This window comes from Arachis ipaensis, chromosome B5 (genome assembly GCF_059453495.1).
Source record: "Arachis ipaensis isolate K30076 ecotype BB chromosome B5, ASM5945349v1, whole genome shotgun sequence".
Taxonomy (NCBI): domain Eukaryota; kingdom Viridiplantae; phylum Streptophyta; class Magnoliopsida; order Fabales; family Fabaceae; genus Arachis; species Arachis ipaensis.
In genome coordinates this window covers 153441882-153511896 of record NC_142440.1, presented here as the reverse complement: position 1 = coordinate 153511896, position 70015 = coordinate 153441882, and the positions used below count along the sequence as shown (strand labels likewise).

The 70015-nt window shown below is 33.8% G+C and overlaps 10 protein-coding genes across 10 annotated transcripts; 4 read left to right on the top strand and 6 right to left on the bottom strand.

Annotated features, from left to right (window-relative positions):
- Positions 1-844: 844 nt before the first annotated feature.
- LOC107644572 (katanin p80 WD40 repeat-containing subunit B1 homolog KTN80.4) lies at positions 845-9367 on the top strand. Its single transcript, XM_016348460.3, has 19 exons — positions 845-1186; positions 1361-1540; positions 1704-1834; positions 1966-2083; positions 2236-2462; positions 3508-3610; positions 3825-3895; positions 4012-4086; positions 4167-4310; positions 4414-4633; positions 4803-5225; positions 5726-5785; positions 5857-5972; positions 6385-6510; positions 7456-7530; positions 7656-7768; positions 8265-8381; positions 8488-8556; positions 8692-9367. Exons 2-19 carry the CDS (start codon positions 1513-1515, stop codon positions 8753-8755), a joined length of 2280 nt encoding a protein of 759 aa, XP_016203946.1. The 5' UTR covers positions 845-1186; positions 1361-1512; the 3' UTR covers positions 8756-9367.
- Positions 9368-10117: 750 nt separating this feature from the next.
- Positions 10118-13907, top strand: LOC110262637 (uncharacterized). The gene is made up of 5 exons (XM_088487485.1): positions 10118-10898; positions 11029-12059; positions 12146-13039; positions 13110-13364; positions 13434-13907. Exons 1-5 carry the CDS (start codon positions 10118-10120, stop codon positions 13905-13907), a joined length of 3435 nt encoding a protein of 1144 aa, XP_088343611.1.
- Positions 13908-15343: 1436 nt separating this feature from the next.
- On the bottom strand, positions 15344-17631 carry LOC107644573 (structural maintenance of chromosomes-like protein, putative (DUF3531)). The gene is made up of 7 exons (XM_016348461.3): positions 17211-17631; positions 17029-17114; positions 16832-16910; positions 16664-16723; positions 16221-16342; positions 15958-16029; positions 15344-15746 (listed from the first exon to the last, which is right to left on the bottom strand). The coding sequence occupies exons 1-7, from the start codon at positions 17553-17555 to the stop codon at positions 15644-15646; spliced, it is 867 nt and encodes a 288-aa protein (XP_016203947.2). The 5' UTR covers positions 17556-17631; the 3' UTR covers positions 15344-15643.
- Positions 17632-18051: 420 nt separating this feature from the next.
- LOC107644571 (pyruvate kinase, cytosolic isozyme) lies at positions 18052-21672 on the bottom strand. Its single transcript, XM_016348459.2, has 4 exons — positions 21202-21672; positions 20842-21109; positions 19411-19872; positions 18052-19135 (listed from the first exon to the last, which is right to left on the bottom strand). The coding sequence occupies exons 2-4, from the start codon at positions 21097-21099 to the stop codon at positions 18323-18325; spliced, it is 1533 nt and encodes a 510-aa protein (XP_016203945.1). The 5' UTR covers positions 21100-21109; positions 21202-21672; the 3' UTR covers positions 18052-18322.
- A 9645-nt stretch (positions 21673-31317) lies between these two features.
- LOC107644569 (uncharacterized) lies at positions 31318-33714 on the top strand. The gene is made up of 4 exons (XM_016348457.3): positions 31318-31599; positions 31791-31860; positions 31997-32092; positions 33421-33714. Exons 1-4 carry the CDS (start codon positions 31333-31335, stop codon positions 33495-33497), a joined length of 510 nt encoding a protein of 169 aa, XP_016203943.2. The 5' UTR covers positions 31318-31332; the 3' UTR covers positions 33498-33714.
- Positions 33715-36120: 2406 nt separating this feature from the next.
- Positions 36121-39092, top strand: LOC107644568 (actin-1). Its single transcript, XM_016348456.3, has 5 exons — positions 36121-36426; positions 37134-37209; positions 37407-37800; positions 38040-38653; positions 38751-39092. The coding sequence occupies exons 2-5, from the start codon at positions 37150-37152 to the stop codon at positions 38814-38816; spliced, it is 1134 nt and encodes a 377-aa protein (XP_016203942.1). The 5' UTR covers positions 36121-36426; positions 37134-37149; the 3' UTR covers positions 38817-39092.
- A 6865-nt stretch (positions 39093-45957) lies between these two features.
- On the bottom strand, positions 45958-47505 carry LOC107642169 (heavy metal-associated isoprenylated plant protein 21). The gene is made up of 3 exons (XM_016345474.3): positions 47385-47505; positions 47122-47197; positions 45958-46309 (listed from the first exon to the last, which is right to left on the bottom strand). Exons 1-3 carry the CDS (start codon positions 47454-47456, stop codon positions 46014-46016), a joined length of 444 nt encoding a protein of 147 aa, XP_016200960.1. The 5' UTR covers positions 47457-47505; the 3' UTR covers positions 45958-46013.
- Positions 47506-50061: 2556 nt separating this feature from the next.
- Positions 50062-52575, bottom strand: LOC107644567 (eukaryotic translation initiation factor 5). Its single transcript, XM_016348455.3, has 2 exons — positions 52455-52575; positions 50062-51906 (listed from the first exon to the last, which is right to left on the bottom strand). The coding sequence occupies exon 2, from the start codon at positions 51577-51579 to the stop codon at positions 50260-50262; it is 1320 nt and encodes a 439-aa protein (XP_016203941.1). The 5' UTR covers positions 51580-51906; positions 52455-52575; the 3' UTR covers positions 50062-50259.
- A 1750-nt stretch (positions 52576-54325) lies between these two features.
- On the bottom strand, positions 54326-57824 carry PDE194 (formyltransferase). Its single transcript, XM_088486183.1, has 10 exons — positions 57575-57824; positions 57363-57497; positions 57166-57268; positions 56476-56546; positions 56267-56371; positions 55793-55826; positions 55575-55675; positions 55367-55426; positions 55111-55311; positions 54326-54646 (listed from the first exon to the last, which is right to left on the bottom strand). The coding sequence occupies exons 1-10, from the start codon at positions 57731-57733 to the stop codon at positions 54557-54559; spliced, it is 1059 nt and encodes a 352-aa protein (XP_088342309.1). The 5' UTR covers positions 57734-57824; the 3' UTR covers positions 54326-54556.
- A 2592-nt stretch (positions 57825-60416) lies between these two features.
- On the bottom strand, positions 60417-63193 carry LOC107644566 (eukaryotic translation initiation factor 5). Its single transcript, XM_016348454.3, has 2 exons — positions 63055-63193; positions 60417-62333 (listed from the first exon to the last, which is right to left on the bottom strand). The coding sequence occupies exon 2, from the start codon at positions 61982-61984 to the stop codon at positions 60656-60658; it is 1329 nt and encodes a 442-aa protein (XP_016203940.1). The 5' UTR covers positions 61985-62333; positions 63055-63193; the 3' UTR covers positions 60417-60655.
- Between the last annotated feature and the right edge of the window lie 6822 nt (positions 63194-70015).

The following is a 70015-nucleotide window of genomic DNA, read 5'->3' as shown; positions in this document are numbered from 1 at the left end:
TTTTAATATAACGTTGCAAAAAGATACAAAATATAATAATTTATATATACGCATCCCCTATCAATTTATATGCAAATTTTCCACAATGTGAGTATAAATTATATCAATTTATGTATTTAAAAATTAATAAAATAAAAAAATTAATATGTCACCCAACGATCGACTAAAATTTATTCCCTCCAAATTTTTTGTTATTAGCATTTGTGGTACAAAGATATTAAATTAAGAAAAACTCTTGAGACCAGCAATTTTTAGTATATTTTATTATTATTTGATTAGTATAAATATTAATTTTTTTAATAGATAAATTTTACTAATTTATTTGTGTAAATTCTGTAAAATATGAGTGCAAACTATATTGATTCATGTATACAAATTTTAGTAATAAATATAAGTACAAACTATATATTTTTTGTGTGCTAAACTACTGTAAATACAAGTGCAAATTATTATTGACTAAGTATTAGCTAAAAATAATAATATTTGTTGGCCATATAGCAATTTTCTAAAATTAAATGTTAAAAAATAAGAGATTTATTCGATAAATATGAACCAACACAAAATTCTAATTGTTAGTTTGATAATAATATACTAAATATTTTTTATACTCGTATAAAATTACGATTAATATTGTTAATTAATTATATATTTAAATTATATTTTAATTAATAAAAAATACACATCATTTATAAAGAAAATATAGAGTGAAGGCATACCAAAATGTATAGTTTACTCTAAAATTGCTTCAAAAAACATTTGTATAAGAAAATGTGAAAAAAAAAATGAAATAAGAAAAACGTGGAAGGTAGCTTTCATGTATTTACTGAATACATCCTGAAAATTCAGAAAATTACAGAAATTGACCCTTCATGAGTCCTCTCCTTTCCGTTCTTCCCACTCTCAGGTTAATTTGAAACACAAAGCATTAACTCCATTTCCATCATCATTCATTCATTCATTACACTCTCACGCACAATTCGTGAAACACAAACGCGCTTCTTCTTCCTCTCTCTCTAACAGATCCCTCTGCCTCACCACTCAAATGCACCTCCATTGTTAACCACCCCTCACCGCCGCTAAACGACGCCGTTTCACTTAACCTTACATGCTTTGCTTCTTCCGCCACCTAAGAACTTAACCTTCTTTTTCATGCTTATGCGCCACTCTCTGCTTCTCCAAGTTAAATGTAACTTATTCTTTCTGCTTTCAATTCTCAAGCAACAACTTCCGTCAGCTTCTTCTTTCTTTAGTTTTACTGTTCCTTCTGATCTATTTTCAATATTTTAATTATTATTTATTTTTTGAATATTAATTATTAAGTAGTGCATTTTTTCATTTTTGTGTGTTTTTTTGTCGGCAGCTGATTGTAAACGAAGATCTGGAATCTTCTAGAAGCAGACTGCTGAGTTTGGATCTGTGTTTTTTCTCTCTCTCGAATGGTTCGAGTAGAGAGAATTTGTTAGGGTTTTCGATTTTTCCGTTAATATCTGTTTGCTGCTTTGTGTGCCACTGATGACTACCAAACGCGCCTACAAGCTGCGTATCCTTCAATGTGTTTATTTGATCTGTGAAATTTCAATTTCAGCTACTTACGTTTTACTAGAATATTGAATAGATCTCTGTGTGCTTGTGTCTCGAGCTGCATTGTTATGTTTATAGTTTTGTTTTTGTGAGTTGTGAGGTCCTTGATTAGTTGTGTGCAGAGGAATTTGTGGCGCATGCTTCCACTGTGAACTGTCTTAAAATTGGGAGGAAATCGTCTAGGGTTCTTGTCACTGGTGGTGAAGATCACAAGGTCAATCTTTGGGCCATTGGCAAACCTAATGCTATACTGGTTTGTTCTACTCTTCTCTACTCTTTTTTCAACTTTTTCGTTTTTGGATGTATTCTATTGTTTTTAATAAAAAATGTGGGATGTTTGTTTTTATCTACTGTGAGAGCTGTACTTTTTTGGCATTTTTGCAGAGTTTGTCAGGGCATACTAGTGGGATAGATTCTGTAAGCTTTGATTCCTCTGAAGTGTTGGTAGCTGCCGGAGCTGCGAGTGGCACTATAAAGCTTTGGGACTTGGAGGAGGCAAAGAGTATGTTGTTGCTTGCTCATTTCCTTTAGCAATATGAAAACACAGATAAAAAGAGATATAAGTAGTCTCATAAAACATTATATTTATTTTTAAAATTTGTACTCATACTGATACACTGTTGTTTGGATTGTGATGTTTCTTTTCTTTGGTAGTTGTTCGTACTCTTACTGGTCATAGGTCCAATTGTACATCAGTGGACTTCCATCCTTTTGGAGAGTTCTTTGCATCTGGTTCTCTAGACACTAATCTTAAGATATGGGACATCAGAAAGAAGGGTTGCATCCATACTTACAAGGGCCATACGCGTGGGGTAAATGCAATTAGGTTTACTCCAGATGGACGATGGGTTGTTTCAGGTGGAGAGGACCACACTGTGAAGGTTAGAGTTGCTTTCCCTTTTCTGCTATCATCAAATTCATACCAAGGTTGTTATGATCAATTAATTAAGACTAAAATATCTATTTAATCCCTTAAAAATATATGTAATGTTAGTTTGGTCTTGAAAAAATATATATTTTTTTCAATTTAGTTCCAGGGCCAATTTTGTGTTTATTTTTTTGGGATTAAACTGATATATAAAATGCTTTTTAGAGACTAAACCAATAGCTCTTGTATGTTATAGGGACTAAATGTAAAAAATTCTTTTAAGTTCCCCTATTGATGTCACATGTATTTTTGAGGGACAAAATAGTTAGTTTACTCTAAATTAAATAATTAAGTATGGAGGTATGAAGTTCTAAATTACGTTGGACCGAATATATAATAAAATGCATTTTGGTCACATATCACAATGATTTGATGAATCACAAAATGCTGTATTTGTTGCATATGAGTGAACACATCAAAGCAAGGCAGAAAATAACATGTATGATACAAATGTTCGGTGCTCAAGAAATCTTTTTATAGATCAATATTGCATTGGATGAGTGGACACATTATATATGAACTATGATTAGGAATGAAAGCATAGAGAGAAAGTTGGGTTTGCACTTATTGTGGAAAATATGGTACAAATACACCTTTGGTGGTTTGTTCATGTTAGAGAATACATATAATATAATGCCTGTACATAAAGAAGAGATTAGACAGATAGGAGCTCAAAATAGAAGGGGAGGCTAAGACAAAATTAAGGACCTACATACAAATGAGTTGTTTATAGATATAGTTCACAATTAGATATAATAGTTTTTGTTTGATCCATATAACCAGTTACAAGTTAGAAGAAGGCTTTATTGTTATTTTATCTGTTGTGCATTTATGCACATTAGTTAAAAATTTCAGCGATGGGATGATGTGTTGAACACTGGGTAATGAGTAATGACGCTATGGCCTTTCACATCTCGGGGAATAGGCTTATATTTCTCTACTGCACTTTGTTGTTTAGAAGACTCTGTTGATTTTTTTTCCCCAATATACTTCTGCAGTTATGGGATCTGACTGCTGGAAAACTCTTGCACGATTTTAAGTGCCATGAGGGCCAGGTCCAGTGTATAGATTTTCATCCCAGTGAGTTTCTCCTGGCAACAGGTTAGTCTTACCTTTATGACATTATGTTTCACTAGCTGGTGGTGGGAAGCATCATGATCCTACTTAGATAAGAAACAGCATGGATTGGTTCTTATTTGAGCATGACTTGTTAAATTAGGTGTACTGTCATAAATGCAGTTTAGCATAAGCTAATAGCATTTGGGTAGGCAATTCAAGTGTAATTGTTATTTTGTTCCTTTCTTTCTGTGCCCAGGTTCTGCAGATAGGACAGTTAAATTTTGGGACCTTGAAACCTTTGAGCTTATCGGTTCAGCTGGTCCTGAGGTACTCTCTGTTTTTTAGGGCAATTGTTATTTACTCTGGTAATGGGGGGTTTATCATGCAAGTTATATTTAAGAATTTTTGGGTAAGCTTAAGTATTTATATTATCTGTACTGTAGACAACTGGAGTTCGTTCACTTACTTTCAGTCCTGATGGGAGGACCCTACTTTGTGGTTTACATGAGAGTTTGAAGGTACACTCCATTGTTAGTTCATTCATTCATTTGATGTAATCATTTATCAAGTTAACAATGTACCACCTTCTTCTGTGTAGGTTTTCTCTTGGGAGCCTATAAGATGTCATGATATGGTGGAAGTGGGTTGGTCTAAATTGTCAGATCTTAATGTTCATGAAGGGAAACTTCTTGGTTGCTCATACAATCAAAGTTGTGTGGGAGTCTGGGTTGTGGACATTTCGGTAAATAAATTTACTTTAACACACAAGTTGCTGCATCTAATAATGGTTGTATTTGATAAAATTTCATGCTAATGGACCATTTTACATTTGACTTATTATCCAGCGCATTGAACCATATGCACTTAGTAAAGGAAACAAACTAAATGGGCATTCAGAAACTAAATCTTCAAGTGGAAATATGGCTGTACTGAATGAGATCACAGCTAAGCCTAGGCTATCTGTTTCTCAAAATCCAGATCCATTACTAAAGGAAACAAAATCTCTTGGAAGGTTGTCAGTTACTCAAGATCCAGATCCCTTGAAGGAGGGAAAATCTTTGACATGTATATATCCTTTCTCTTCTTTTTCTTCACTGATGTTTTCTTTTGGTGACTTTCTGGCATTTGCTTGATTGATTGTTTGTTTAATACCTCCATGATTCCAATCCATTTGGATACTATGGCCCATTATATCTAAACTTCCTCATTACTTTCATTTATGGTTTGCATGAAGCCACAGGAAGTGCACCAAGTACTCCTCAAAGGATCAATTTGAACTCTGGTCCCAAGACAGCAGCATCTGGTGGTTCAACAGCAGTGATTAATGCAGCTCAGAAGAGGAGCTCTTTGAAGTCTCATATAACATCCAATGTACCACTTATCAATAAACCAGATATTATACCTGTAATTGTCCCCAGAACTAGCGTGAGGCCAGAGCTTATAGTAGATTCCAGAAAAGAAGCCGGTATTGTTGAAAGAACAATGCCATTCTCTTTGCAGTCAAAGGCAGCAGATATACGCAAGTCTCCAAACAACAGAGATGATGTGGATAAGTCACGCCTCAGTCCTGTAACTGAATCTGCAGCTTCTAAGGGTAGTGAATTAAGTGGTTTTGAAGATAAAAATAATTTCCCAGTTGTAGTAAACTCAACGCAAGGTATTCTTATTTCTCAGAATACGGCTTTAACTATCATACCATGTTGCAATTGACACATTTAATACTTGATAAAGCTGAGTGTTGTTAATCAGCTTTGTATCTTGTACAAAATCCTCCATGTACAAGGTTGCTTGTTATTCAAGGATCAATATTTATGGAGTATACCTGATAAACATAGTTGGAAAATGAATTTGTGCTCAACATGTCTGTCCCAACAAAACGACCTTGTCTTTACGTGAGTTCTTTGCTACAAAGAAGAGTTCCAAATTCCAAAGATAGATATTAACTTTTACTAATCTATAATCCTTTCTTAATATACTTCGAACCACCATTAGCCCAAGACCAAAGATAACATGCAGTTATTAATTTTGCCATAGAGCATGGATGATTGCCGCTGTACCATGTTGTGCTTAGTATAATGATTGATGATCATTTGTTAAACTTTTATTCTTGTAATCTGTTTGATGGAATTTACTGATGTGATTTCTATCTTGCTCTAGATGAATCTCGGGGGCAGAAATTGAGTAGAGACATATCTTCTGTCGAAGTACAAAGAGGAGGTATGCTTGTAGAAGGTGTTCATATCATATATATGTATGGATTCTCAATTGACACTCTTTAAAATATGTAGGGAGAATGCGCTCACTTCTCAGTTTGGAAAAGAGAGAACGATCTCTGAATTATGAAGGACCTAGGCCAGGAATTTCACACAGGAGAATATCATCTGTACAGCTTCCTTTCAGTGGGGTATCATACTGTTTCCTATCAACTCTTCTTACCTTAGAGATGATTATCAGTGGATGATAGCATTGTTAAGAAATACAAAACTTAAAAAGAACACAAGATATATAGTTTTTGAAGGAGTATGGATATACTCAAACTTACATGTCAGCATTTGCAAAAGTTTTCATTATTTTGGGCGAGCATGCAAAATGTATGCAATATCTTATTGAATAAAGAATCAAGACAATCTTGGTACACTTGCAGCATTCATGGTTTTAAAAGAAATTTAATATCTGATGTCATTGTGTTGGGGATAGATTTCTTAGCCCTGGCATTTGTTATAGTGTGTGTGGGCCCCCGTTTTTTTTTTTGCTTTCTTTTCTCTCATTTTGATTTCCTTGAGGATATAAGTCCCTAATTTCTCAAAGCTAAACAGAGAGAACCTTCTATATCCACTGAGAAGGCCACAGTTTCTGCTAGTGATGAAGATTCTATTGCTGATGTGATGGAACAGCACGATCAATTTCTCAGTTCAATGCAGGCTCGCTCAGCCAAGTTACAAGTAGGTATCTGAACTTGTAATCATGATGAGTTTTTATTAAGTCACTTGAATGTGCTTTGACTTATATATTAACTATCTTGTGCCCCTTGTGATCAAGAATCTTTGCATGTCATTAAATAAATTGTCAATCAATCTGGGTTGGATGAAGCTAAACAACAAAGAGCAAAAAGTGATTCACCTTTTTATTTCTTCATCTCTTTGGATAAGAAAAGTAAATAAATTCAAGTAACAGAAACTACAAACATAAACTTGCATGTGCATAAAAAGGTGTCTCAAAAGAAAAAACCATTCTTAATTAGCTGTTACCTAAGCAGTGTTTAAGATTATAGGAGCCTAAGTCAATTTTATCCAGGATGTAGTCTGTAGTGGTTAACATTTTTCTGTGAAATTCTACTATACTTTATAAATAAGTGATTTCTTACCCTTCTCTTTATATGGGTATTGGTACACTTAATCTAATCAATGGTTTAAGATTTGTTTTCAAATTTTTTAATTTTTAAAAACAAATAATTTTAGTTGATGGGACACACGGCAATTTTTCAACCACGCCAACATAACAGTATTGGCACCCTGCAATTTTTTAAAGTACTATAATAATCCCTTTTTAATAATAGACGGTTAGACAACAAATCACTGCAACCAACTGAACAATTTTGAATTTTTCCTCTTATTCTTTTTGTGGTGGTTTTTTTTGTTTTGGGGGGGGGGGGGGGTTGAGTTAAATGTTTTTTAGGTTCTATACTTCCCTATAGAGTTCCTGAATAAGAACAATCCGTTGTTTTCCTACAAAACCTATTCCCTTAACAAAAAAAATGTTTTCTGTAACAGAAATAACGTTTTCTTTTTGGGTTTTGCTGTTTGGGGAGAAGAAAAATGGGGGTTTGGGACTGAACCAAACTTATTACTGGTTATAAATTTACTTACTTTATAAGGAACATGTTGCAGGTGGTCTATAGATGGTGGCAAAGAAATGATGTTAAGGAGGCCATTGAAGCAGTGTCGAAGATGAATGATCATGCTGTGAGCATTTTCAGTCGCTTTCCAATGTTACTATATGTGTTCTCACTTGTGGTATTGATGATCATATTATATTTGACCAAATTCTTGATACTCAAGATATTAATGTATTATGGTATTTATTCCAGGTGATTGCTGATGTTGTTAGTGTGATAACGGAAAAAATGGATATCGTTACGCTTGATGTGTGCACTGGTCTGCTGCCACCACTGACTGACCTTCTACAAAGTCAAATGGACAGGTAAGCATCTCCTCTTCTGCCATCTGATTCAAGGCAGCACTTTTTATGCCGTGTTGGACAAGTATGGTGCAGTGGGATTAGATCCTTTTACTTCTTTGAATCACTTTAATGAGAAAAGGGAAAATATAAAGATACAGATATATGGTTTATGAAATCAATGCTTTTTGTGTTATGTCAATTTTATCTTCCTTGTTTCCATCATAGCTAAAAGATGTCTAACTTATATCTCGAGTGTTTGATCATTATTATAAAATTCTGCAACCAACCACTGGCAAAATAATTTGGAGTTATATGTTAGATCAGCTGTGGACGCATCACGCGAATCATTTTACCCTTTTAGTTTTTATTGTGGTTACAATATTGTTATCAGTTTTGTGGTTTTAAACTAAAATAACACCAGGGATTTTCACATTTGCTCTATTTGCATGCATTTATAACATAAAACTATAAGATTTTGTTACATGTTATTGACAATCTGATATTTGTATGTCTGTAGACATCTAGAAATATCGTTAGAAATGCTATTGAAGCTGGTCAGAACTTTCGGTTCTATGATTTATTCAGCCGTATCAGCTGCACCATCCGTTGGTGTTGATATTGAAGCAGAGAAAAGGTGTTAATTTTACCATCTTGGTTTTCTTATTTCATGTCTTGTATATATTGTATATCGACTCAATCTTTTTTCTTTTTTTTTTTTTTTGCTTCTTAATGAGGACCAGGCTAGAACGTTGCAACGCATGCTTTGTAGAGCTTGAAAAGGTCAAACATTTTTTACCTTCTCTTACAAGGTATGCATTCTACTTTGTTCATTTTCTTTTCTTCATTTTCCTTTCATTAATACTAATTGCTAATACATAAAAACAATTAGCATGAAAATCCTATATCAAGCATTGGATAATCTTATCGTTTTTTATTGTCTGTAGAAGAGGAGGATCAATTGCAAAGTCAGCGCACGAATTAAATCTGGCTCTTCAGGATGTTTCATGATTCCGTGTATTCACTTATTTCCTCATGTGCTGCTCAAAAGTTTCAGGGGTGCTAATAGGGGTTTGTGCATTTTAAAGATTTCAACCTCTACATAAGTCACCGGATAGGTTTTGACTGCACTTGGATGAAGCAGCCCTGTATTGGTTAGGCCTTCAGATTCATGGCAAGTGAAAACACCAATAATTGGTGCTCACATTCATGATAAGAGTGGAGGCACAGTTAACTACTGATTCTACGACACAAGCCAAGGCTTTGAGACATGTCTTGTCACTCACCTCTGCTGATGGCTGCATAGTTCTGACAACTATAACCTTATTTGTCATCTGCTTGATGTAAAGATCTCACCCCAGTTTGACGACTGACCTCTATTGTGTAATGCAAAAGATACTCCTATGAATGATCTAATGTTATTTGAGAATTTGTCATGATTTTTGTAGCGGTTCTTGTTAAGTGCTGTTCATACATAATTTGAGTGGTGGCGATGTTCATATGTCTTATTTGTTATGCAGATATTCTTGTATGATTTCAATGCATGAAATCACAGCTTTTGGTTCTATCTTTTTCAGGCGAACTCGAATTTAATTTCTAATGTATGAAATGAATTTATATATATGTACTTTGTTTATCGTTGCCCCCGAGTCCCCGACGAGTTGCTTTGATAGTATACGGGTTAATTCAATTGCTCGAACATGGGTTTTTCATTAAGTAATCTTCAAAGTAACGGCAAAGGTTTTAATAAAATGACAGTTAAAATTAGAGTAAATTACCAATTATGCCCCCAAAATTGTAAAACGCTGACAATAATAACCCTAATATTTGTAAACGACAATTATACCCCTGAAAATTTTAAAAACGCTACAAATATGCCCAACCGTGAAGTGAGGCCTTCTCCGTTAAACGGAACATGGTGATGTGTCAAACGGGAATCCAACGTGGCATCCTCACTAGGCCATCCGTCCCGTTTCAGGTTTTCCCCTAATTCGTGAAACCCTAATTGTGCAATTCCTAGTAAATGACCAGGCTAACCTTGAGTGAAACAATCCATTTAACTATGATAATTTTGGACGCGGGAAACTGAAGAGTTTCTTAGTGTTGGTCTCTGTATCTCTTCGTCTCGTGTGTCTCTGCATTCGCGTGTTGAAGTTGTTAACATCACTTGCAATCTGACGTTTGGCATTGATACTAGGTGAAGAAATCTCCATTGAACAACGAAGGTTTCGGTAAGCATTCATTGTTTTCGTTCTTCTTGTTATCAGGTCGTTGGGGTTTGCATGTTGTTGGTGATGAAGTGAAACTTTTTTCTGATGGTTGTGTTCATGTGTTGATTTATCTGATTGTTACTTCTTTCATGTTTTTTGTTAGATGGCAAGTCATATCACGTTTGTATATCACCATCGGGGTTGGTTAGAGAAGGATGCTGATGGTGTGGTGAGGTATAACGAAGGTTTAGTGAGTGTCATCGACAGGGTGCATGTTGATACATGTAATCTGTTCCTTGTTGAGGGTTTATTTCTGGATTTAGGTTATACTAGGTACAATGAAGTGTATTGGTTGGAGCCGGGGATGGATTTAGCTAATGGGCTACGAGTTCTGAGAAGGGATGCCGATGTGGTTAAGTTGTGTGATGCTGCACTGAAGAATAAAAACAGGGTGCACTTATATTTTGAGCATCCTATTGACGCCGATCCAGAGTTAGTTGATGTAGTCGAGGGACCTCCTTCAGAAGACCAGCAAAATCATGACCAGGATCTCCCACAGAATGATGAACATGGAGGAGCAGATGATACAGAAGTTGATGGAGCTATTTCAGAAATTCAGGAAACTCATCAAGATGATCCCACACAGTACGAGGAGCAACAGCAACAGGAGGGTGAATCAGTGTTGAATAATGGGGGGAATGATCAATTGGAGAAAGGTGACGTAGGTACTGATAACGTACCCATTGAAACTGAGGCTGCAACTGTTGAGAATGAGGCACCCAATCAAGGAAGTAACCATGAGACACAAGTTGAACCAGAAGAGGGCCAATCTCAGCGTCAGGAAGCTGAAGGTCGGGGAAGAAAGCGCAGGAGGAAACATGGAAGGCCCCAACCGTCTGGTAGAGCGCAACCTGATGCACAGGACAATGGAGACGAACTGCCAGGTTAGAAAATGTGTTGTATATGTTTGTAGCTTAAAACATGCAAATATTCATGATTGTATTGTTAATTAATTGTAGAGAATAGGGTGAAAATTGCTTATATACTTACCTAATCATATGAATGCATCACAAGGTCGTAGGCATCATCCAAGACCTCCTCCATCAGGTCAGAAGATCCTACCACCCAGGGAGGAGAATCAGGCTCCAAGGGTGGTTGTTCCTAACCAAAATGACCCTGATGGTGGGCCAACTGAATATCAGTACCAGTCTGAGGAGTTGCAGACCCCGCCTGGTTCTGATTCTGAGGATGAAAATCCAGTATTCCCTCAGCACAATCCTGATACAAAGTTTGGCAAAATTAGACTGGAGTTAGGTATGGAATTTGGGACGATGCAGCAGTTTAAGGATGCAGTCCGGAAGTATAGTATTCAAATGGGCAGAGAGGCATTTTTTCTGAAGGTTGAACCACATAGGTGCAGGGTTATCTGTTACAATGAAACGTGTCCATGGGAGGTTTACTGTGCAAGGAGAAACCAGCCACCTAGTTACCAAATAAAAACACTTGTTGATGAGCATACATGCCCTAGGAGTAATAGAAGTAGGTCAGTCACTTGTAAATGGGTTTCGGAAGAGTTGATAGGTAAGATTAGGATCTGTCCCAATTTGTCCCAGAAAGAGGCTAGAGATATGTTCAAGGTGGAGTTCGATATATGTGTTGGAGAGAGGATGATGTTTAGGGCAATGGAAAAGGCTAAGGATGTCATTGAGGGCACAGAGAGGGAACAGTATTTGATGTTGAGGACTTATTTGAATGAGCTCCGTAAGGCCAACCCAGGATCCAGTTGCCATATGGGTACATCTCCACAACCGGAAGGTTTGCCTAAGTTTAGAAGTCTTTACATATGTCTAGATGCTTGCAAAAGGGGATTCAAGCAAGGTTGTAGGCCTTTCATATGTCTTGATGGAGCATTCTTGAAGGGTTACTTTGGAGGACAGCTGCTGACTGCCGTTGCCCAAGATGCGAACAATCATCTATTTCCAGTTGCATATGGAGTAGTTGATGCAGAGACAAAAAAAAATTGGAAAGAATTCCTTGAATATTTGTTGGCAGATATAGGGGACCATCAGCAATTTGATTGGCACTTCATGTCAGATAAGCAGAAGGTTAGTTTTCAATTTGTGTTTTCAACTACTTTATTCAACTTATTACTCAAGCTATGGTATATAGTGTCTAACTTACTTAATGACAGGGCCTAATTCCTGCTCTGCAAGAAGTTATGCCAGGGGTTAATCACAGGTTTTGTACAATGCATATGTGGAGGAATTTCCAAAAGCGTTGGAAAGATCTGGAACTTAAACAATTGTTGTTTCAATGTGCAAGGGCGTTGACTGATCAGGAATTTGCTGAAGGTATGGCTGCAATAAAAAGGATTAATACAGCAGCCTGGGAATACTTGTCTGCATATGAGCAAGGAACATGGTCAAGATCAAGATTCTCTACCTGGCCAAAGGTAGATAACATAACAAATAATAATGCAGAATCACTTAATGCAACAATGGTGGGTTTAAGAGGCAAGAGCATAATTACCATGCTGGAGGATATCAGATATTACCTGATGAAAACTATGGCATTCCACAAAGATGCATTAATGGCCTACACGGGCAAGCTGGCTCCTATCCAAACGAGCAGGTTGGAGAAAGAAAAGAAGGAAGGAAATTACTGGGAAGCTCAGTGGGTGGGAGATGATGATCACAATGTGTTTGAGGTAAGAAGGCATGGTCACACACTTCAGGTCAACACTCAAGAGAGGACTTGCACCTGTAGAAAGTGGCAACTGACAGGCCTGCCGTGCTGTCATGGAGTTGTTGCAATTCAAAGAAAAAATCAAAGGCCAGAAGATTATGTCCACCATTGGCTGACTATGGAGGCATATAACAGAACTTACCAATTTCATATCAACACAGTCCCTAGTCAGGAGTATTGGGCTGATACAGAGGGGCTGCCATGTCTCCCTCCACCTTATAAGAGGCCAATAGGAAGACCTACAAAAAAAAGAGCTCGACATGAATCAGAGAGGCAGAGTGGTAGCCAGTACAAACTTAAAAGGAGTTATGGCAAAACAAGTTGTAAACTTTGCAAAAAGGTAAAAAATAATCTAACTTGCTGTTGAGTATTGTCATATATTGATGGTTGGAATGATGTTGTATTCGTAGGTTGGGCACAACTCAAGAACCTGTCCTGATAAGAAGTCGCATGTGGCATCTGAGGAAGATGCAACCGCACAGCAATCACCTCAAGCAGGTCAGGCAGATGGAGGACATGTTCAGCCACCAACTCAACAAAATTTGCCACATATGGATTTAGAGGACATGTCAGACTCCGAACAAGAGAGGTTTTGGGAGGAGACCATGGATGCAGTTGAACAAGAGCTCACACAAGGCCATCCACATTCTGAAGCTGATGAAGAGGTATTACATATATCAATCAATATTGAGGCAGTCACTTGAGAAGTTATACTTAGACTTATTTTTTTGTAGGCCAATCTCAACCTATCTGGTTCAACAAGTCAGTCTGCTGGAAGGAGATCTCCTAGGACCAACCCTGGGAGGAGAGCAACCAGATCTAGCAAAGGTCCTGCATCAACTCCTAAAACTCCCTCCAATACTACTGCTGCCGCTGCTGCTTCTTCTAGCAGGGAAGGAATCAGGGTAAAGATGCCTATTATGAGGCCCCCATCAGCTCCATGTCCAGCAGCCACTCCAAGGCCCACAGCTCCAAGTCCAGCAGCCACAACAAGGCCCACAGCTCTAAGTCCAACAACCACTCCAAGGCCCAACCCACCATTTAGGCCCACACAAGTACGGCCCGTTGGACCTACTTCAACTGCTGTCCCTGGTTTAGGAGTTGCAGAAACCACAAGGACTCCTGTGGTGTCAAATGAAACCATGAATGGAGCTAGTAAAGCAACAACTTCTAGGTTCTCTAAGTTCATGCCAAATCAGTCTGGTTGAAAGGGACTTGCATATGTGATTAGTTCTTCTTTTGAGTTATGAGTTAAAGATTAGTTGTTATACTGTTTCTACTTTTTGAGTTATATGTTGTTCTTAGCATTCATGGCAATTGGCCTTTGCTGCACAATTTATGTCTTTTGGTGTCTGAAATTAAGACTAATTAGTGAGTATTGAGTATTTTGGTTAGAACAATATGTGTTAAGGCTAATTGTTATCCAGATCAAACTTTTTGGTTGGAACAATATGTGTTAATGCTAAATGTTATGCAGATCAAATATTTTGGTACTATTCGTATTCTTTTGGCAGTGTTTCATTTCTTAAACCTATCTCAAATTAGTTAGCATATCTGAGTTGTCCTTTTTTACTTATCTGTATTCACTCTATTCATGTTATTGTCAGTATTCAACTGGGTGTAACACACAGCTCTAATTCATTAATAAGCAACAACAATAGCTACAACAATGTCAACATAAATTCCACAAAACAGTAACACATAACATCCATTGTTTGTCCTGCATGCATCCCTCCTCCTATCTAACTAAACAAATCACACTCAAAATCAAACTCAGAACAACTCCACAAAGAATGATGCATAAAAACAATTCAACTCTCTTCATGTGCTCCCTCATCATCTTTCCATCTCTGTAAATGGTCTCTGTCTCAAGACTGGTAAATCTCCCTTTCAAGACTCCACATTCATGGCATACTTGTGTTCCATTCTTCGAGATTTCCTCCAGCCCAACTGATTCCTCGTTGGTTTCGTCCATCCACTGAAAATAACGACACCCAGTGTTCTTCGTCTGCCCAGCACAGAAGCCATTCATCAAGCTCAACTCTCAATAGGGAATGGGGACAGATTCAGCCAAAAATTCATACATACCTTCCACAGAGGACATCTGAAGAACCATCTCCCTGGATTTCTCCTCGTCTTCGACTTCAACGCCACCACTTGAAGACGGCAGAAGCATGTCCCGTCATATGGCTTGCTCCCATGTTCGTCGAGCCCTTCAGAGTTACTATTTTCCACTGACTGTGTCCTTCGATTGTTATGGGACAAGCCTCTGCTTCCACCATGCATGATAGTAATTAGGGTTTATGTTTGTAATGAATTGGGGAAAACATTCTCTCACAATCCGTATAAAGAAGGAACGACACAGAACGCCTACTGAGGATGCCACGTTGGATTTCCGTTTGACACATCACCATGTTCCGTTTAACGGAGAAGGCCTCACTTTACGGTTGGGCATATTTGTAGCGTTTTTAAAATTTTCAGGGGTATAATTGTCGTTAACAAATATTAGGGTTATTATTGTCAGCGTTTTACAATTTCGGGGGCATAAATGGTAGTTTACTCTTAAAATTATTTATTAGAATGATAAGTTTTGGATGAGCAAGTAAATTCTGCCTCTTTATCTAGTAAAAAAATAAAATAAAAATTTTCCCATTCAACAATATCCATTTATCTCATGAAGACTGCAACAATTCTTGCTGGCTATCTATCACTGCTCATTACACTTTTACACTTCTGGGCACCCAATTAGTCATATTAGTGTAATGAAACGGCTCTGCCAACAGTAGTAATGCAGGTCAAGTATTCAGACCAAAACCAACGGATGGTGCAAAAACCTTGGAAGATGATCCCATTAATGTTAATGTGACTGAACCTCCGGAAAACTTTTCTTATCTTTGAACCACACCCAATGTGAGATTGCAAGTAACCGAACCAACAACTTGCTTCAGATCTTGAAGTATTTGTAACCATAATCAGGGTTTTTCATCCCCTCTTCCCAATCACCCATGCACCGGCCACCAAATACAACCTGCTGGATACCAAGGTACCTGGTATATATTCATCCATAGATAAATTTAATGCTCTTCAATTTTGAGTAACAAACAAAAGATTATGATCCATGGACATATACTCTACATATGTTCATTATCTATTGTTACTTTTTTGTACATACCCAGAGTGGAGTATGTACTAAAAAGTAACAGAAAAATAAATGAAAAAGAGTATTGCATTTGCATGTCATTTAGTATTTAAACTTACTCTGAGCTTAAGCCAGTAAGGCAGTTGAGAAGCACATCAAGACCAAAATAATCAGCTGTACCCAGGTCCACCCTGTAAGAAACATGTTTTAAATCTTTATCAAATTACATAATTCATGCCATGGTATGCCTGACTCAAAGGTAACAAGTAAGAATAGGGCAAAAATTTTCATACATGGTGTTAGACAAAAAATATTACAAAATTTGAGTAAAACACATGGGTTCCATGTATCTAAAATAAAAACAGAGTTCTAGATGTTATACCAAACACGTCCCCAGTTATCCTGGAACTCTACGTCACCAATATCATGGAAAGATGACGGCATCACTTTGAAACCCTTGTCTGCATCATATAGAGGATCATACTCCATTGACGAATTTGCCATCTGCCATGAATTGAAGATGCTTTAATTCTTTGTTAAAAGGTAACAGCTATATATGATTATTCGTTAACACAAGCTGGATGATGCCCTAGCTTTTAATCATGTTGAAACTACCATAAGAACTGTAGAAGATAATGCAGAACACATTATGACATGATGAGTGATCAAAGAGATGACCGTGAACGACCAATCTTTGAGTCCAATACTAATGATAAGTAATACATGTAACTCGTCCAAGAAAAAGAGGAAAAAAAGAAATAAAACTAACACAAGTCCAATAACACTACCAAGGTAAAGATAACTCGAAGCTACTAGAATCCTAACCTGCAAATTTGAAGAATTGAAGGCACCGAGGCGACCCAAGACATACCATGATTGAATAACCTGCATGTTTTTTTACAAGAATCAGATCATATGTAACTAGCTAGCTAGTAGCTACACATCCAAAATTCGAAAATCTTAAGGAGCGAAATGGAAGTATGGAACACTTACACTACCAAGTAAATTAACATCCTTATCAGATGGTGATCCATAGAATTCAAACCAAATATGTGAATCAGTTGGATTGAAGCTGCAACAACCAAATAATCAAATTATGACAACTAAAACTAAACAAACGAAAAAACTCCACATCTTACTTTGCATTCATATGCATAGAGATTAAGGAAGAGATGAAGTTGTTAACTTACTCTCTAAATGAAACTTTGAAAGCAACAACAGAACCCGTCTTAGACTTACGAAAGTCTCTACCTTTCTTCCGAACTCTATCTTCAACCTACAATGTTAGTGAAGAAAAACGAACCCCAGAAATAAAAAAGTGATTTTGAACTCCAAAATGAAAGAAAAAAAAAAGATTGAAACTTAGTTGTACCCGTTTGCGCATGAGTTCGGGGTTTCCGATGCTGTCTCCAAGAACAGCACGGAGCTCAGTGTCGTCTTTGCAAGCATCTTCGAGAACCTTAGCCCAAGAGGGGTAGTTATGAATGCGCTCATGCTCTCTTTGTTGCTTCTCTTCGCGGATTCTGAGAAGCCTTCGAGTTCTGGCGCTGGTTCCTGAGCCTTTGATAGTCACCCCTTCATCTGAAGAAGAAGAAGAAGATGCAGAAACTGAAAGGAGAAGAGGGCGTCTCATAGGAAGAAGGGACGAATTGGAATGTGTGTTAGTGTTGGGGCAGTGCCACTGCAAGGGGCAGCTACATCTGGAAGCCATAGCCATTATCTTCCTTCTTCTGTCAAACTATCGCACTCTTTTCTCAAATATCTACCTGCCTCTTCACTTGGAAGTTGGAATACAAAATAATATTTTCCATATCGGATAAATTTTTTTTTATTCATAAAATAACTAATTAGCTTTCAATATTTTATAATATTATATTTTTTAATAAATATATAAATAATTTTTTTTTTACTTTTTAAAATCTCAGACAATTTAATATTTTAATTATAATATATTTTTATATATATTATGAACTAATTTATCTTATTTTATTAAAAAATAATTATCTAATATTTTAGAAATTTGTCAATTTCTTTTGTTATTAATTAATTTATTCATTAGAGAACAATTTGATGCAGTACTTCAACTAATGAGTCTTAACTTAGACTTAGACTAACTTATATAAATAATACTTTGGTACATCAAAATAAAATTCTTAATATTCATAATAATGTAATATCAAAATCAAAGTACTCCACTACTCCACTACATTCAATAGGATAACACAAGTTATCATATCTCAAAATGCAAGGGTAATAATACATGTTTGTTTATTTTCATACCAATCCGAAATTTATAAGTATTCCTCTTATCAACAGAGAATACAAAAACCTGCTTTTCTAAAGCTAATAGGTTAAATCCTTCATCTTATGGAAGAACAGACACCACAATAGTTTTAATAATAAATAAAAGCCAAAACATAACCCTTCATGAGTTGGTGCCTCTCAGGGCAAATAACACATTTCAGCATCATATCTTGGATTGAATCATTTAACTATGCAGATCTTAATAACAGAGGCAACTCCAATGCGATGTAGTGCAACAACTGCATCACCAGGCTTGCAAAGCCCTTTTTGAGTTGCAGATTTAAGAGCAGCTTCAAGAATCACTTCTGTAGATTCTGCATCAGTGGCTTTTGCAGATCCCTCAGCCAATACAGGAATCAAGCCTCTGTATATTAAGCTGTGCCTTGCTGGTGTCTCATCACTGATGCTCCAGTCGAATGAGTCAGTTGTCAAAACCGGAACCACCACTGACAATATCGGAACAGCCGGCCTATACTTGGCGACCAACTTGGCTGTAGTGCCACCACGTGTCAGCACAACGATGAGTTTGGCTTTGGCCTTGTTCGCCGTGCGGACGGCAGATGATGCAAGACTTTCCAATGGACTCATCGGTAGAGGAGTAGCCCTTATCATCTCCTTGAAGATTGCATTGTAATCTAGTGATGATTCTGCCTCAATACATATCCGGGCCATGATTTTCACAGCGATCTCAGGGTAAGCCCCGGCTGCGCTTTCACCACTAAGCATGACACAATCTGTTCCATCAAGAACTGCATTGGCAACATCAGTTGCTTCGGCTCGGGTTGGCCGGGGAGACTTGATCATTGATTCAAGCATCTGGGTAGCAGTGACAACAGGTTTTCCAGCATGATTACACTTGTATATCATCATTTTCTGCGCCAGGAAAATCTTTTCTACTGGGATCTCCATTCCAAGGTCACCACGAGCAACCATGAATGCATCGGTCTCGCGCAGAATATCATCAAAATTCATGACTCCCTCCTGATTCTCAACCTTAGGAATATTCCACAACATTATTGAAAAACTCAGGATTTGGCAATTAAAAGAACAGCAAAGTTAGCATATGGAAGAAAAGCAAACTCACAAGTATTTCTTCATAAAATGCAAAACACAAACCAGCATGCAACTTTCTTTATAACGAAGATGAATGCGAGATGAACTCAACCAAAGAAACCATATATTAAGCAGAAATGGCTCACATGTAAACATAAGACCTGTCTAGCATAAGGTTAGTACGACAGAAGTCGTATAAGAACACAACAAAGTACCTTTGACATCAACATAATATGCTTTGCATGTTGTCCAAGAACCTTCCGGACATTAACAAGATCTGAACCCTTACGAACAAATGAAAGAGCAATCATGTCAATCTTGTTAGGGACACCCCATTGAAGAATGTCTTCCTTATCCTTCTCAGTAAGAGTGGGAAGATCCACCACAACACCAGGAAGATTAACATTTTTCCTCTCACCCAGCATGGCAGTGTTTTCACAACGGCACTTAACAGTACCAGCACCCGGATCACAGGATAAGACAGTGAGGGTGATTGTTCCATCAGAACACAATATGACATTTCCGGGCTTCAAATCAATAGGCAGCTTCTTGTAACTCATTGATATCATCTCTGGATCACCCTTAATAGTATAATCAGTAGTAATGGTGATTTCTTGTCCTTCCTTGAGTTGAATAGGTTTTCCATCTTTTAGAAAACCAGTTCGAATCTCAGGGCCCTATAAAAATCCAGCAGAAAGCAGATGTACATGGAACAGTTAATAATTTATTGCTCAAGAATAAAAAGTTCTTGCTATAAGAAAACACACTAGTACATCATATATTTTTTACCTAAAAAAATACCATTAGCATTAAAACAGATCGTGGTCTAAGCTGTTCTAATAATTCCGAACCCCCAAAATGCAATAGACTGCAGAGCCAAACAAGAATTTAGAGGGGGAAAACATGAGAAATGGGTATAGATATGCTTATCCTTGGTAGTCTCCTGATTGCAGGGATGCTATCCTCTTTCATGAACCAAAAAAGAATCGACTATGCTAAGTATACACCAAAGTCAGCTACCAATAAAAAGTACATGTTGGAATACAAATTCAAATTGAAAATAAATTAAACCACATATGTACAAATACATTGGTGGCTGATTTTAGTAGCTGATATTGGTGTTCAAATAGCATTTTTGAAAAGCATTACAATATCTTGACTAAAATGGCTATCCTTCAAGGTTAAGCCGAGCACGAACATAATGAATCAACAACAGGAAATGCATGTTTACTTCAGCAACCAACTCAAAAGTGTAATAAAATTCCATCAACAGGACCATTTCACTGCCCTCACAAAAACTGCTTAACTTCCCGAAAATCCAGAAGGGAGAATGCAGTCTAGAAAAGCAGTAATAGTAACCGCTTTTATGTATATCCCACTCCACATTTCACTTAATCATGTCAATTACAAACTGAGCTACCCATAAAGCAAGTTGGTGTATCTCTTCAGTTGAAGCATCAGAATCACTCAGTTAGTAACCAAGTCTAATCAGATCAAGCAACCAAAACATCAATATTAACAACACCCATAGAACAAGTATAACCAAACAAAATTAAAAAACAGCACAAAGAATCTAAAAAACTTAACAAGCATATCAATCATCATAACTAAATGAAAAAGAAAAAAAAAAGGAAAGAAAAGTAGACCTTGGTGTCAAGCATGACGGCACAGAGGATACCAGTGTTGTGCATGGCAATCCTAAGAGTATCAAGAGTCTGCTGATGGTACTCGTGGGTGCCATGGGAGAAATTGAACCTGGCAACGTTCATGCCAGCCCTTAGAAGCTTCTCGAGCATCTCGACGGATCTGGAAGCGGGTCCAAGCGTGCACACGATCTTCGTCTTCGGAACTCGGCCATCGTGTGGCAACTGCTTCAAGATCCCTTCTATGTCTATGTTTGACATCTCCTCACTCCTAAACACACACAAAAAACAACAAAAATACTATGTAAGTAAGAGTAGTGAACAACTGAACATGAATATTCCAATAGAAATAAAAGTGCATACCTTGTGTTTGTTAAAATGCAAAGTGTGTGTGTGTGTGTGAATCTGGGAAGGGTTAGAGACTTGGAGGAATTAGGAAGGGATTGATATTTGTGTTTGCTTGCTATGTTATGATGGTGAGGTTGTTGTGTTTTGTGATTGGGGGCATTGCTTATAGTTAAAAAATAGAGAGAAATAAAGTGAAACTGTGAGTTCGAGTTAGGGGTGGTTTTTTTTGTGATTTTGTGGGCGTATGTTTGGTTCAAGCTGAAAGTCACCTCAGTCACCGGTCATTCCTCCATTTCGGAATATTCTTTTTTTTTTTTTTAATCTTCATTTTCAAGGAAAAGTTTGCGGATGCTGTTTTTCATAAACGGATATTCCTTGGATAAATTATTCTATATGTAATTTTTTTTTTTTGGTCAAAATTCTATATGTGTATGTATGCAAAAATTTTAGTATGTTAATGAACTGCTAGGAAAACATTAACAGTCTAAAGTTGCTGTTAATAAATTTGTATATATATTTTTGTGCTTTGTGTCATGGTTACATGATGTGGCGGTAGTATTGGTATGGCATGAGCGTTATTTTGATTTTGAAAAAGAAGGCAAAGGAGAAAAGCCCAAGACTGTGGGCTGGAGACTAAGGAACCCCACTGATTTGGACTGTTGAATCTGGATGTTCCACGTTGCCTTCGGTGTGCGCCTCACGGTTTCTGCCCTTGTAAGTTGCAATACTGTTCGTCACTCACATTCTATATGTTGACCCTAACTAGTTTATTATTAACCAAAACTATGATGCCATCATCACACTACTCGTGGTTTAAACAAAAATAAAAAATTAAAGTAATGTGATATAGTGGCAAAAATATTTGTCTCAAACTAAAGTCACACAGGTTCGAATTCTAGTAGTGGTGGTTAAGTTAATGTGTATCCCGGGGATCAGGTTTTGCTTTACTTGCATGTGATGTTAGCAGATAAAAAATTGGACGGTGCGAGTAGGGCGAGATTTATCGAACAGTCTGACTTGTTCACTACAATACGGATCATGCGTGTTGTTGAGGGAAAATAAAAAAAAAATTCATTCATACAGAACTAGAAAGGTCTGATACGCTTCATGTAAATTTCAGATATTCCCTCCATGCAAAACGGACCCTCCGATGTGCTGACAAAAAAATTTCAACAATAAAATTAGAAGATCTAATTTCTTAACACCAAATCTGAACAAAAGCTGTCCCACAAATTGGTCTACCACCTCTAACATTCATAACTACGCACAACACATTCACAGCTTCCATAACCAAAAAAATCAGCTTGTGTTTGTATGGCCGGAAAAAAAAATTATTAATAAAATAATCAAATACTGATAATAAAAATAAGAGTTGAATAAAAAGTTTTTATTTTTAATATTTTTTTTTCAAATATTTTTAATATTTAATTTTATCCTGAAATTTTTTATTTGCATTTAGTTCGGTTGATTTCATCATTTCATTAACAAATCATTAACATGCCTACTACAATCTTCTGTAAATGTTGCCTTATTATACAGGGAAGTGGGAACAATAAAACTAACGTAGGCATAACATGTTGTTTTCTAGACACCTGTTGCTGGTAAGAGGAATCCACATCGATGATCTATGTCATTCCCTAATGACAATTTTGGTGTTATCACAGTAGGATTTTTCATTCTTTAAATGCATAACAAGATCCTTTTCTTAAGATATGAATGAAGGATGACACTTTTTTATGACTAATTTTTAATCTCTATTTAAAAATATTTGCCATGTCTATAGAAAATATAGCAATTTATTAGGTGACACTTTTTTATAACTAATTTTTTAATCTCTACTTAAGATTTGAGTATTTTTTTTAAAAAATAACATCTAAGATACACAATATAATTATCAGAATATAATTCTATAAGTCATTACTAATATTTTACATAATAATATAATTAAATATGTTATTATTAAAAAAACAAACAATTTTTTTTAAAAATAGATATAGAAATAAATATATAAAAACTAATTTGATAAGTATAAAAATTTGAGTGTATAATATTAAATTAGTTAAGTAAAAATTATTAGGGAACTAAATAATTAAGATATAAACTTATTACATAATAAAAAATTTATACATATAAAACTATTAAATTACATAATATTTTTTATTTTCTTAGACATATATCTCATATATAGACATAGTTCTTTAAAATTTTTAGATGGCTGAGACCACAATTGTCTTTTACGTGTTACAATAAAAGATAAAAATAGAATAAAAATTAATAAAAAATAAAATTCACATTTTGTATTTGACTGAAATTCAAGTTAAATTGCATATCTACAAATTTATAAATTTAAACCATGAATTTTGTTTTTGAAAAAAAGTAACTTATATATAACTCTCTAACATGACATTTTAGTATAAATTTTTTATATTTTAAATTTTAAAATAACAAATAATTATAATAAAAAAATATAAAAATCTAACCAGATTTATACAATGTGATTTTAAAAATATTAGGGCATAGCATTAGTAAAATTATTATTTCTCTTTTAATAATAATAATAATAATAATAATATAAATAATAACTAGAATAATAATAATAATAATACTATTCAACAATACTGTTTAATAGTTATTTTTATTTAAAATAAAAATATTTTTTTTATAAAATTTTAATATTTTATAAATTTATACTCTCATATAATTCATGCCATAAATATATTAATAGTAAAAGTTTACATAAATATTACATAATTTAGTTCTTTTTTTTTTTTTTAGATTATTCTCATCATTAATAGTTCATGACATTTTATTTATTTATTTATTTTTGGTTTCCCACGATATCCCCCAACCCGGCAGGTCAAGGACTAATCCGTCGCGGTATTGAACTCCATTTAAGGGTTTGCCGCTGGCCAATGGGTTGCTGCATGCACAAGGCGGGATTCGAACCCCCAACACTTGCTTAAGCGGACTAGTGAACTAACCACTAAACCAACCCAACTAGTTCATGACCTTTTATTGATCCAATATTATAATAGATTTTCACACTAAGCCCAACCATTAAAGTTTTGGAATTATCCACTCAAAAAATACTAACAATTTTTTTTTTCAAAAAAAAGGCCCACATGATATACACATCATTTTGGTCAGTTTATTTATTTTTTTTGTCCTGCAATAATCACTAACAATAAAGGTCTATCACTCTAATTAATAACTTCCACCTAACTATCTACATATCATATGTTTATTGGTCAATTAAAACTTAACTACTCTTAGCCACTATAACTTTAGCCACCAAAAACCTATCCTTATCATTTATATAAGATATTTCTGTTACTAAGCATATTAAAGTGCCTTTGGAATGTCTTTTAGGCTGCGTTTGTTTATGGTGGACAGGACACAAAGACATGGACAATACATATGTAAAACGTGTTTGGGTAGAGAGACATGGACAGTGAACACAGTGTCTCTGAGACACTTTTTTTCATTTTTGTGTCCACTTTTAAACGAAGGACACTGGTGGACACGGAAATAAGAAGGTGGACACGGATTTTTAATGAAAATTTTTTCCCTTTTTGCCCATAGTAATTTTTCATTATTCCTCAATTACCCCCTTTTATTATCTTGTGAAAAACCTAACCTAAGCTTTCTGCCGTCGTTTCCAATACTCTCTCTTCTTCTTGCTCTCTGCTTCTACTCTTGATCTTCTTCTTGTGAAAAACCTAACCTAAACTTTTCTGCCGGCGTTTCTAGGTACTCTCTCTTCGTCTTGATCTCTCTTTCTACTGTTGATCTTCTTCTTGCTCTTTCTGTCGTGATTTTGTACTTCGTTCTGTTCTTCCTCTTCCTTCACTTCTTTCACAATAATATCTTCTTCTTGTTCTCTGTTTCTGTCTCTCTTTCTTCTTCTTCTTCTTTATGATTCTGTATCTTCTTTTTTGTTTCCGATTCTTGTCTTGGTTTTTTTTATCTTCTTCTCTTTTCTGGTTTTTCATCTTCTTATCTCTTTCTTATTGATTTTTTTGTGCAGTTAATCTAATACCAATATTTCTAATAGCCAATTACCACTTGTTCCTGTTACAATTCTTGGAAGACTGTTCTTCTCTTTATCGGTCACATAACCAGGTATTACTTTGCATCTCTCCTTATTGCTTCTTATTTTTGTTTTTTTTTTCTATTCAAAAGAATTTCGTTCTGCTTTATTTTCATTTTTTTTGTTTTTAATTTTTTTATGATTTTTCAATCTGAAAATTATATAAAAATAAGAGCTACATTCTTTTCTTTGATAAAATCTCAAATGTTTACCATGATAGTGTGAATGAATGAAAAAATTATTTTGAATTTTAATATGTTGATGTATTATGTTCATAATAAAAGAATGAATAAAAAAATTGTATTGAATTTGTCTCTTATTATTAGTTTGAACTAAAAATTAATATAATTAGTGAGTTTTGTTGCTGTTGCTCTTATGGCTGCTGTGTTTATTGTTGCTGATAATTTTTAGAATGTGTTAATTATATAAGTTATTTAGGATTTTGTTTTAATTTTGCATTAAGTTTATAGAGTAGAATGTTGATGCAGATGGAGATTGATTTGTTATTGCATTGAGTTGTTATTAGTGCAGTTTTTTAATGCAGAATTTGACTTTATGTTTGTGCAGAATTTAAGATTTTGTATCCTTTTTGCATTGAGTTTATAGTGTAGAATGTTGATGCAGATGGAAATTGATTTGTTATTGCATTGAGTTGTTATTACTGCAGTTTTTTAATGCAGATTTTGACTTTATGTTTTTGCAGAATTTAGGATTTTGTATCCTTTTTGCATTGAGTTTATAGTGTAGAATGTTGATGCAGATGGAGATTGATTTGCTATTGCATTGAGTTGTTATTAGTGCAGTTTTTTAATGCAGATTTTGACTTTATGTTTGTGCAGAATTTAGGATTTTGTATCCTTTTTGCATTGAGTTTATAGTGTAGAATGTTGATGCAGATGGAGATTGATTTGTTATTGCTTTGAGTTGTTATTAGTGCAGTTTTTTAATGCAGATTTTTATTAGTGCAGATTGATTTGTTAGTGCAGATTGAGTTTTTATTAGTTGCTTTTTTGTCCCACTAAAGAGAATACTAATCCATGCTTCCAAAGCAAGGCAAGGATACTTTCTTCTTTCACATTTTGACTAAATTAAACAAGAAAGTTAAAAAAAGTGTGAATACCTATATCATAATTATCCTGAAGGGAAAATTGAGACGCACTTGCCAAATACCTATATCATAAGGAGTATGTTTATTTCTTCCATTATAAATTTGAAACAAGAAGAAATGATTTGTGTTGTCCATAACATAAAATTTGATGAAACAAACCTTTTTCTTTAATTTGCAACATTGCTCAACATAGGAAAAAAAAAGAATGCATTATAAATGTAATAATGAAAACAACAAAATAAGTGTCTTAAGCAATTATCTCATGAAGGATGAGGAATATGAATAAATATTAAATAATGGTACAAAATTTCGACTGTGGTTTGTCATATCTGTATTGCTATTCTGTTTTTTTTTTTTTTAAAGGCTGGCTTATTCAAAGCAATACTCCTAGTTGTAGCATCTTCAGTATCAAACACAGTTTTGACTAAGCAATAGCAATAGCAATTCAAATAGGAAGTTTGTAAACTACAAATCCTTTAAATTTCAATATATTCAAAATCTTAACAGCAATGATAGTTCAGCTTACAAATTAACTTTACAATACCCTACAGCACCATTGTGCATTTGTTCTTCAATGAATAACCGTATCATTAAAAACCAAAAAGGACTATTGTGAATTCAAATTGACAAGACTTAAATAGCTACATCGGAGAATCGCCACAGAAAGCATGATCACAGGTATTAAGTGCTAGAAATAAGGAACAATCTCAATGATCAAGGTGGTAGCGGCAATGGCGGCACAAGTAGGAACACTGAGACCTCCAGGACCAACAATGTCTTTGATTTCGGAATGTTCCAGATTATGCTTGTGTTTCATCTGCCACACAGAAACATATGAAATAGACATATGCATTAGAATAAGAATTAGAATTAAGAAGAAAAAAAAAACGAGATACAGAAAGACTCACAGCATTTTCAATTGATTCAAGCCTTTGTTCAACCTTTTCATCATGGAAATGGCGCAATGAATACCTGAAACAAGAAATTAACCAATCTTACCATCATTGAACCCAATCAAATAATCAAATCAGATGATATGAATGGAAAGCACTGAGAAATGAAGAGACCGATCCAAACAGTGGCAAAGGAGGCAATGGAAGTCCCAACCATGAAGACCATGTGGTGTCTCTCGAACGCATCCTGAAAGAAACAAGAAACACAAAACGACAATTGAAGAAGCAAAAACGACAATCAAAATGAATATATAGAAAGAGAGTGAAAAATTGACATTGGTGAGGAAGAAGGTGTTGTTAACGGAAAACGAGTTGGAAGCGGCGCAAGAAACAGGCAACGTCGTGGAGAAGAGGAAGAGTTAGGGTGGCAGCCAAGGAGTGCAACACAGAGACAGAGACAGTGAGAGGTGGGTATAAAAATTAAAATTAGATGGGCCTATTTTAGTAATTTTACATTATATTTTAGTCTTGTTTATATGTATCCAAACAGAATACTAGACATTACATCAGTGTCTTGTCCATTGTATCCAAACACAATACATAAAGAGTAATTTTTAGTGTCTCTGTCTCAATGTCTCTGTCTCAGTGTCATGTCTTGTCCTGTTTACAAAAACAAACGCAGCGTAGAGACAAAAATAATCTTAAGAAAAAAGGTTATTGTTAATTCACTCTAATTACTTTATGTATAACTAATAATCTGTCGTTTATCACTAAAAATAAAGGGAAAACGAGAGAGTAAAGTTTTCTGGTGTCTAGATTATTTTTAAACACTAGAGGAAGACTCATCTTAATGATTAAAGAAAAAGAAAAGAAGAAAAAGAAAGACCTAAAAAATATTGAAGACTTAACGATTCAATTCTATATGTTCATATCTCCTTTTCCCTTCTTTTGATCTTACCTTCGATCACGAGTCTTAAACCTTGTTTGTTTATGATACTTTAATTTTGAGCTTTCTTTGAATCTCTGTATAAATTTTACACGTTTAGAGAGATAATGTGTCCGATTGGAATTATTCATTTATGTGACTAATGTTATTTAATGCTTGGCCATAATTGAAGTTGGATATAGACATCTATTGATTCTCTTTCAACTAGATATTGGAAAAGGGAAATTTGATTTTGATTTGGATAAAACTTGTTCAACTATACACTCAATTAGTTTAGGTGTGTCGATGGCTGGTTAGTTGGATGGAAACATATATATTAGTCTTGTAAAGCAAATATATTTAATGAAAATACTCAACGAATCTAATCATTCATAATGATAGTCATACACAAGAGTACTCATTATATTTGATGAAAATACTCAATGCCAGGCATGTCCGTAGAAGTCCATGCAAAAAAGTCTATATTGTCTTTGAGGATGTTAACGATCCGTGCTTTGTTTTCTACAAGGAGAGATGGCCCTTTATAAGTAAATTTTTGTTTATCATTGTTAAAGGTTACCTTTTCGAGTTCATCGGCTAATGTTAATTAGTCTCTCTCGGAGATCTTGGTCAAGCTCAACTAGCTTGAGCATATCAGTGATGTTATATATAGGTCGGTCGCTTTTTAATTTTGGCGTGTAAAATCTTGAGACTTATATTGTAGTAGGATTGGACTTTTTTTTTTATCGGAATGAATAGTTGTTATCTGGTTATTCTGCACATAAAATTTAACACACAAGTGAACAGTAGATACAATAACACCAAATAAATTTAAAGAAGGTCTACTCAAGATAATGTTGTATGAGCTGGTACAGTCGACGATTAAGAATTGAACATCTTTTGTTTTTGATAATGGTGGTTCATCTAGTGTTGTTCTGATCCAGGTGTAACCGATCATAGGTACCCTTTCCCCTGAGAATCCTACCAGTTCTCCGGGGGATGGTTGTATTGATTTCGCGCTCAGCTTTATATTTTTGAAGGTGGAAAAAAAATAATACGTCGGTGCTGCTACTTGGATCAAGGAGTACTTTTCTTACCAATAGGTCTCGAGCCTGGATGAAAATCACCACTAGATCGTCTAAATTAGCTAAAGTTGCTTGATAATCTGAATGTTTAAAAGAGATGGTAGACGTTGCTGCCTTCAGTGCCACCTCGGATGGGATTCCTTCGACCACCAGTATTGCTCGATACGTTCTTTTTCTTGCCGAACTGGATAACCCTCCACCTGAGAATCCTCCTGAAATACAATTTATTATCCCTCTTGTTTGAGGTGGGGAATCAGTTTTCTCTTGTACGCCTGTTGTATAATTGTGGGAGTTGTTGTTTGTTCTCGGACGTCCTTGCTGTATACTTCCGTCTACATATTTGTCCAGTAATCATTGTCTTGCCAATCTTTCTAAGAGATCTTTGGTGATGACACATTCGTCAGTTGTGTGACAGAACTTTTGACGAAAAGCACAATGTTTGAATTTATCCACATGTTTTTGGTCTTGGTACGTTCTGGCCTTGGTCGGTGGTTTGATGATCTTCGCGTTAAGTATCTCCTTGATAATGTCTTCTCTTTTAGTATTAAATTGGGTGTAGGTATCGAACTTGGGGGTTAACTTGAAAGGCTTTTTATGGTCCTTGTTGTTCTGAAATCGGGGGAGCTTTTCTTCATCTCGGCAAGGTTGTTGTCTTTCTGTACACCGAGCTTCATGAAGATCTTCAATCTCCATCTGACCCAAGGCTTTTTCTCTGAATTCTGCTAATGTCTTCGGCTTAGTCATGACTATGGTCTCTTGGAATTTTTTCGGGCGGAGGTGAATGCGTGTAAATGTACCTCAGGATTGAGGTCCGTGATCTCCATAGTTGTTTTGGCAAACCGAGTCATGTAGTCTTTTAAACTCTCATGTTATCCTTGTTTGATAGTGCTAAGATAATCCGACCCATGCACACATATTTTCGAGGCAGTAAAATAGTCGATGAGAGATCGTGCTAACTCCTCAAAAGATGAAATTGAACCTGCAAGCAACTTAGAAAACCAAAGTAATGCAGCACCATCTAAAAAAGTTGGGAAAAATCTACAAAGTATAGGATCAGAAGCACCATTAAAAAACATTATTGATTGGAATTTTTTAAGGTGGATGCAAGGGTCTCTGAACTCCTCGTAAGACTTCAACGTAGTAGGTAGTACGAAGTTCTTTGGCATCTGAAATTTTACGATGTCTTTTGAAAAAGGATTTGAGATCGTCAGCTTTTCTTTCAGAAGGGTGACCTCCTGAGGGTCATTATCCCGAGATCGTACATCATTCGAGAGTTCATTCTTGGAATTTCCAGTACCACCCTTGCCATTTTTGGCTAGCAGATCTGCCATTTTCTTGACTTCGGCTTTAAGTGCGGCGTTCATGGCTACTAGTTTGTCGTGAGTAGGGGGTGGTGGTTGAGGTGTGGCATCGTCGGCCATAGTCTAACAAAACAGTCGAGATGAATGTGGGGTTATTTAATTTTGGGTCCCACGGTAGGCGCCAAATGTTCTGCACCAGTTGATGATGCAGTCGACATGTAACTTAAATTCGGGGCACAAGTTTGCTTGGCTTCAGAAATTTGTCAATTTTTTCACCGATCAAGACGTCAGGGGAAGGACCTACACGAAACCCCCCGACGATAAAGTCAGTGAAATTACTTGAAATAAACGATGGAACCTTGCAAAAGTGCTTTTGTTATTAGCTTATCTCTCGTACCCCTTTACTTTGAGTCTTTCTCTTTTTATAGATGATTGGTCTTATGACTTTTAGTAACAGTTTTATGAGCTATTTTGCTGGTTAGTTAAAGTGGTGAAAATCATTTAAGTTTAAAATAGTTGTTCCAAAATTATTGTGCACGTATGAACTCTATCCAAATTATAATTGTGTAGCTGTTAAACCCAGGTATTACCGGTATAGTCCAATTGGTACGATTACTTACTAAATTCACTTAAAACTGGCTAATTATTTGTAGCATTTTGTGTCTTAATTTTAGTTTATTTTCCACAAAAATAAAGACAATCTTATTTAAAAAAATGTGGAGAGACAAATCCAATAATAAATAAATGATAAAATTATTTATTATAATATTGGAAATAGTTAAATGGAGTGGAAAGATAGCTGAGCAGGGAATTAGGGTTTGGGCCGCGAAAGAGAAAGAATCCAAGAGGATGGCCAAGTTCAATGTGGTGCAGAAGCAGAGGAGAGCCTCGATCGCCGAGAGGAAGAGGAAGATTCACGGCGACCCTGTCACCGGAAAGCTCAAGGTCAAGGACCAACCCTCCTCCCTCTCCGGCAAGCGCAAGCGCAAGCTCTTCAAACAATGGCGCCGAGTATATACACTCTCTACTCTGTTCTCTCCCTCTCATCGGAATTTAGTTATTCTGAGTTCGTTAGTCAGTTATTCTGTTGTATAATTGTTAGTTAAGCAGTTACAAACTCTGTTTGTGGTTTTTTCTAATATCTGAAGTTGAGTAATCACTGTATTATTATTGATTTATGTGTTCATTGGAATTAACTTCAGGAGCAAAAGGTAGCCTTGGAGAAAGGCTTGGTGAGCATGGAAGATGTGCAAATGGCAGTTGCCGAAGCAGGTATCGATTTTTGGCTTCAAATTAATGTTTTTTTTTTCTTCTCGTTTTGGACGTGTATTTTTAACTGGATCATTGTTTTGGTAGCATAACTTTGGCTAGCATAGTAAATAAATGTTGTGTTTGATTTTCCTTCCAGCTGGGGAGGCCAAAGATACTATTAGTAAAACTTCAGGAAAATTTCACTTGAAGAAGAGTTTGAAACTTAAGCAACTGAAGAAGCACAAAGGCAAAGGTTAGCTTTCATGCTTATTGATTTTCGTATGTGAATGTTGCGAAAGTCCGAATGCAAATGGCACTAATATATAAAATTTAGTGCATAACATAGTGACAACATACAAGCTCCAAGTTCCATAAAACTCAAAGTGAACATTCTTAGGTTTTGATAGAGGCTGCAGTGTTGTATGCATACACCAAGCAAGAAACAATTAAAGTTTTATACTAACATGATTGATCTCAACTTGATCATTCCCATCTAGTTATCAATGAAAGGAATAACTACACGGCTCATGAACTCAAATTTCTAAACCTCAAGAATACTAGTCCCAACTTCAAAGGTCTTCTCAATGAATGTGTCGTGGTTTCGTCACACCTTTATAATGCTTCATACTTCCATGGTAGAGGACAAAGATATGCATGCACATGGACCAATTTCTTTTTTGGACCAAGATTGTTCATTTTTTTAGTATCTATCTCCCTTGAAATTGTTGATATAAGGTGCCCACAATAGGTGTATTGATGCATCCCCTTGATGCTTGATACAATGTAGGAATTATATGTATAGGAAGTAGTTGTACCTGAAGTTGTACCTTTACAAACAAATATAGCTGTTACCTAGTGATAAATACTTAATTCAACAGAGATCAATCCTTCTTAATCTTCTTGTACATGGTGTGAAAGGAGTTTGAAATCAAGGGTTAAAGTAAAATGGTGAAGCCCATATGCAATTCACTATTTGTTTGGATCTAACTCTCATTTTGCTGAATGTATTTTTTGTGGCAAAAAAAGCCTTATGGTACTTGGTGACTTCACAAGTTTCTTTTATGCCAATTTTACCGTCATTCCTTGATGGAGGATAGCTCCTCCTCTCATGAGTAAATTTCCCCTCCCTTGCAGCTGGTAGCTGACCCATGCTGGCTCATTCTAATGCATACCCTAGGCATACCTGATCATATGTGAGGTTGAAATAACAAAAAAATGCACCTGTTTTGAATTTTTGATAACTATGTACTTGTTACGCGTTTGAGTTGTGGTCGTGAATATCATGAATATTTTTCATCAATCACTTGCATAACTGCATAAACAAAGTGACGTGTTCTATCCTGATCACATGGTAGTATCTCGTTGCAAACTATGTAGAATAGTTGGTGATTACTTTGTTGGACTATGTTAAATTAAGTGTGCTGGGGTCTGGGAAGTTTGGCAATTTATGAGTAGTAGCGAATAGTAGTTCAGTTGTATTTAAACATTCTAGAAAAAATTGTCAAATTGTTGACCAAATTTGTCTTTTCATATTGTCTGCTTTGTGATGTTTAATTGATGTCTCTGGTGCCTTTCATGCAGGGAAGAACAAAAGAAAATCTAATGTGTCTGCTGCTGCTGCTGCTGCCGAGACTTCGGCTGATGCTATGGTGGAATAGACATGAAAAATATTTTATATTATTTTTTTTTCTTACTCTTGTTTTTTCTCTCTATCCTTTGTTTCCCCCTTTCATCTTTTTCTTTCCTTTTTTTTTTCCATGGTAGTTTAGTGCAAGAAGAGGCAAAGTTAGAATGATGTAAAATGTTTCAATCCTTGAATTTTGATATGGTCTATATATATTCATATATTTTCACTGGATTGACCTATGGAAATCAGAAGAGTCGATCTGTCTAAACCTATAAGAAAGAGTTATCAAATTTCATGGATTTCTTTTTCCTTCAAAATTTCTAGCTCGTACATTTTACTGCACCCTTGCTTAAATGTATATAAATGAATGAGAGAATGCCAAATTTAAATAATTTTTTTTTTGGTGACAGCCAAATTTAAATATTTGAACCATAATACTTGTAGCATACTAAAATTAAATCAATTAAATTCAATTCTTTTAATTAGTTATTGAAAATTAAATATTTCTAACCTTGCAATAATTCAATCGTGTCTACTTTATAGTTTATATTTTACATGGGAAAATATTAGAAATCAAATTTTTTAAGTCAATAATTAGCATATATATTTTTTATTTTTGACTCTATCTAATGATAATTTAAACTTTTAAATTTGGGGGGTCTTTGATTTGGGGATAGGATTTATATAATGTAGATGCCAGTTTTAATTGAATAAGGGCCCTTTAGAGTGAATTACGGGCCTTGAATATTTGTTGGGTTTGTCTCGCTTTCACATGAGAAAACCCAACATCAACACGTTGACCAAAAATTGCCATCATCAATACGTTGACCAAAAAATCCCGTCATCAATTTATTTTCCTGTATCACGTGAAAGTTGAAATCCAACACATATTTTTCGTACATAATACTCTTTTGGAGGACAAGAGTTCTTTGTGGAATGTTGATCTGTAGAAAAAAATGGAAATCATGTGCTTGAGGAAAACAAGGTAGTAGTTACATGAATGAAAATCTGGTGCAGAATATGCATTGGTGGACAAATATCTGTATTCTCAACACCCTTAACATTTCAGCTTTTTAAGCAATTGAAATAAAAATAAGAGAATATTTAGGTTTTTGGTTTTACTGTAATAAATGGTAAGGACCTTTTCTAAACATCAGATTTTGTGGCTAAAAACATCAAGTATTCACAACCACAAGGTGGTGCAAAACATTTACTCTGAAGAAAACGATTGTGAACATTGGCTTTAGTCAACTTCTATTGAGCAACGGACCATAGCAAGCTTAGATTTATGGTGATGTATTGACTTATGATTTTATCTCCCACTCATTTAAATGATGTAATTTTATCATGTGAGAGCATGTATAAACTTGGACCATTTTATTAATCACACTTTCCAGTGGCACATGCCAAAGTTTGGTTCACTTTTTAGTTTTAGAAGCTAAAACTTGAGAGCACTTTTGGAGTGTGGCATATCATAATCTCCAATAAAAATCATGGTTACTCACATTGTAATTGTACCTAAAGCCTGCCATTGTAAGATCAACTAGTCTCAAAACTCAAATGGGTCACATAATTTAGCTTCCTCTCTCTTTCAATCCTTGGCTGGCAACTCTTTAAATCTCACATTACAATGCCCTTTTGACAGAGTGGTATACAACTATTGTGGTTGCTCAATGTGGGGTCCTGTAGCTAACACATTTTTATTGTAAAGTTGCATGATATTAAATTTAAAGCTGAATCAATACACAAAAAAGCTAAGGTTTTTGCATATCCCAAAAGGCTAAAGTCACCATGTCTCTAGAATCTTTGGTGCTCCCCACTCCATAATTAGAGGAAACAATTCTACCAAAAAAAAACTTCAAAAAAATTATAAATTAAAATTACTGTCAAATAGTTAGTTAGTTCACTTGCTTAAATAAATATTCGGACTTTGAATCTCCTCATATATACAATAATTTATTAGTCATCAATAAACTCTTAAATAAAATTCAGACTCGTAATAGATTAATTTTTAACCTGTAAAATTAAAAAATACCAAAAAAAATTATATATATATATATATATATATATATATATATATATATATATATATTATTTTTGTTGCTAAAAAAAGAAAGATAGAATGTGGAGTTTTTAATTTTGATATTGAATTTATAGTAATATTTTTAATAATGTGTGAAATTTAATGTGTTTTTTTTCATATAGAGATCACAAATCTGATCTTCTAATTTGTAAAGTTTATTTTTTTTTAATTTTTAAAACACAAAATTTATTCCTCCGATTTGTAAAGTAACACAAAATCAAAGGTGTGAATTTTAATTTTGTAAAATTTTTAAAATACAAATTTGACTCCCAATTTGTAATTATTTTCGTATTAAATTAAAATACACCATTTTTTTTATAATCGAAAATAATAAAATATTAATTTCCATATTAAAAAAACAGCCTACAAGGTGAGATGCTTTCATATATCTTTTTTATGTCCTTTCTTTTTTGGACATTGGAGAGTAAGAATAGCTTGGGGATGGGTATCATTTTAGTGAAAGCGAGTTGCATTTGGATTTTGTAAAAAAGGAAAATAACAAAATTACTATCTGAAAACTGAAATTAACGTTATCCATTATTTAATATTGGAAGCACCGTTAATTTCTCTTCTCTTTTAGAATTGGAGCATATTAGTTAGGGAGCAAATGAAAACTAAATTATATTAAAAATAAGAATAAAAAAAATGAGGGAGAAAAGAGTTGTATTGTGTTGTTCCTCCGTTAATTTCTCAAAATTTCTCACTAAATTTAAATAAAGGGGAAAAAAATGACAAGATGAAATCCAACGGTCCAGATTCACTGTGAAGCTTGTTATATTCAATTGTGTTGTGTGTTTAGGCTCACTCAGAGACTCTCTCTTTCTCTCTCTCACGTTCGCTCTCTCGCTCTCTTCTCTTCCCTCCGCATTTCCAAAAGGTAATCATCGATCTCTCTGCTCTGAATCTGATTTCATGTCTCATCGTTTTGTCATTTCAATCCATCGGAAAAACCGTTGTCGTTTTCGTGAATCAGCATTCGGTGTTTTTATCTGTTCGTTTAGCATTTTTAGTGCAATGTGCGTGAATCTACGTTTTCAGATTTGGATTTGGATTGGTTAATTAGGTCATAGTTGTTTAGATTTGTTCTGGATGTGACTAGATCTGTCATGTTAGATTGCATTGCGTCATCTTTCTAGGTTGATTTGTAGCTCGAAATCGAGGATCGCATTCTCTGCGTTTGGAATAATGTGACTATGCATTAGAAGAACTGAATGAAAATTGAAATTGGACCTGATTTACATATTATTAATTATTTTGTGGATATTTTTTGAAATCAATATCTCGATAACTGTATCTGATTTGTCTTAATTCGGGAGTGAGTAATTGATGTCTTCTATGTTGATTTTGTTTCTTTTTTTGAAAAAAAAAAATGATTCAGTGAAATACGAAAGGGGAAATGTGTAATTGGATGATCGATCACTCATGCATTCTTATTATTTTAATTTAATTTAATTTATTCAAATGAAAAAGAAGGATAAATGCATTATTGGTTGATAGATCACTCATGCATTAGCTTTTCCCAGATGCTAACTTTGTTTGTAGAAATGGTGCATTTGTGTTGATGAATGTTGGTTATTTATGCAGCATATATCATTAAAAGATGGCAGAAGCCGAGGATATTCAACCTCTTGTTTGTGACAATGGAACTGGAATGGTTAAGGTACGATATAGATAAAATTGTGCGTTTGGATTAGCTTATTTTGTAATCAAAAGCTGATAGAATTTTTGAAATCCAAACAAGATGGATCTATTTTTCATAATGTTTTTCAAGTAGCTCTTTTTTGGGGGCATTAACATTGCTATGGTTAATCCGAGATAAGAATGAGAGAATGGATTTGCAAATGTATCTGTTTTCAGGCAGGGTTTGCTGGAGATGATGCCCCACGTGCTGTGTTTCCCAGTATTGTTGGTCGTCCCCGTCACACTGGTGTGATGGTTGGCATGGGCCAAAAAGATGCTTATGTTGGTGATGAAGCTCAATCCAAGAGAGGTATTTTGACTCTCAAGTATCCAATTGAGCACGGTATTGTTAGCAATTGGGATGATATGGAGAAGATTTGGCATCATACCTTCTACAACGAGCTTCGTGTGGCCCCCGAAGAGCATCCAGTTCTGTTGACTGAGGCTCCTCTTAACCCCAAGGCAAATCGTGAAAAGATGACCCAGATCATGTTTGAGACTTTTAATGCCCCTGCTATGTATGTTGCCATTCAGGCTGTTCTTTCACTGTATGCTAGTGGTCGTACAACTGGTAAGCAATTCTTGAAAATTGTTCGGTTATGATTTGGGTTGGGTTGTTGTATTTTGACTTTTGAGCATATTTGCAGAGCTGAGATTGTGACATGATATGACAACATGCACCTACCATGGGATAAACTTGGTCATAGAAAATTGTTTAAAACTATAAATTTCTTCCTCAACCAAGAGGTGCATCTCTATTGTGGATATATACATTGTTCCATAAATGATTTGTTTTCCTTCTTTTTGCAGGTATTGTGTTGGATTCTGGTGATGGTGTCAGCCACACAGTCCCCATCTATGAGGGTTATGCCCTCCCACATGCTATCCTTCGTCTAGATTTGGCCGGTCGTGACCTGACTGATTTCTTGATGAAGATTCTGACTGAGCGTGGTTACTCATTCACCACCTCAGCAGAGCGTGAAATTGTGAGAGATATGAAGGAAAAGCTGGCTTACATTGCCCTTGACTATGAGCAAGAGCTGGAGACAGCCAAGACCAGCTCTGCAGTGGAGAAGAGCTACGAGTTGCCTGATGGACAGGTCATCACCATTGGCGCTGAGCGTTTCAGGTGTCCAGAGGTCTTGTTCCAACCATCCATGGTGGGTATGGAAGCAGCGGGTATTCATGAGACAACATACAACTCCATCATGAAGTGTGATGTCGACATAAGGAAGGACTTGTATGGTAACATTGTCCTTTCTGGTGGTACAACCATGTTCCCTGGCATTGCTGACAGGATGAGCAAGGAAATCTCCGCATTAGCTCCCAGCAGCATGAAGATCAAGGTGGTAGCACCACCCGAGAGGAAATACAGTGTCTGGATCGGTGGTTCCATCTTGGCATCCCTCAGCACCTTCCAGCAGGTTTGTCCTGTTCTTTGGTTCTTCATTTTTCCCTTCGAGATATATGCCATTGATGTGTAGGATTGCTGAAAAGTGAAAATTTTCCTTTTGATTGCAGATGTGGATTGCAAAGGCTGAGTATGATGAATCTGGACCATCAATTGTTCATAGAAAGTGCTTCTAAGATGTTGAAGGAAGAGAGAGACTGCTGTCTTGTTCCTCAGGAAGAAGTGCCGCTTTGTAACCCTTTTTTATATTCTAGCTTTTGTTATCCGTTCATGTTATTCTCTGGAGTGGATTTGGAGAAGGCGAGGAGTTGATTTTCAAAATGGTCCAATTCTTTTTAAGTACTGTTATATATTTGATAAGTTCTTTTTTGACATTCATTATGCGTATGAGGTTAGCTGAGACTATCCAGTATCCAATGAACTAAAGCTTGCGTGCCCTCTTAATGCTTAAATTATATCCTCCTCCTTTTTGAGTTTCGTATTTTTCTCTCTTGGCAAGCAAAGGCGCTTGGCTAATGGCAAATGGCTATTAGGGCTAAGTTTGATATCATTTCTTCTGTGATCAATGCACAAATTAAGAAAGTTCAAAATGGAAACAAAGATTTGAATTATACAATGACTTCTTGAAATGCTTGCCGTATATGTTTATACCTAGTTTCCAAGGGAAGTAAATCTGGCAAATAATTTGAATTAAACTATCCCTACCCAAAAATAAAAATAGATTAAAGTATATAGATATTAACTCAGATAACATACAGAGAAATATGAGCTGATTTAATGACCAGAAGAAGTGGCAAACTGTTTCAATTTTGATTTGCTTAAAACAGCCTCCATGCACATTTATTATTTAAATGACAAGTTACTATGAAAACATAGATGTTGAAATAAAATTTGAGAGGTTGATTACCCATTTACTGCCATATACAATATACTCAATAGTTTCCTTTAAGAGCTTGAGGGGGAAGCCTATGCAAGAAAGGATCATCCAATTTTTTTGGGCTAGTCATACCAACTAACCATTATCCTTATTTGCTACGCCAAGTCTTTATTACACGATTGCTTCACGTAGCACATTATGAACACCAACAGAAGCAAATATGAGTAACTGAGACTACACTCCTACTCAGTTGCTACTTACTAGTGGAGTAAGGTTGAATACCAAATAATACAAAGAGAAAGAAAAAGGAGATTGACAAAGATCTATGCCCTCCAATTTTCAAGCACTTCTCAAGTTTCTGGAAGGATACAACACATTAAAGGGCCTTAAAAAAACACATTACTGTGTCATTCATAATGAAGCCAGAGAACCTGCGTGATAGAATTCTGTTAAGTAGATTCTCTAGCTTCATTAATTCAAAAGGAAGGAAAAAGAAATTAGAACAACACCAGTAAAAAAAAAAAAAAAGAATAAAGCTATGTATATCCAAATAAAACAATTATGTATGATTTTATTTTTTATATTAAAAAATTTAGATAAATTTAACGCCGATCATCCTACCAGAATTAGAATATACTTTTTTTTATGTACTTACTAATCATCTATCAAAATGATTTGTATGACAAGGTGAGAATCAAATTTATCTCCTTATGAGATTCAAATCTATTCCTTACCAAGCTTTTCAAATTTTTTTTGGGTGGATACTATGTATCACATATTTTAAACTTGATTGATCAGTACTCCAATACACATGGGCTCTTTTAGGTTTCAAACTTTATTGCCATTAATGTAAATATTTTTAGAAAAAAGAATAGGTAACATCAAATGAGTAGTTCCTAAAATGTTAATATGAATAGATAAAGATAGGTGAGCATGGAATAGCATGTGCAACCATGGAAATGCCCCCATTAAAACAAGTGTTGGGGACCGCATGCATAATGGTGATGCTCTCAATCTCATAACACCCATTTTCCATTTATTTTTCAAATTCGTTGATTAGTTGCATAGGATTGCTACATTGAAGAATCTTATATACTAATGACTACTACTTATAATGGATTATATTCACTTATTCTGTATTCAGAGAAGACAAATTGTTTTGGGAAAATTAGGAAATCAAATTCTTGTTCACATGGATGAAGCATTCTGGGAAAATAGTGGATTTGGGCTGTTTGGGTTGCTTATTTGCCCACAAGTTTTGTTTTTTCAAAATGCAAAAAACTTTTTTTTTGTTTCTTATGAAGCCCGTTTAATGCTATTGGTATTTTGAATTATTATTATTATGATCCAATAGGGTAGCTCTTTAATTGCCAGGCCCAATTAATTTCTGCTTGGGAAAAATCTAGAGTGGTTGCAAGGTAACATTTAATTTTGAGACACTTGCATAAAATGGTTTAACGAATTTTAGATGGGATACTTTTGTTAAGTTAATTAAAAAAATAATATGTGAAGCATCGTTTTTGAAATGGTCAAATTTAAATTAAAAGGTAAAAATTCAAGTGCAGTCGACTTCAGGTGAAGTTGATAGTTGAGAGCCATTAGATGAAAATTTAATCAAATCAGTCAAATCATCTAATGGCCCTCAGTTATCAACTTCACGTGAAGTTGACTGCACTTGAGTTTCCACCAAATTAAAATGTCACATTTTCATCTACCTTAATTTATAGGCTTTAGAAAAAGTTTAGGTGACTACTAAGTACTAACACATTACTGTATTTGCCATGTTAATTGTTCAATGATCTAAATAATGACATTAATACGTAATCTATTAATATCTTATTCGTGGTGTAATATAAAGGACGGAGCTACTTAATAATTTTGATACGTGTTAATTAAGTATTTAACTTTTCATGTGTATCTAGTTTTTTCCCCTTATTTTCATGGATTCTCAGTTTTTTAAGTAAGTTCTTTTTTTTATAACAAATTATTACGGGCCAAAGTTGGCACTAGGTATCGTTCGTGGGGACCTATAGTAACTTTTAATGTTTAATCAATTATTCAGATTGCAAATGGAAACAAACCGAAAGTGATGACTAAATTGAAATAAATTCTTTGGTTAAAAAGGACACTGTATGCCCCACCTTTATACACAACATGTTTATGGTTCAATAATTCACAGCCGAATTCTGATGGTATATTTTATTATTGTGTTTAATTTGAAGTTTTTCCTTTGATATATTCTCAGTTTTCACCATGTATTGTAAAAGAAAATAAAACATACCATAAAGTTTTTGTTGGTTTAAATTGTTTAAAATTTATTTTCTTTTAGTAGTTAAATTAAATCTTCTAAACTGAAAAAAGGAGTATATTCTAAATTTAGACACTTTCCATACACACATAGTTGAAAGTATTACATATGATTTATCTTTTCTTTTTTCTTTTGGGCGGTGAATTTCATAAATAAACACATCTTGTTAATAATTCAGAAAGAATATAGAGTTGACAATGTAGCTATAACATTAAAAAATTAATAAGGATCTTAAAAGATGAATAGTGAAATCTAAGTTGTATAGTTTAAAACTTTACGAAAAATTCAAATGTACCGAAAAACACCGGTGTTCCAGTTATTTTAACCGTTGATTTCAATTAATATATATTATATATATTTTTTATAATTCAGATCAACGATTAAAACAACTAGAACACCGGTATTTTCAGTACACTTAAAACTCTTCCAAAACTTTAAATTGTTACCTTTGTATCAAGGGTCTTAAAAAAAAAAACCACTTTAACTCCTTTATAGGAGAAGCTTCTTTTTTTACAATAATGGTAATGATAAGCCTTTAATTTGGTCCATTTTAAACCCTAAGGGGCGCTGATCCTTATCATAGTGATTCATATATCCCAACCTTTTGGCATTTGTTATATCAATAAAGCAAGCATGCGTCCTATCTTTATAATTATGCAATAATGCAACACCTGTATATGAAATTATATTTAATTCATGTTTACTCTTAATAAAAAGTTGTTACATAAATATCTAGTTAAATATTGTTATATAATAAATGTATTTAATTTAATTATCTATTATCTTCAAAGTTTTATACACCATTAATGTACAAATTATTTATTGTGTTATGTCATTAAAAATATAATTATTTCAATTTTAATATTCATCGTATGAATAATTATTAAAATGTAATTTTAATTAGATGATTATATAAAATATTTTATACATAATATATCAAAATTAGGATTTTTCTTACACTTGAGTAAATAATAACTAATTAAGTTTTATCAAATATATATTTAGTAAAAAGGTATAGTAACCAATTAACTGGAAATTATAATTATTAGGTATATATAGCGGCGCGTTAGTTGATTATTGACTGTGCAAAGAATATATAAAAAGGTAGAGGATAATATAGTTGTTTATTTCAAAAAGATATGAAATGATTATTTATACACCAGATTCAAAATACACAAAGCCTCTTATTAACAAAATAAATAAATAATTAATAAAAGTGATATCAAATTTTGTAGCTAGGGATGTGTGTGATGTTGGCTGATGATAGCTACGTCATTCCAATATCAAATAAAGCCTAAATTTATGGAAGCTTGTTCTAAAATTATCTTCAACTTGCATTGTTTGGAGAACTAATTGGCGGGGCCTCTGAATAATTAGTTTTATTGGTGGAGCTATTTAATTTGGGAAATGGTTCTTAGATATTCATTTTTTTTTTTTACATTTTGCCAAAAATTAAAATTCATTTTTAAACCAATTTATTGTGCCAATCAAGTCCTTGTAATTAGCTTAAACACTTTTAGGTCATGTATGAAACAAACCACAATAATATTCATTACCGAAACCAATGATTAATCTTCTCTCAATACCTATATATACATATCTTTCTTTCTTAATGTTCTATTTAATTTATTGTAATTAAAAAAGTATAGGTAAACAACTCTTAATCAATTAAATTTAAATAAATGTAATTAATAATTATTAATTTTGTATTTTAAAAAAAATAAAATTTAAATAATTACTAATTAATAATAATTAGTTAATATAAAGTATAATTTAAAAATATTTGTTTACTTGTTATTGGCTAAATTCTTGTTAGTTACTTAGCAAATTGATTGTAATTTAACTTTTCCTTATGATATTATATATAAATTAAATAGAAAAGCTAAGTTAGCAACTTAATTATGTACAATAATTGTCCATTGCATGTCACATGAAGCGATTTATTTGTACTGGTCTTTACATGCATAATAATAGACTTCTATATATAGGTTATTGTGATATGATTTATGAAATTACAAACAAAATTATACGGATCTCCTACATAGATCTCTGAAAAGCCTCTTCATAGGGTTACTTATAAGAGAGATTGATATTCTGAAAGACACAGACAAATAGAGCAATTATGATTTATGAAGAATAATATTTTACTACTTTGTTACTTTTTTGTTGGTTCTTCTTATTGGCTCCAATAAATTAAACTATGAATATAGGACAAGTTGCTGTTTTTATTCTTATTTGTCAATTATGTCTTTTTACACAATTAATATCTAGCTACCGATACATGTGACTAGGGTTTCTCATAGTGAATGTAAATTATGTATTATATTATTTTATGATAAATTATTATTTTAGTTTCTAATATTTAAGTTAAGTTTTAATTTTGTCATTAATTTTTTAAAATTTTATATTTTTATTTTAAATGTTTTATTTTATACTATTTTAGTTTATTGGTAAAAATAATTTTTTTTCTTTTGAAAAATACAATTTCTTCCAAATGAGAGTGACAGAAGAATAAAAAAGATAATAACAAAGGAAGAAGTTAACTGTGATAAAAAGATAAAAATAAAATGAAATAAAATATTTGAAAAACAAAATAAAAGATAAGATATTCTAAATGTTTGAGAAAAAAAATTAAAACTTAATCTAAACTAAATTAGTAGTACCTATACTTTATTTTGGCTGATTTTTTTTGTTATGGAAGCTGTGAATGTGTTGTGCGTAATTATGGATGTTAGAGGTGATAGACTAATTTGTGGGACAACTTTTACTCAGATTTGGTGTTAAGAAATCGGACCTTTCGATTTCATTGTTGAAAATTTTTTGTAAGCAAATCGGAGGGTCCGTTTTGCATGGAGAGAATATCTAAAATTTACGTGAAACTTATCGGACCCTCCGAGTTCTGCATGAATGAAATTTTTTTTATTTTTTCTCGATAACTCGCATGGTCCGTGTTGTAGTAAACAAGTCGGACTGTGCGATAAGCCTCACCCCACTCGCACTGTTCGATTTCTTACCTGCTAACACCACATGTAGGTAAAGCACACCTGATTCCCATAACGGAGTCCTACCCCATTCTAACCTCCATAATAAAATTAAAAAGTGCTTTATTTCTATATGATGATCATAAATAAATAACAATGCTATCTCATCAGCGTTTTATATATTAACTACACAAGCACAATTATTGACCATGTATATACAGCTAGCTAGCATGGAACATCAAAGTTTTTGTTTCTCTCTTAAAAGTGAAACCATGGTTGAAACTTGACACTAACTAGTCACATTCAATGACATTAACACATTCATGGACTCTTCTCGATACATGCATCATACACCATTTGAAATTGACACAACAAAGTAGCATAAACTAAAAATCAACTTGATTTCAAACTTTGAATGTTGTGGTCTGAAGAGTTCACATATACAACAACATTATTTAGGGTTCCTCATGCATACTGTTGGTATTCTAATTGGAGATGCAACAATAAGTTTTAGGCGTTCTTATATTTATTTATATGGCATGTTTAGCCCTTAACAATGATTTGTTTTTCCCCTCCTTTACTATGGTTATAAATTTATATCAGGTCCCTATAGTTTTATCAAATTTTTAATTAAATTTTTATTTATTTTTTAATTAAATTTCTATACTACTAGAATTAAATGAATATTTGTTTGTAAATTGAAAGTATTTATAACTAAAAATCTATTAGATTTTTAACCGTATGTATTTTAAGAAAAATATTATGTTAATTTTAATATTTTTAACATGAAAATGACCTAATTACAAAATTAAAAGCAATATAAAGACCTAATAAAAAATATAAAAATTTAATAAAATTATAGAAACTAACAGAATAATAATTAAATCTTTAATTCTTTTATATCATTCGGTGTAAAAATATTTTTTACTCATAACCAATTATCAGTAGAAGTAATTAATTTTTAAATTTATTATTTAAAAAATAAATCGCGTAATTCTTGTTGAGAATGATTTTACCACGGTCAATAAATTAAAATTAAATTTTTCTTTAATTTCAAAAAAAATATCTCTTTTTGTAAACATTATATGCTATGAGGGCAGTTTAAGCAGTGTTGTTGCACAGTAACAGCATACAAATGAAGATGAAATCAGTGTAATAATTTTGTCTTACAACAATATTATTAATAATAATTAGATATATATGAGGATTACATGATAGAGCATGCATGGACATTTTCATCGCTGAAAAAGTCAGCAACTTTGTCTTGAGGATCATGAGAAGAAGGAAAAGCTTGATCAACATTGCGGACATAGCCAGAGGGAGCCCTTTTGGAATAAGCACCGGTGGCATAAGGATAAGAGACAAGGTGCTGCTCCACATATGGCCAGAACTTTGCTCTTACTTTTCCGGTGCTCCGAACTCTCTTTAACACCTTGTTTGGATCTACATATCCACTCACTACCACATGGCTTTCTTCTCTGTTCACTTCCACTGATTTTACTCCTGCCATGTATCCACACAATTAATAACTAATTATGCATAAAAACATCATTATTTGCTAATCTATACAAGTCTATTATGGGTAGTTTAACATGCTACACCTTTTTTTTAAATATCTATCATAAAATTATTTATTCTAAAAATTTTAATTTATAAAAAAAATTGGTAGAAACTCCGGTGAAATCGACTTCACGTAAAGTTGATACTTGAGAGCCATTAGATGATTTGATTGATTTGACTAAATTTTCATTCAACGGCTCTCAGGTATAACTTCACATAAAGTCGACTTCACCTGAATTTTCACCAAAAAAAATATATCAATAAATAGTTAGGTATTTCGGTTAAATTGATAATTTTGATGGTATTCATATATTTATTATTTTTTATTTTTTTTATAATTTTAGTAAGTGTTTAAAAATTTAAATAAAATTAATATTAATTTAAAAATATTAGGATATAATATTAATTTTTGGTGTCACGAAAAAATTAAAAAACAATATTAAAATTTTGATGCAGAAAATGAAAGAGAAAAAAAAAATCCATCGTATAACATGTTAGGTTAATGTCATTATAATAAATATATTAACATGTAGTTTTATTAACCAAGTTATAGAACTATATAAAAAGTAATTAATCATCTCAAAAACAATCATGTTATTTTTAACTTTAACCTGTTATATATTGATTAGTGAAAAGAAAATTAAAAAAGTTGAATATTTGGTGATATCAGAAGTATAACACAATAAATGCTCCTGCAACTGCATGGCTTCTTGTCATGCAATGCAAACAAGTTTGAAGAGAACATAGAATGGAACCTTTCATTGAAGTAACTGCATTTCTGACTCTTCTTTCACAACCATCACAGTCCATTTTCACTTTGATCTCAACTGTCTGAAACATATAAAACATACAATAGTTATATATTATAAGGAAAAAAATCATCACAACTCATCATGTTTTAGGGAAAAAAATTAACAAAAAAAGAAGTGAAGGAAATTAAGAAGAAAATGCAAAGTTAAATGGAAATTAAAGATTTTTATTTATTGGGTGTATTATTTGATGAGTTTTGGTAGCATACCTGCATTGCTTTGTGCTTGGACCTAGTGGTGGTTACAGTGCAAAAGTTAGAGAGGTAATCAAGTGCACCCATTTTTCTTTCTTTTCAATTCCTTCCACAAATGAAAAAGCAAAGCAATAATAATAAGGAAGGGGGAGAGTGGTATGTTTATATTTATAGGAGGCAAAAAGGGGTTTCATGAATGCTAAAAAATTAAAGCAGTGTCAATTATAATAAAATTATATTATTGTAAACCCTGAATTATTGATGGGACATATATGTCCCTATGCGCATATTCTAAGGTATGTGTTTCCAGATAATATAATATATAATATATAATGAATTATGAGACTCTTGGCCCTATCTTTATATCATATATTCATTCATTTTTTTTAATATGTAGAAATTAAATCTGTATTTCAAAATTTTTTTAAAAGTGATTTTGTGTTGTCTTTCATTATTTTTGTTCAATGAGAGCGTCTTTAATTTCTTCTCTATAATAATTCAACAGGTATACATATTAAACCTATATAGTCTCTTTTTTATATGGAAAACTCTAGGGCCAACAGTTTTGTTGAATTTTGGCCAACATATGACCAGCAAAGAAAGATGAGTCATTGGATGAAATCTCACACCATTAGATCATTATTGATGGTTATTTGATGACTACCAATCACAAAAGTTACTGGCCCCTAGCATTACTCTTTTTATATATTATAATATGGGTAATGCTAGGTAGACAAAAAAAAAACAAGCAGAACTTTCTTTATTTAGCATTCATTAATTATCGTGACAATTAATGAAAGCTAAATAAGGACAGTTATAACTGTTTTTGGCTAATATTTTTTTTTTTGTTACCAAACATTTTCCTTATAATATTTAGGTGAATCCAATTAAATGGAGCATATATTCAATGAGCATTTAAAAAAGTGTTTAAAATTTAATTAAAAAGTACTAGTAATTGTTTCAAATCTTTAGTGCTTGTATGTATATCAACTCTATCTCATTTCTCATCATTTATGTTACATAATAAGATCATTATGTAATACTCGCCGCTAATAATCAACCGTACCATTCCACTACAAATTACAAAATTAGTTTTTATAGTATGCTAGAATTGAATTCTTTTATTTTCTCTATCGATGTTTTTATTATATTAATTTTTTAAGCTATAACATAAATAAAGATAAGTAGATTAATTGGCAAATGTAATTAAAGTTGAATTATTGAAGTGATAATAATTAACCAAGATTTCACATAATTAATCAAAAAACGGTTCGTTAATTTAACTAAATTATTTCGCATATATTCATATCTCAATTATTGTTTTTATATGAAAATATTTTCATACGAATAATAATTGCTTTAATCTTTTACAGATATTTCCATTTTATTTTCCTTCATTATTATATGTTTGCAAAACCTCTTTTAAAAAGCAACCTAGTATGAATGTAAATTATTCTACATGGCCGAAATTGAGAACTATATTCAATGCTATCTATTATGAAATTTTGAGATATGATTTAAAATTCTATCAAGAAAGAAGAAATTAAACACCAGAGCGGCGTAACGGCAAAAAACCACAAATAGTTGTTGATGGAGTGGATATGGATATGAATATAATTAATGTAATAACTTTAATTTCCACAATAAGGATAAATATTGATATTGATTATTGTTATTGATCCATCACCGTCCCACCTTCAATGAAAATAGTAGAATATATAATTGTGACCCTATTTATTATGTTTTGTTACTTTCCTTTGAGCACTTAAATAATATGCTAGTCCATGATCACACATATCTTGGTTGACTTGTTTGGTGTTTGATTTTTTCTTCTTTGGCATTTGGGCAGGTGGATGATTTTCATGGAATTAATATCTTTGCACAAATTAATATTGCTTGTCTATAATACAAATGGACTTAGAGATGCCTTTCTAATAAAGAAAATTAAAAGCTATTTATTGATGGTTAGTTATACATAATATCATACAAAAATGAACGAAGAATGGGGAAAAAAGATAAATGAATCAATTGCCTAAACCGGAAGAACGTAATTTGAAGTAGTTTCTGGCTCCCCAACCCATTCCAAAAAGATGTGCAAGAAATGTTGATTAACCTGCATTTCTTGTACTTCAGAAACATTAGAGGCAATTAAAAGTTTTTGCCATGCTGGGCCTAGTTGGGCTACTTTCATCTTCCATATTGTTTTCTATCTATATCTACAGCAACTCAGCAAGACCATAAAAAAAGGGAATACCCTGAGCAAGGAGAGAGAGTAGGATTCGGTTTTCTGTTTGGTTACTATTTTGTATATATCTCTTTTGTATATTTTTTATAATTTAAAAGATAATTTTTTTTATTTTTTATTTTACTCTTTATTAATAACTTTTAATACTTTATATATATAACATTCCTGTTAAAAATACTGGGGAGCACTATCAATTGCATCGACCACCAACGAACGAGGAAGGAAAACAATGCTGCTTTCTTTTTTATATTTTTTGGAGTTAATAATGCTGATTTGTTGTGTGCTGGAAAATCACATCTCCGTTTCTAACCTAAACTATACACTAGTTTCTTTCTTATCAGAGTTTTTAAGTCTTCAACTCTTCAAGGTTTGCTAAAAGTGAGTTATAGGATTCTCTTTTGCAAGTACACGTAGAGATAAAAACATTAAGCAAACGCATACATAAGGTGATAAGCAACCAAAATATAGAATAACATTAAGATAGAAGAATATCCAGTATTGGCTCACAATGACTATTTAAATGATCAAATCCACAAAGACAAGCACACATATACCACGACACAATAGAACACACTGCAACTAGACCCTTTATTTGAAATCAATGACATAAGCAATGAAACAGGAACACAATGCAATTAAAGCATGTCAATCTTCCTCTGACTCTGATTCCGCACTTTGAAGCCAATCAATGAAAGGTTTGGCATTCTTCCATATCTTAGAGTCCTTGTTAATGCCCTTCGTCCCAACTTGATACCACTGCAATACGTTCTCTTCCTCCAGTACATCAGCATCATACAGAGCCTTCAAAATAAGGGCAACTTCCTTCAGAGCACTGGAAGTAGACTTCATACAGAAAGCCTCAATTGCACCAAGCAACAGTAACTGTGATCCTTCCTCCATAGAGACTGCAGCGGCAAGGTAACTCTTCTTCTTGATCACTTCTTTTCCAAATCCTTTCTCGATGCCCTCAAATAAGGCCTCAAATAGAGCATTTGTCTTGTCTTGAGCAGATGCAGGAAGTGCTGCCAGATGAGACTGCAAATCCTTTGCCCCAACACCTTTATTCAGCATTGCCTTCAGTTCAACAAGTGTACTGTAGTTAGTTGAGTCACCATTTTGAGAACCATTGCTTGCCTTGGTTGCTGTTTTTCCATTCTTCTCCGGCTCATTTGTGGAGAGCATGACCATATCAGCTGTTACAGCACTTAGCTGTTCTTGAATGCGTTGGCGAGCAGCCTCTAGTGATGTATCTGTTTGCCATTGGATGTCATCATCATCTTCCTGAGAAGCATCTTCTTTCTCATCCACTTGACTGTGAGTAGGAGATATATGGTCATCGTCGGAGGCACTAGCTTTCTTCTTAGTGGATGGCTTTGTAGAGCCATCCTTCACAGTAGATGAGCCTTTCTTCTTAACCTCCTTTTTTATTTTCTTCTGCTCCTCATCAGCCATCTCACCTTCCTTCAATCTCTCCTTCTCAGCTCTTCTCATGGCCTTCTTGTCTTTGGATCCTTTCTTTGTTTCCGGAGGGTTCTTCAGAATAAACGTAGTCAGCTTGTCCCTCATATCCACATCCGACACAAAACCACAGGCAGCACATTTCAGCTGGATCATTTGGCTCTTGGTAATCAATATCTCCGTTTCGGGGTTTCCACAACCATAACATTGAACAAATTTCTTGATGAAGTTCTCAAGAAGGCCAGCAAGTTTTGCAGTGTCGTGCGCCCCATTAACATGAGAAGTACCAGATTTCTCATCAAACTTTGACTGGGCTCCAAGTTCACACCCAAAGTACTTGGTTGTGTAAGAGGCTGGCCTTGCCAATGCCTTGGCAATGTCAACCATATTGACAATATTTGTCTTGATGCCATTCCCTCTACCCTCGATTTTTGTAATCATTTTGGGCATCTTATACCTATAGAAGGCATCATCACTGTTTGCAGCACCAATGTTCTGTAAGGCCATGATGAAAAGTTGAAAAGATGGATAAACAAACAATTAGGTTGCAAAAGTTGGAATTCCAAGTATGATGACCAGTGGCTTGTTATCAGAGGGATCTTTGTGCAATCAGAGAAAGCTGCCAACAACGTACTTCCTGTTGTTGCCAGTGCAGCTCGCAATGCATACAGCTTGATCTTGTTGACAATGAGGGCTTATTCTTTTTTCTCGAAGAAGAAAAACGTTCTCCTAGCAATTCAATTGCTCCCAAATGGGTAATGGCCCGTTCAAACATGAAAGAGTTCAACGTGACACCTTCCACCTTGGAAACTGCTATCGCAGAATGCAGGAGTCCTATGCCAACATTAACAAGGCCAATATGCATAATGTCAATAATTAATACCTAAAGTATGTTGCTATCTCAACTCAATTTCCACTTTGCATAGCTCCAAACTATGGTTAACTTTTTCTCAACAGAACGGTTTGGTGCTAAGCAAAACGAAAGCCAAACATTCTATCAAACAGATAAGCCACAATAGATACTAATTATTAATATTAATTATTAACACAACTGCAAAGCAATTAACAAAAGAAACAAGCAATCATTATAATCTATACATGTTTTCATCGAATTAAAAAAAAAAAAACTAAACTAACTAGATAACATACAGATCGTTGAAATAGATAAATCGAGAAACATAAGACATGCTAAGAAGATTATTATTCTGAACCGAAACTGATCGCATCAAAGTCAATAACGTAAAGAGATGAATATTAATGATGATTATTGATGAATAATGACGGACTATGTGACTTCAATTAGATCTAGGCATAGGAAATAGAACGAAGAAAAACAGCGATGGAATTGAATGAAAAAGAGAGAGAAAGGGAACTAGGGTTACCTGCAAGGCTGAGGGGAGATCGAAGAGAGAGAGAGAGAGAGAAGAGAGAAGGGTTCAGAGAACAACGAAGAGAAGTTGCTGCCCCTCAAATCAATAAACAAAGAATGAATGTAACACACGCCTACGTCTCCTTTTTATAGGTCTCTCCGAGTTAACAACTTGATCTTTTTTCATCTTTATTTTTTTTAAAATCTTATAAAATCTTTATCATATCTATAAAAATCTTATCTTTAATATTGTGTAATTTAAAATTATCTTTAATATTTTTTTTTATCAAAAATAGGAAAATTCAAATCTACAATTTCTTAGATAGTTAGATGAATATGAAGAGATTATGTCATTTGAGTTATAACTCATTGACAAAATTATCTCTAATATGATCATATATGATCAAGTATTTGTATAATTTTTTACATAAAAATACATACAAATTACAATTATCGCGATTTAGTTAGGGGGTTTCAGGGTTTCACTTTAAATAACAATTAACAATTCAATTAGGATTGGATTTTTTCTATATGAAATTTAATGTCATAACAGCCCTAACAACTTAACTATGATAGTTACCCCCCACTTTATATTAGCTAAAATTAGTTACAATGCTTAAGGTCCAGTTTGGGTAAATAACTTAAATAAGTTCTTTTGGAAAAAGAGCTTAAAGCATAATGACTTTTATTAATAGTAGCTTATAAATAAGTTATTTTGTGTTTGGATTTTTAGTTATAAAAGTACTTATTTTGAAGTTATAGTGTTTGGATAAATAACTCAAAAAATAATTTTTTTTTTACAAAAGAGGATGAATATTAAAATAACGATGATAACAAATATTTTCCAATATTGAATGTTGATTTTACCTAATCTAATCACTAATATTGTGCATGATATGGTAGGTGAAAATAAAAAATAACTATAAAATGTGTCAATGTATATTTTGTTGCTGTTTTTTATTTTACTCCTATTAGAACTCCCTTCTCCTTTATTGAGGTCAAGAACTTGCTATAATTAACTATGAAAATAATAGCAAGCTATAAACTCACATGTGAAAAAAATAAAATTAAAACTAAAATTTCATACCACAGTTAAATACAAATTTAATAATAAAAAATAGAGTGATAAAATGGTAAAAAAATACTTAGAAGGAATATATGCAGTAGGTTGTTCTTCAGATGCAATATTGTCTGAAAATGAAAATGGTGGTAGAGGATCAATACTTTCATCAGATGAATCATTACGTGAAAATGATGGTGAGGTTTGGAACATTGCATGAGAATGATGGTGGAATGATGGTGGAAGGCCAATGCTTCTAGCAGACCTTGAGTGAAAATGGTGGTGAAGAGTCAATATTTTTCAGAGTAGATTTTTTTTGTTTTGAAATTAATTTAAAAAAAAAAAAAAGTGGTAGAATGACTTATCAAAAAGCCGAGAAGTCATATATTTCTACTTCTTCAAAAAGCTGTAAATTAACTTTTCGAGAAGTTAAAAGCTTTTTTTAAAATGGTGCCAAACACGTAAATTATGACTTTTCATAATCCAAAAGTAAAAAAAAGTAGCTTCTGCTACTTCCCAAACGGGCTCTAAAAGTTGAAGCTAAGTAGTTGAATTGATTAAGCAACTACTGACAATTAATCCATACTTTCGTATTTAATACCTTATTATGTCATTTAGTTTAAGGTTTTAACAAATCAAAAAAGCAAGATAAAACATCAACGGAAAGTTAAAAAAGTTTATGACTAATTGATTGTACTTATAAATATTTATGGCAATGAAGTTTCTTGCTTTGTTGGATAACTACATTAACTAACTCAAATTTATTAAATTTTGAGGGAACTTAACATCTAAGTTAATATAAAATAAAATAAAATAAAAACTCATAAAGTGACCATCATCATGGTATAAAGGGTGAGGGTGTATACTTTAAATTACAGACACAAAAAAAATTTATGCCAAGTTGAGAAGCTCACTTCCTAAAGAGAATCACAGATGTTGAAAGTTTCTTATACATAATAAATCATACAAAAAATGGACAAAGAAGAAAAAATAATTTGACTAAAAGAAAATGAATCAATTTTCCTAAACAACTTTGTGTGTGACAAAACCATGTCTCATAATTTCTTTAGCTTCTGGCCCCTCAGTCCATTCCAAAAAGCAGCTGCAGTTACTACCTTTTTTCCTGGAAGTTGAAGTTCCAACACCTGAAGGGTACAACATCACTGAATTCAGAATGAAGATGTTGAATTTGAGGGTATAATTGATTGCAGACACAAAGATATGCTAAATTTGTGTGAAAAAGTGCATTTTCATATTATAAAACAGCAGTATTTCCTCAATGCTTGTTAATCATGAAATGAAGAAAAGAACATTACAGTATCTTCAGAAGTTTCAATATATAAATACAGAATTACTAAATTAGAGAGATTCTGTGTTGAGACATTACCATTACAACCAACACTAATTGTTATTGTAAAGTGTATATTGTTTTTATTAGTCTTAAGATGCAACATAGTGCAATATGACTGAAATTTCATCAAATAGCAACTTTTTTATCAGCGCTCATGAATGAACTATACTAAATATTGCATTGCGATTTTCCTATTAAAGAAGATATAAAGTAAACCAGCTTCGGCTAAGAAACTTCAATCATGATTGCGAGACATACCTCAAGGTTGGTGCCCTTTCCACATGGAAACACCAATGCCCCCTCGACAAATGCAATGTCATCTGCTTCATTGGACGGTACGCTTTCGTGACTGCGAACTCGGGTGGTTATAATTTTCATATCCAAAGTTTTCTGTTCACCATTTTTCTCCACTACTTGAACTTTCGCTCTTGTTCCCGGCCATCCTGAAAACGCACGAACCTAAAATTGTTTTATGTCACAACTGCAACAGTTCAATTAAGATCATGAAGTTTACCTTATTATGTAGAACCGATGCTTCTTGATCAAAGACTAGCCACGACTCATCTTGGCTTATCTGCATAAAGTAGCAAAACCAGAATAAGAGGGATATCTTATATGCAACATCAAAATAAAGCCGATGAATCCTATATTATCTGATATAATATCGATGGGACAACTCATATCTATTTCGGACCAAGTAACAGAAGCAGGACTAACACTACCTTTGGAGCCAGTGTAGCCTTGGAATGATCTTGAGGTTGTGCATTAACACTTGCTGATCCATCAAATATAGAAGGAAGTTCCCTAATCAGAAGTTCGGAACCTGTTTCATCAAATGAAGATATGAATTCATTCGGTAACCAAAACTTGCAAATGTCTGAATAAGAATAATTACTACAGCATAGGAAAAATGATCAGTGGAATGCAAAGCATAACTTGCCTTTATAAAAGAGGAGCTCAAGCAAATTGGGTGCCTACATAGATATCTAAAGATTTGTCAAAAGCAAGGAGAAAAAAAGCAGTAGCTGCCTTGTACCACAATGACTGGACAAAAACAATACAGCTACAAATAGGAACAACATGAAAATATTACAGTGTACTTTTTGTATATATGTTTGTGTATTTCTGTCAATATAAACTTAGCAAATTTCATCAGTAGAAAATGTGAAGGCCTAAATAAAACTTACTATATGTTCTGATTTAATATGGTAAAAGAGCAAATAACCAATACCATGAACATAATATGCACCAGCATCCAGTATTTCTCACTGAAACCAACTGCTAAAGCTCTCAAAACAACTAGGCCTAAAGATATTAAATATAAGGGCATTAATCTTTTCCATAGATAAAGTAATAAGCTCATGGCATCACATTGACAACTTTTGTAGCACAAAGAGAAGCCAGAAAATCATACCTTTATTTGATCATCAACTTCAACGGTTTCGCTAGCAATAATAGGTCCAGCATCCAGTTCACGGACAGTGAATGCTAATGATACTCCAGTTTCTTTAACACCATCCTAGTACAAAGACAACACGTAGAACCAAAAACAGATTTTGTGAAATAAAGGAAGTAATTGCATTCGGAACTTGAGGATTGAACAAAATTGACACAAAGAAAAACCTGTAATGCTCTTTGAACAGGTGCAGCACCACGATACAGTGGCAACAGGCTAGGATGAATATTGACAGTTCCTGAGATATTTGCAAGTGTAATTCAGAAACACTTATATTTATCAGACCTCAAATCCATTCAATGTCAGCTATAAATTGTTCAAGTAACTTTATTTTGGACGTTTCCCAATTAAAATGTACAGAGAGGTTCATGATCTACAAATTACTGGTAAATTGGTATCACAAACATCAAGTCTTATAACTTAACAAAGCCTTTTCCGGGGTCGGCTACATGGATCAAAGACATCATTGCATCGTGTCCATGCATTGGGATACAACGAAATTTTACATTGGCTATCACAGGCCTAACAACCCTAGCACCGTACATAGATCCAAAGACGTTATTCTGTCATGTCCATGCATTGGAATGCGACATAGTTTTACGTTAGCTGTCGCAACTCGCAAGCTTAACAATCCTACTCATTCATCAGGGCTTGGGACCGGCCTATGTAAACATAGACTGGGTAGAATCAAGTCTTATACACCAAAAAAAAGTGCCAGGAATCCTAATAATTTAACAATTAAACGCAAATTGAAATGGCCCATGGAGCTAATAACTCATACTCATAATCAGACACAAAATAAAGTCAATGACACCATGGCAGCAGCAAATAAATTAAAATAAAAGAAAAAAACAAACCCAATGCCGGAATATCTAGAAACTTGGTAGGCAAAATGTTCCCATACGCGGCGGTAACACATAACTCCGGCTGTAAAGCTTTCAAATTCGACAAGAAAGCATCCTGTATTAAAGTAATAAACAATGCCTAATTATTTTGGAAAAAAAAACGGAGCAATACAATACACAGTTAGTTAGAGAGTTAGTTAGTTAGTTACCTCTCCGGCTCGTTCAGGAGTGAAGATGAGATCGGAAGAGAAGCCTCTATCAAGAGCATAACTGGCCAATGGAGAGGGCATCAGTTTCTTACCCCTATCCCTTCTAGCAGCTGGCTGAGTAACAATAGCTGCAACCTGAACAACAATAACTATTACTACCGATGAAATAGTAATAGAATATGGAAGAATGAAGAAGATTTGGGGAGGAGGACCTGGAATGAAGAATGAGGGGAAGAAGAAGCATTGAGGAGGGCATCGAGGACAATAGCTGAGACCTGAGGTGCTCCCAAGAGAACGAGGGGCTTCTTGTTGGAAGAAAATGAGAGAGAGGGTGTAGTAGTGCTCTGTAGGCAGCATAATCGTCGAAACATTGTGTTTGTGAGTGAGAATGAGGTGGGGGTGCAAAAGCCACAAGGCTCAAGGCTAATCCATCTCGGGTGTTCAAGCGAGTACAAAAAGATATTGTACTGCCCTCCTGGGCCTTGCTGTGCATCCTAATTCAACTAAATTTTTAAAGTAGTTCTTACAAATTTTTTATTTTTATCATTTTAATTTTTTAAATTCAAAATATATGGTACGAATTTGAGATTTAGTTTTGGATTCTATGTTAGTCTCTAAATTCTTTTTAGTACTGAATCAGCAAACGAAGTGCTGAATTGACTCTAATTTTTCACATTGGACCATAACTAAACGAACAAAACAAAAATAAAATCATCCTGCTACTATCAATAATATTTCTACTTCTGCTAACTCTTGTTTATGACTGTATTTAATGGAAGTGTCTTTGTGAATATGTCTAATAAAAATATCTTTTTTATAGCGATGTCTAATGAAAGTGTCTTTATAGATGTATTTTTTGAATGTGTCTCTTTGTATATGTATTTAAAAAATAATAATTAATTATTATTGACAATAAATTAATAGATAGTATATTGGTACCCTATATTTTTTCAAAATAAAAAGACAAACAAAAATTTATATGATGTGCAAATCATTTCATCTCTTTTTATTTTCCAAAACTATCTTGTTTTTGTCTTGTTTAAGCACCAAAACAAAACGATATTATTTAACTCTGTATTTGATGTGATAAGTTAGAATTAACTTGTATTTCATTAGTTGATTCAACGTAAAAAAGACTTCATGGACTAATATAATATCAAAATTGAATTTCAAAAACCTGTATAATAAATTTTGAATTTAAAGACTAAAATAATAAAAAATGTGAATCAAAGAGACTACTGTAAAAATTTAGTTAAGCTAATTTATTCAATTTTATTTTTAAGAGTACATGATATGAAAGACCAAAGAAAAGGAAATGGTATATGTTTGATATTTCATAATATGATATTCTAAAAAAATTACTCTCGTGTGAGCATAACTAAATTTAAAATTTTGATAAAATCTGATCCATTAATGCTGAGAATAAAGATGATCGTATGACTTGAGATAAATTACTTGAAATTTAAGTAGACTCTAAATGTATGTAATTCACATATAGTTAAATAATTGATTATTGTATAACAAATAATTTAGATTGACATATATTTTTTTAATAGATTATTTATAATATAAGCTTCTAATATACCGTTTGTTTTTCTTTTAAATTAATCAACAAAAAGTTATTCAATGGTATAATATTTACTTAAATTGACGTAGAAGTTCTTTGATCCAAAGTTATTTCTTTTTGTCAAACTCTTTTTTGTGTAAGTATATTTAGGGGAATGAATCTTCTTCAGTGAATAAAAAACTGGATGGTGTACAGTGTTTAATCTAACCATTCACCACATTCTCTCTCTTATTTATTTCTGGTCCCACTATTAAAATCAAAGGTGAGAGATTGCACTTTATTTTGTCAAGTGTTGAAAAAACTGGAGAGGATCCATTTCCGTATATTTAAGGCCATTTGAAAAACTTTAGAAGTAACTTTTTTTAATTTTTGACTTATGAAAAGTAGTAGTATTAATGTCTGGTGCAATTTTCAAAACCAAATTACAACTTTCTAAGAAGCTATTTAGGAGTTTATAGAGAAGTTAAAAAAAATTACTTCTCTCATAATACTTCTACTTTTCATCACATTTCTATAAAATAAGTACTTCTAGAGTTAAAAATCCAAACACAAAATAACTTATTTATAAGTTACTTTTAACAGAGTCATTTATTGTTTAAGTTATTTTATCAAAAAGAGCTTAATTAAGTTGGTTACCCAAACTGAACCTTAGTCTTGTTTTTAGAATCTTTTTTTCTTTTCATTTTTTTTTTTTTGACAAAATAGACTCCAATATAAAGAAAACAACAATTTTCTCAGATTATGTTCATATAACAAAATACACTAAATATGAGGATACGTATTATTAAAGGCTTTAGAAGTTGAATTTCAACGCTATTTCTTTCAAGTTTATTTAGAAAATGTTATATTTTCATCTTCTATGTGATTCTTTTATGCAAGTGGAAATTTTTTCAAAGAAAAAACTAAAATCTAGAAATTCAAGTTCGCCTCAAATTTTTTGCGTATCTCCTAAATAATTATACAAATATCTAAAAAGATTAAATCAAATACGCAAGTCAGTTTTCTACCATATAAAAAAAATAGTACTCGTTTTTAGAAAGCCAAATGACATTTTCCTAAATAATTATACAAATACCTAAAAAGATTAAATCTACTCGTTTTTAGAAAGCCAAATGACATTTATTTATTTTGTAAATTATTTTATCGAAAAATGAATCTTGGAATTCCATTGCCATTTACAAGGGCCAGGTATCTATTTCTCGTGGTACTAGAATATGTCGAGATCCAGTCAAACTAAAACAAATACAGGTGGCTCGAACCTTGATCACCATTCACAAAGCTATATACTTATATCATATAGTCACGGTGGCACATATTCTCTTCCCAATCTGACATTGGTTTTATTACATGTTTGTGAGCAGCACGCACAATCAATTCCTTGCTTGGGAAGTAGGAACCAACGAAGGAGGAAAGTAAATAATCATTTGGAATGGTAAAGTTCATCCATGCATAAACAACCAAAAAATAAAAAATAAAGACGACAACACTGCAGAAGAATATCCAGTTTAAGTCATAATAATGATAAGTTGATAACCAAAACATAAAGAGGCAACAATAATACTAAAGAGGAGAATATCTAATCTGACTGATACCAAATCCAGACACACAAGCACACACATGACAAGGTTCAGCAACACAGCACACTAGGCCACAATACAACATGACCCTTTTATTTGAAATCAAAGAACACAGCAATGAAATAGAAGCACAGCACAGTTTGAGGACATCATTCTTCCTCTGATTCTGATTCCGCACTCTGAAGCCAATCAATGAAAGGTTTGACATTCTTCCATATCTTAGAGTCCTTGTTTTTGCCCTTCAATCCGTCTTGGTACCACTGCAATATGTTCTCTTCGTCCAATAGATCAGCATCATACAGAGCCTTCAAAATAAGAGCAGCTTCCTTCAGAGCACTGGAAGTAGAGTTGAGACAGAAAGCCTCAATTGCACTAAGCAGGAGTAACTGTGACCCCTCCTCCTTAGAAACTCCCGCAGCAAGGTAGCTCTTCTTCTTGATCACTTCTTTTGCAAATCCTTTCTCAATGCCCTCAAATAAGGCCTCAAATAGAGCATTTGTCTTGTCTTGTGCAGATGCAGGAAGTGCTGCCAGATGGGAATGCAAATCCTTTGCTGCAATACCTTTATTCAAAATTGCCTTCACTTCTCCAACAAGTGTACTGTAGTCATGTGAGTCACCATTTTCAGAATCGTTGCTTGTCTTGCTTGCTGTTTTTCCATTCTTCTCAGGCTCATTTGTGGAGAGCATGACCATATCAGCTGTTACAGCACTTAGCTGTTCTTGAATGCGTTGGCGAGCAGCCTCTAGTGATGTATCCGTTTGCCATTGGATGTCATCATCGCCATCTTCTTCCTGAGAAGCATCTTCTTTCTCATCCACTTGACTGTGAGTAGGAGATACATGGTCATCATCAGAGGCACTTGCTTTCTTCTTAGAGGCTGACTTTGTAGTACCATCCTTGGAAGTGGAAGAGCCTTTCTTCTTAACCTCCTTCTTGATTTTCTTCTGCTCCTCATCAGCCATTTCACCTTCCTTCAATCTCTCCTTCTCAGCTCTTCTCATGGCCTTCTTGTCTTTGGATCCTTTCTTTGTTTCAGGAGGGTTTTTCAGAATAAACGTAGTCAGCTTGTCCCTCATATCCACATCTGACACAAAACCACAGGCAGCACAGTTCAGTTGGATCATTTGGTTCTTGGTAATCAATATCTCCGTTTCGGGGTTTCCACAACCATAACATTGAACAAATTTCTTGATGAAGTTCTCAAGAAGACCAGCAAGTTTTGCAGTGTCGTGTGCCCCATTAACATGAGAAGTACCAGATTTCTCGTCAAATTTTGACTGGGCTCCAAGCTCACACCCAAAGTACTTGGTTGTGTAAGAGGCTGGCCTTGCCAATGCCTTGGCAATATCAACCATATTGACAATATTTGTCTTGATGCCATTCCCTCTACCCTCGATTTTGGTAATCATTTTGGGCATCTTATACCTATAGAAGGCATCATCACTGTTTGCAGCACCGATGTTTTGTAAGGCCATGATGGCTTCAACAACGAAATTTGCAAAGACAACCAAACACGGTCAGGTAGACGATGCAGAAATTCCAAGTATGATACAAGTTGCTGGTAATCAGAGGTCCGCTCTTTGAGCAATCAGAGAAGGCTGCCAACAGTAACAATGGAAGGTAGCGTGTTGTTGCTGGTACAGCTTGTAATGCATGCAGCTTGATCTTGCTGGCAACACAGGCTTATCCTTTTTCCTCGGCGAAGAAAAACGCTCCCCAAGCAACTCAATTGCTCCCAAATGGGTATTGCCCCGTTCAAACATGAAAGAAAATTCAACGTGACACCTTCCACCTTGGAATCTGCTATTGCAGAATGCAGGAATCCTGAGGCAGGAACAAGGATATATAAAGATGTTAATACATTTATCATAGAGGTATTTCATTTCGTGTTTGTATTCCACTTTGCACAAACCATCTTTAGCAATAATTGTTATTGTAAATTGAACGGTTTGGGGCTATGTAAATGGAAAACCATATATGCTTTTTGTTTTTCAACAGAAGCCAAGAAAACATACACGCTACCAAATCAGTTACGTTAGAAAGCTAACAAAAAGGAGCTTCATAAAAACCAATCAAACAAACAGATAAATAAATAAGCAATAACTATTAGTCTATTACATTTGTTTCTTCCAATAATAATCATCATATATATATATATATATATATATATATATATACATCATCATCATCATCATCATCATCATCATCATCATCATCATCATCATCAACAACAACAACAACAACAACAACAACAACAACAACAACAACGAGGCAACTTGTAGATCGTTGAAACAGATAAATCAAGAAACATATAACATATTAAAAGGACTGATTCCCAAAGAATGGTACTTGTTTAATGGTACTTCGATTGAGGTCAGTGGAAAAATCATCAAACTAGATAATGTAAGGAGAAAGGTAAATCATCCATTATAACGAAGAAGTATGCGATTATGTCCAAATCATACGATGCAAAAGCGCAAGAATCTTAAGGTATGTAGAACTATGAACGAACGAAAGCAATAAGAAAAAGAGGGGTTAGGGTTACCTGCAATGTTAAGGGGATATCGAAAATTGATGGGAGAGAGTAAAGAGAGGTTTCAGGAAGCGAAAAGACGAGAAGCTGCTGCGGCTCAAATCAAATTAATCACCCAAGGTGCAACGTCTCCCTTATATATGACCCTTCCAGGTTAGTTATTTTTATTTCTTTTTTTAGAAAAAACATAAATAATATTGCACTCTGATAATTTTTTGTTTTTTGTTTTTTTTTTAATCATATATTTTAAAGCAAATTACACTTACACCCTATAGGTTTATTAAAATCACACAGTACGTTTTTCTTTGACCAATACACACTCACATGTAGAGTAAAGTACTAATTCGTCCCTTGTCTATTTGTATGAATGACAATATAATCTGATAAAAAAAACAATTTATTTTGATGTTTGATTTTGTATTTTGTCTGTCAATACGGTCTTTCTATCAATTTCGCTATTAAAGAATGACGAAATTTATATTAAACGGTTGAGGTGGAGGAATTAGGATAGTGAAGTGGATATGTCTACGTGACTAATTAGAAATGAGAGAAACTTATCTATTTTATTTCACGTGAGCACAAACGACACCATTTTACTGTCTTAGAAGACGATTCGTTTCGCGCCTTATAGCTTTTTCCATAAAATTCCCTTGACCCTCTCTGACAATATAAAAAAAAAAAAAACCCTAGCAAAGGAACCATCTTCTCCATCGAGGTATTGGTGAATGTGCGACATTATAAGGAAGCGTTGATTGTCTGTGCTGACGGAGCCTTTCACGTTGAAGTTCATGGAGGTTAGATAGACGACACTGTTGAGGTAAGTGTCGATGCCCCTTTTTTTCTTTTTGTGTGTGATTTTTAGTCTGATATGCAATTATTGTTATTTGTATTCAGTTGTGGTCTAGAGTTTAAAAATGTTAAAATATTTTTTTATTGTCATATTCTAAGAATTTTTTGTATTTAAATAATATAAAAGTTTATTACTTTATTTAAAAGTCATTATTTATGTAACAAATTAAAGAAAGTTCGAACAAAGTCTTAGGATTGGACGGAAAATGATAGATAAATTTCTATCCTTTTTAATAAGCTACGAGAACATTTAACTTTCATTTCATCACATTAAACCTTCAACTTCAGTAATTTAACGAGTTAACGATACACATTAGTAAATTTTGTCACTTTTTAACGACGCAAATGACAAAAAAACTGTGTTGATAGATAGAACATAAAATCAAAGACCAAAATAAATAAATAAATATATATATATATATATATATATATATTTGTCAAAAATCATATTATTATTTGAACAAATTGACAGAGACTGTATTATTTTATTTTATTTTATTGAAAAACAAAATATTTTTGTTAATAATTAAAAAAAAACCAAAAAAGTGTTTTGTGACCGTGAATTTGACAGGAAAAATAACTTTTATTTAATCTATTTTTAACACAATTTTAATTTAATGACACAATAGAAATATATTAATTAAATAAAAAAATAATGTAATGATATGAGTAAGTTTAACAAACTCCAACATATAATTTATCTACATTTTAGACTTTTTCAGTTAAACAAAATAAAAGATATATTTATTAGATTGTGAGAATCTGAAATTTATTATGCATATATCTTTTACCATAATTTATATAAATCATTACAAGGTGATGACGTTACTATTTATTCATAAATTGTTTTATTCTATCACGATTTACTAAAAATATTATTATTCCAAGATATATACACAAATTAGTAATGGGAATTGAAAATGAAATGAATTATTTTGGTGACACTCCTAAAAATGTAGTTAAAGTTATCTGTAAAAAAATTCTAATACTAAAATCAACATGTATTTTTGTAGAATTAACTTAGAATAAAAATTATTTGAAATGGAAAGATATTTTATATATGAGCCAAATAGATAATCATTTTCGACAAGAAGCTCTTCTTATAATCTTGTGGCGATTCTCTTTTTTGTTACGGAAATAATTGCTCTTGGTGGGAGGTTAAATTTAAAAATGGCAAAATTTTTCGAGACGCAATCTGAATATTTGATTGTAGGAAATATTTTTTCCCAAAAATAAAGGTGGATGGAAAAAATTTTTCGAGACAGGCGTAGAATCCGAGCAAAAATTTTTGCTCCGTTTCTGCTATTTCTCGAAATTTATAAATTTATTTAATTGTCTTTAATAGTTTATTTTTCGTATATATTTTTTAATTATTTCACATACCATATATAGAGAGAAACCCTAAATTTTTAATCCTCATTTGCATTACCCTTCTTCAATTCAAAGATCTACAACGTCATCCATATTCTATCTAACTTCTCTGCAACCACCCCTCTCAACCTCACCGTCGCGTCCCCCACCATGTCAGTTCGAAAGAAGTCGTCCTCTACCGTTTGACGTTTTTATATAAAATCATGCTATTTTTGTATGGAATAGATACTTGCAATTCTACTTCTATATAAATTAATTATCAGTCATAAGTCATAACTATATATTGAATAGATGGGAATAATGGTTCGCGGAGAACGGAGACCCACATAAAATGGAGATAAGAGCAATATTCCTCCACGTGAAAATCGGAGACGGGAATGGAGATGGGGTTGGAGAGCAGGAAAACATCCCTCGTGCCTGCTCTGCTCCTTTGCCATCTCTAGTTGGATCTCGCAAAATGCACAAAATCTCCTGGAGTGGGAGATTCCTACCCTTCTCTCGAAATCAGGTCAAGGAACCTAAGTTATTAGTCGATCAGATAAGAGTGATCCTATCGTATTTTTGATCCAGGTAGAGTGTATGTTGTCTTGAATCTATTTTGGACGGCTTTCATAACTCATTTTTACGTAGAAACATAAAGCGGTGTGTGATTACCATTTAGGTCATCTAAGGAGAATTTTGCATTATTAATGCTTAGATCTATGTCAAAATAATTATATTTTGTTAGCTCATAAATAGTAATAAAGTTATAAAGTAGTGTATATTACAAAAGCAACTAATTGTGAAATCTTATCACAATTTATTTACAAGTTTAACATTATCTTTTAGCACATAAATAATAACAGGATAGCAAAATTTTGAAATTTTACATAAAATCTACTAACTTGACACAATTTATGTATAAAAAGACAACAAAAATTTAATATCCTACCATAATATATGTAATAACTAAATAATAAATACCCACCAATAGAATTTTATCATGTAAAAACTAGGGCAAATAACTTGATTAAACCATGTTCATTTTAATATGTCCTGAATTTTTCAAACCATATTTTTATATAAATCGAATTAAATAAATTCAATTTAGCGAAATAGGTAGTAAATTGAACCTAAATGATTCGAATTAGGTAATAAATGAAGTTCAATTAAAATCGAATCAAATCAATTCGATTTAGATATGAACGTAAATATTTATGAAGAACGTAAATCAAATGAATTAAATTCGATTTACACATGCAACCAACATTATAGTAAATCGAATTTAAATGTTTCAATTTACAAACCAACGAGGTATTTAAAACGAGCTGCTATACGAAATTTTGTAGAAGAGTGAGATTCACAATGGCTAGTGATGAGAGTTTTGTAGCTCTTGTGCACTATAGAGGGTCCATTAAGAATAAAACGCGATCAGAAATTAAATTCACTGACAAGGACCCGCTGAGTGTTTTTCTCAAACCTTCGACAAGTTTCGCTGAGTTTAAGAATACTATACTCCAGAGACTAGGACTGCATGGCGTGAAACGGGTGGAGAAGTTGTTCTATCGAATTCCGATTTCCGTGTTACGCAATGATGTAAAGTATGATTCATTCATTATTAGCAGTGATGAAGATATGCAGGTGCTGTAACACCCTAAGTTTTATACTATCGTGGAGGTCTTTAAAATAAGGTGCCACACTTGATCAAGAAAAAGAATGACTTAATCGTTACGCAAAGAAGGAGTAAATGCGCGTAGAGTGGAAAATGAGTAGCACTAAAACGTTGGAATTTGAATAAAAGTGAAATAACATCTTAACCATGAGTATGTTTCAAAATACTTATAGGAAACTAAAACAAGAAAAGAAACTAATTACGTCCTAAACTAATCTCGTCGAAGAGGCTCCCATACTTGCATCCTATCCTATCCTTGATCAGGACTCTTAAGTTATTCACGAATCGAGGTACCAAGGGTCTCCCTCCAACACCCTTTCGCACAGTGAAGACCCGGTTCCGTTGCGTGGGATGAACCAAAACTCGACGGGGTGCCGAAGTGGGGGAATAGGGCACGTATTCCACCCTTGGACTTCCGCAAGGGTTCAACTCCTCCTCTGGATCCTCCTCCATGGTGTCTTCCTTCTGGCCAGGGTTGTCGGATTCCTCTTCCTCGGTCTCGGAGTCGGACTCGAGGTGTACCACCTTAGGTGACCGCTTCCTAGATGTTGAAGCGTTCCTATCTAGGAAGGTTACGACGGGCAGCTGGGGTTCTTCTTCCACGAGTTCTCGACCTAAGTAGATAGTTTAGACCACGGTAGTAGTGGTCGCAACTACCCACGCGTGCTTCGAGGGGTCATACTCAGAAGTTACCCTCGAGGGCACTGCGTCGTCTCTATCCGCTGTGCCACGTTCCTCTGGAGACAGTATGGGAAAAGAAAGGGAGTGAGAACCTAACGTCTCAGTAGGAGTGCTATGCAACACCTCCATATCCATCTCCAGCCCACGTGCAGGATTTAAAAAAAAGGAGCGTATAACATGGCATGTAATATGCATCTTTCTTGTAAAAGATGTGTGCAAAAAAAGGAAAGCATATAGGAAAATAGAAGGATAACATCTTAAGTAACATCAACATAATCATAATTAAATCTAAAAGAAAAACATAGAAATCAAACTTTCATTCATGCCTTCTCCTTTCTTAATTTATAACTTTTATGGAGGGTATTGAGCTCAAACTGGTATAAGTGGGAGTCCCCTTCCCTTACCGAAGGTTCTTATCCCAAACGTTTTGGCGATCACCTTCCCTTACCGAAGGATCATCTCGATCGATCACCTTCTCTTACCGAAGGATCATATCGATATCTTGTCTTTGGGGGTCATCTTCCCTTACCGAATGATCATTCCCTCAGTTTAATTTACAATCAAGGTTATTTAGACATACACAAGAAGAGAGTCATATAAAAAAGATATATTATTATATAAAATTGATGGGATAGTCCCCTTCCCTTACCGAAGGTTTTTATCCCAAACGTTTTTCGATCACCTTCCCTTACCGAAGGATCATCTCGATCGATCACCTTCCCTTACCGAAGGATCATATCGATATCTTGTCTTTGGGGGTCACCTTTCCTTACCGAAGGATCATTCCCTCAGTTCAATTTACAATTAGGTTGTTTAAACATACACGGAAGAAAAATCATATAAGAAGAGATCATGCAAAAAAAGGGACAATTGTGATGATAAAGGGATATATGAAAATCATGAGACTCTAGCATGTGTATGGATTTTCTAATTAAAAGATCTTGGTAATATAATAGCATAGATTGAAAGAGGTCCTATCAAAGTGCGGAAAATAGGGCATTTTAAATAATTGCACAAAATATTAAAGAAATTATGTATTCTCGATCCTAAAGGAATAATATAATGGTGCAAACGATCATATAGGTGTACATAATAAGAATAGAGTATATTAAGTATTTGAATAAAATATTTAAGAAAGCATGTACTCTTGACTTTAAAGGAGTAATAATAACATAATGATATGCACATAATAGAATAGGTATATTAAATATTTGAATAAAATATTTAAGAAAGCAAGTACTCTAAAGGAGTAATAATGACATAATGATATAACAGGTCACATAGATGCACATAATAGAATAAGGTATATTAAATATTTGAATAAAATATTTAAGAAAGCATGTACTCTTGACTTTAAAAGAGTAATAATAACATAATGATATGCAGATAATAGAATATGGTATATTAAATATTTGAATAAAATATTATAAATAATAATATAATAATGTAAGAGATCATACATATGCATATAATAGAATATGGTATGTTGAACAAGACAGTATAAGAAGGCATGTACTCTCGGCCCTAAGGGAATATTAATATAATAATATAGGAGATTGAATAAGCATTATAAGAAGGCATGTACTCTCGACCTAAGGGAATATTAACAATATAATCATATGAAAGAGCACAAAATGAGTATAGTGAATAATTGAATGAACATCACAAGGAGACATATACTAATGATTCAAGAAGACATGAATGACATGGTAGACAGACATGATCAACATGAATAAAAGATGAGTGAAAGATAATTAATGCCATGATAACATTCGTGAATGGAAGAAAATAAAAATGGAACATAACACATGCCAAGCATTTTAAAAATATAATTCCCTACTCTTTTTCCTAACGCTTCTTTGAGCTTGCCTTTTGTGTTTGCCGGCAGAATATTATTTCTTTGTAGAGAGAGAAAGGAGAGGATTAGTGTTTGAGAGGAGTGATTTTTCTACCTATGGGTGCTCCCCTATTTATATACATTTGGGGATAGGGTGGTTGGGATATTTTAAATTTCAAACGGAGGGTGGTTACTAGGTTCCTATCCAAAATTTCAAAATTCTAAGCTTATCTCCTAACTGATTTTCAAATTTCGAATTTGAAATTTTGGTTTCTAGAAGGGGTGGTTGTTACAGGTGCTGTTTCATTGTCGCCGTCAGTTTCCTGAGGTGAAGACTCCGGAGTTGTTGGCGAAACTTGTGGATGTGGCATGGATCCTCGTCAGCAGTGTCAGTGATTGCACCCGAGCCAGATTTAGTGGCTTCACCATCGTTTGCCGTCAATCTGAATCGAAATTGTGATGCATTAGTTGGCGAGGCTGGACCGTTGGGAGACGGTGCTTTTGCGGTGCCCAGTTCTCCTCCGTGTGTTCCGGTATTCGGAGAGGTTGGAGCACCCGATGGGGTTCAGGATGATGATGATGAT

Coding starts and splice junctions, on each gene's coding strand:
- LOC107644568 (XM_016348456.3), top strand. CDS start 37,150: ATGGCAGAAGCCGAGGATATTCAACCTCTTGTTTGTGACAATGGAACT. Junction 37,210..37,406: donor ATGGAACTGGAATGGTTAAG/GTACGATATAGA, acceptor ATCTGTTTTCAG/GCAGGGTTTGCTGGAGATGA. Junction 38,654..38,750: donor CCCTCAGCACCTTCCAGCAG/GTTTGTCCTGTT, acceptor TTTTGATTGCAG/ATGTGGATTGCAAAGGCTGA.
- LOC107644571 (XM_016348459.2), bottom strand. CDS start 21,099: ATGTCAAACATAGACATAGAAGGGATCTTGAAGCAGTTGCCACACGAT. Junction 19,873..20,841: donor CCGTCATGCTTGACACCAAG/GTCTACTTTTCT, acceptor GGATTTTTATAG/GGCCCTGAGATTCGAACTGG. Junction 19,136..19,410: donor ATATTATGTTGATGTCAAAG/GTACTTTGTTGT, acceptor AATATTCCTAAG/GTTGAGAATCAGGAGGGAGT.
- LOC107644567 (XM_016348455.3), bottom strand. CDS start 51,579: ATGGCCTTACAGAACATTGGTGCTGCAAACAGTGATGATGCCTTCTAT.
- LOC107644566 (XM_016348454.3), bottom strand. CDS start 61,984: ATGGCCTTACAAAACATCGGTGCTGCAAACAGTGATGATGCCTTCTAT.
- LOC110262637 (XM_088487485.1), top strand. CDS start 10,118: ATGGCAAGTCATATCACGTTTGTATATCACCATCGGGGTTGGTTAGAG. Junction 13,040..13,109: donor GTTGTAAACTTTGCAAAAAG/GTAAAAAATAAT, acceptor TTGTATTCGTAG/GTTGGGCACAACTCAAGAAC. Junction 13,365..13,433: donor ATTCTGAAGCTGATGAAGAG/GTATTACATATA, acceptor ATTTTTTTGTAG/GCCAATCTCAACCTATCTGG.
- LOC107644572 (XM_016348460.3), top strand. CDS start 1,513: ATGACTACCAAACGCGCCTACAAGCTGC. Junction 3,896..4,011: donor TCGGTTCAGCTGGTCCTGAG/GTACTCTCTGTT, acceptor TCTGTACTGTAG/ACAACTGGAGTTCGTTCACT. Junction 8,557..8,691: donor TTTTTACCTTCTCTTACAAG/GTATGCATTCTA, acceptor TATTGTCTGTAG/AAGAGGAGGATCAATTGCAA.
- LOC107642169 (XM_016345474.3), bottom strand. CDS start 47,456: ATGGGTGCACTTGATTACCTCTCTAACTTTTGCACTGTAACCACCACT. Junction 47,198..47,384: donor CCAAGCACAAAGCAATGCAG/GTATGCTACCAA, acceptor TATATGTTTCAG/ACAGTTGAGATCAAAGTGAA. Junction 46,310..47,121: donor TGCAGTTACTTCAATGAAAG/GTTCCATTCTAT, acceptor GATACATGGCAG/GAGTAAAATCAGTGGAAGTG.
- LOC107644573 (XM_016348461.3), bottom strand. CDS start 17,555: ATGGCTATGGCTTCCAGATGTAGCTGCCCCTTGCAGTGGCACTGCCCC. Junction 16,911..17,028: donor TTCAAAGTTTCATTTAGAGA/GTAAGTTAACAA, acceptor TGGTTGTTGCAG/CTTCAATCCAACTGATTCAC. Junction 16,724..16,831: donor ATGTTAATTTACTTGGTAGT/GTAAGTGTTCCA, acceptor AAAAACATGCAG/GTTATTCAATCATGGTATGT.
- LOC107644569 (XM_016348457.3), top strand. CDS start 31,333: ATGATAAAATTATTTATTATAATATTGGAAATAGTTAAATGGAGTGGA. Junction 31,861..31,996: donor AATGGCAGTTGCCGAAGCAG/GTATCGATTTTT, acceptor TTTTCCTTCCAG/CTGGGGAGGCCAAAGATACT. Junction 32,093..33,420: donor GAAGAAGCACAAAGGCAAAG/GTTAGCTTTCAT, acceptor CCTTTCATGCAG/GGAAGAACAAAAGAAAATCT.
- PDE194 (XM_088486183.1), bottom strand. CDS start 57,733: ATGTTTCGACGATTATGCTGCCTACAGAGCACTACTACACCCTCTCTC. Junction 57,498..57,574: donor CCCCTCATTCTTCATTCCAG/GTCCTCCTCCCC, acceptor ATTGTTGTTCAG/GTTGCAGCTATTGTTACTCA. Junction 56,547..57,165: donor TCTAGATATTCCGGCATTGG/GTTTGTTTTTTT, acceptor CAAATATCTCAG/GAACTGTCAATATTCATCCT.